At 45.9% G+C, this 70,646-nt stretch overlaps 2 protein-coding genes, 1 long non-coding RNA gene and 1 other non-coding gene across 5 annotated transcripts; 2 read left to right on the top strand and 2 right to left on the bottom strand.

Annotated features, from left to right (window-relative positions):
- The first annotated feature begins 12,965 nt into the window (after positions 1–12,965).
- LOC119777957 lies at positions 12,966–13,164 on the top strand. Its single transcript, XR_005280006.1, has one exon. It is a non-coding gene; the product is annotated as a small nucleolar RNA SNORA74 (small nucleolar RNA).
- A 7,971-nt stretch (positions 13,165–21,135) lies between these two features.
- Positions 21,136–23,929, bottom strand: LOC119777956. The gene is made up of 5 exons (XR_005280005.1): positions 23,890–23,929; positions 22,348–22,481; positions 22,099–22,242; positions 21,369–21,501; positions 21,136–21,269 (listed from the first exon to the last, which is right to left on the bottom strand). It is a non-coding gene; the product is annotated as an uncharacterized LOC119777956 (long non-coding RNA).
- A 2,398-nt stretch (positions 23,930–26,327) lies between these two features.
- Positions 26,328–37,825, top strand: hvcn1 (hydrogen voltage-gated channel 1). 2 transcript variants are annotated; one of them, XM_038276967.1, is made up of 7 exons: positions 26,331–26,483; positions 28,731–28,886; positions 28,971–29,161; positions 30,196–30,300; positions 30,374–30,605; positions 30,687–30,799; positions 37,573–37,825. In XM_038276967.1, the coding sequence occupies exons 3-7, from the start codon at positions 28,988–28,990 to the stop codon at positions 37,627–37,629; spliced, it is 681 nt and encodes a 226-aa protein (XP_038132895.1). In that variant the 5' UTR covers positions 26,331–26,483; positions 28,731–28,886; positions 28,971–28,987; the 3' UTR covers positions 37,630–37,825. The 2 variants fall into 2 exon arrangements, with proteins under 2 accessions (XP_038132894.1, XP_038132895.1); XM_038276966.1 differs by lacking the exon at positions 28,731–28,886 and having other exon boundaries at positions 26,328–26,483.
- On the bottom strand, positions 37,817–48,716 carry LOC119777953 (tectonic-1-like). The gene is made up of 14 exons (XM_038276965.1): positions 48,416–48,716; positions 47,077–47,197; positions 46,761–46,894; positions 44,372–44,520; positions 43,238–43,337; positions 41,481–41,593; positions 40,959–40,979; positions 40,544–40,678; positions 39,357–39,482; positions 39,130–39,215; positions 38,596–38,733; positions 38,376–38,529; positions 38,173–38,304; positions 37,817–38,061 (listed from the first exon to the last, which is right to left on the bottom strand). Exons 1-14 carry the CDS (start codon positions 48,672–48,674, stop codon positions 37,915–37,917), a joined length of 1,815 nt encoding a protein of 604 aa, XP_038132893.1. The 5' UTR covers positions 48,675–48,716; the 3' UTR covers positions 37,817–37,914.
- Positions 48,717–70,646: the final 21,930 nt, after the last annotated feature.

Below are 70,646 nucleotides of genomic sequence, written 5' to 3'. Positions count from 1 at the left end.
GCAGATGGGCTAACGTTAGCCCTGGCTGTTGCAGATGGGCTAACATCAGCCCTGGCTGTCGCAGACGGGCTAACATCAGCCCTGGCTGTTGCAGATGGGCTAACATCAGCCCTGGCTGTTGCAGATTGGCTAACGTTAGCCCTGGCTGTTGCAGATGGGCTAACGTCAGCCCTGGCTGTTGCAGATGGGCTAACATCAGCCCTGGCTGTTGCAGATTGGCTAACGTTAGCCCTGGCTGTTGCAGATAGGCTAACGTTAGCCCTGGCTGTTGCAGATGGGCTAACGTTAGCCCTGGCTGTTGCAGATGGGCTAACATTAGCCCCGGCTGTTGCAGATGGGCTAACATCAGCCCTGGCTGTTGCAGATTGGCTAACGTTAGCCCTGGCTGTTGCAGATAGGCTAACGTTAGCCCTGGCTGTTGCAGATGGGCTAACATCAGCCCTGGCTGTTGCAGATGGGCTAACGTTAGCCCTGGCTGTTGCAGATGGGCTAACATCAGCCCTGGCTGTTGCAGATTGGCTAACGTTAGCCCTGGCTGTTGCAGATGGGCTAACGTCAGCCCTGGCTGTTGCAGATGGGCTAACATAAGCCCTGGCTGTTGCAGATTGGCTAACGTTAGCCCTGGCTGTTGCAGATAGGCTAACGTTAGCCCTGGCTGTTGCAGATGGGCTAACGTTAGCCCTGGCTGTTGCAGATGGGCTAACATTAGCCCTGGCTGTTGCAGATGGGCTAACATCAGCCCTGGCTGTTGCAGATTGGCTAACGTTAGCCCTGGCTGTTGCAGATAGGCTAACGTTAGCCCTGGCTGTTGCAGATGGGCTAACGTTAGCCCTGGCTGTTGCAGACGGGCTAACATTAGCCCTGGCTGTTGCAGAAGGGCTAACATCAGCCCTGGCTGTTGCAGATGGGCTAACGTCAGCCCTGGCTGTTGCAGATGGGCTAACATCAGCCCTGGCTGTTGCAGATGGGCTAACGTTAGCCCTGGCTGTTGCAGATGGGCTAACATTAGCCCTGGCTGTTGCAGATGGGCTAACATCAGCCCTGGCTGTTGCAGATTGGCTAACGTTAGCCCTGGCTGTTGCAGATAGGCTAACATTAGCCCTGGCTGTTGCAGATGGGCTAACGTTAGCCCTGGCTGTTGCAGACGGGCTAACATTAGCCCTGGCTGTTGCAGAAGGGCTAACATCAGCCCTGGCTGTTGCAGATTGGCTAACGTTAGCCCTGGCTGTTGCAGATGGGCTAACATTAGCCCTGGCTGTTGCAGATGGGCTAACATCAGCCCTGGCTGTTGCAGATTGGCTAACGTTAGCCCTGGCTGTTGCAGATAGGCTAACGTTAGCCCTGGCTGTTGCAGATGGGCTAACGTTAGCCCTGGCTGTTGCAGATGGGCTAACATTAGCCCTGGCTGTTGCAGATGGGCTAACATCAGCCCTGGCTGTTGCAGAAGGGCTAACGTTAGCCCTGGCTGTTGCAGATGGGCTAACGTTAGCCCTGGCTGTTGCAGATGGGCTAACATCAGCCCTGGCTGTTGCAGATGGGCTAACATCAGCCCTGGCTGTTGCAGATGGGCTAACGTCAGCCCTGGCTGTTGCAGACAGGCTAACATCAGCCCTGGCTGTCGCAGACAGGCTAACATCAGCCCTGGCTGTTGCAAATGGGTTAACATCAGCCCTGGCTGTTGCAGATGGGCTAACGTCAGCCCTGGCTGTTGCAGATGGGCTAACATCAGCTCTGGCTGTTGCAGACGGGCTAACGTCAGCCCTGGCTGTTGCAGATGGGCTAACATTAGCCCTGGCTGTTGCAGATGGGCTAACATCAGCCCTGGCTGTTGCAGATGGGCTAATGTTAGCCCTGGCTGTTGCAGATGGGCTAACATCAGCCCTGGCTGTTGCAGATGGGCTAACGTTAGACCTGGCTGTTGCAGATGGGCTAACATTAGCCCTGGCTGTTGCAGATGTGCTAACGTCAGCCCTGGCTGTCGCAGACAGGCTAACATCAGCCCTGGCTGTTGCAGATAGGCTAACGTCAGCCCTGGCTGTTGCAGACGGGCTAACATCAGCCCTGGCTGTTGCAGATAGGCTAACGTCAGCCCTGGCTGTTGCAGATGGGCTAACATTAGCCCTGGCTGTTGCAGATGGGCTAACATCAGCCCTGGCTGTTGCAGATTGGCTAACGTTAGCCCTGGCTGTTGCAGACGGGCTAACATTAGCCCTGGCTGTTGCAGAAGGGCTAACATCAGCCCTGGCTGTTGCAGATGGGCTAACGTTAGCCCTGGCTGTTGCAGATGGGCTAACATCAGCCCTGGCTGTTGCAGATGGGCTAACGTTAGCCCTGGCTGTTGCAGATGGGCTAACATTAGCCCTGGCTGTTGCAGATGGGCTAACATCAGCCCTGGCTGTTGCAGATTGGCTAACGTTAGCCCTGGCTGTTGCAGATGGGCTAACGTCAGCCCTGGCTGTTGCAGATGGGCTAACATCAGCCCTGGCTGTTGCAGATTGGCTAACGTTAGCCCTGGCTGTTGCAGATAGGCTAACGTTAGCCCTGGCTGTTGCAGATGGGCTAACGTTAGCCCTGGCTGTTGCAGATGGGCTAACATTAGCCCTGGCTGTTGCAGATGGGCTAACATCAGCCCTGGCTGTTGCAGATTGGCTAACGTTAGCCCTGGCTGTTGCAGATAGGCTAACGTTAGCCCTGGCTGTTGCAGATGGGCTAACATCAGCCCTGGCTGTTGCAGATGGGCTAACGTTAGCCCTGGCTGTTGCAGATGGGCTAACATTAGCCCTGGCTGTTGCAGATGGGCTAACATCAGCCCTGGCTTTTGCAGATTGGCTAACGTTAGCCCTGGCTGTTGCAGATGGGCTAACATCAGCCCTGGCTGTTGCAGATGGGCTAACGTTAGCCCTGGCTGTTGCAGATAGGCTAACATTAGCCCTGGCTGTTGCAGATGGGCTAACGTTAGCCCTGGCTGTTGCAGATGGGCTAACATTAGCCCTGGCTGTTGCAGATGGGCTAACATCAGCCCTGGCTGTTGCAGATTGGCTAACGTTAGCCCTGGCTGTTGCAGATAGGCTAACGTTAGCCCTGGCTGTTGCAGATGGGCTAACGTTAGCCCTGGCTGTTGCAGACGGGCTAACATTAGCCCTGGCTGTTGCAGAAGGGCTAACATCAGCCCTGGCTGTTGCAGATGGGCTAACGTTAGCCCTGGCTGTTGCAGATGGGCTAACGTTAGCCCTGGCTGTTGCAGATGGGCTAACATTAGCCCTGGCTGTTGCAGATGGGCTAACATCAGCCCTGGCTGTTGCAGATGGGCTAACATCAGCCCTGGCTGTTGCAGATTGGCTAACGTTAGCCCTGGCTGTTGCAGATGGGCTAACGTCAGCCCTGGCTGTTGCAGATGGGCTAACATCAGCCCTGGCTGTTGCAGATTGGCTAACGTTAGCCCTGGCTGTTGCAGATAGGCTAACGTTAGCCCTGGCTGTTGCAGATGGGCTAACGTTAGCCCTGGCTGTTGCAGATGGGCTAACATTAGCCCTGGCTGTTGCAGATGGGCTAACATCAGCCCTGGCTGTTGCAGACGGGCTAACGCCAGCCCTAGCTGTCGCAGACAGGCTAACATACACCCTGGCTGTCGCAGACAGGCTAATATAAGCCCTGGCTGTTGCAGATGGGCTAACGTTAGCCCTGGCTGTTGCAGATGGGCTAACTTCAGCCCTGGCTGTTGCAAATAGGCTAACATCAGCCCTGTCTGTTGCAGATGGGCTAACGTTAGCCCTGGCTGTTGCAGAAAGGCTAACATAGGCCCTGGCTGTCGCAGACAGGCTAACATCAGCCCTGGCTGTTGCAGATGGGCTAACGTTAGCCCTGGCTGTTGCAGATGGGCTAACATCAGCCCTGGCTGTCGCAGACGGGCTAACATCAGCCCTGGCTGTTGCAGATGGGCTAATGTTAGCCCTGGCTGTTGCAGATGGGCTAACATCAGCCCTGGCTGTCGCAGACGGGCTAACATCAGCCCTGGCTGCTGCAGATGGGCTAATGTTAGCCCTGGCTGTTGCAGATGGGCTAACATCAGCCCTGGCTGTTGCAGACAGGCTAACATCAGCCCTGGCTGTCGCAGACAGGCTAACATCAGCCCTGGCTGTTGCAGATGGGCTAAGGTTAGCCCTGGCTGTTGCAGATGGGCTAATATCAGCCCTGGCTGTCGCAGACAGGCTAACATCAGCCCTGGCTGTTGCAAATGGGTTAACATCAGCCCTGGCTGCTGCAGATGGGCTAACGTCAGCCCTGGCTGTTGCAGATGGGCTAACATCAGCCCTGGCTGTTGCAGATGGGCTGACATCAGCCCTGGCTGTTGCAGATGGGCTAACATCAGCCCTGGCTGTTGCAGACGAGCTAACGTCAGCCCTGGCTGTTGCAGATGGGCTAACATTAGCCCTGGCTGTTGCAGATGGGCTAACATCAGCCCTGGCTGTTGCAGATGGGCTAATGTTAGCCCTGGCTGTTGCAGATGTGCTAACGTCAGCCCTGGCTGTCGCAGACAGGCTAACATCAGCCCTGGCTGTTGCAGATGGGCTAACGTTAGCCCTGGCTGTTGCAGATGGGCTAACATCAGCCCTGGCTGTCGCAGACGGGCTAACATCAGCCCTGGCTTTTGCAGATGGGCTAACGTCAGCCCTGGCTGTTGCAGATGGGCTAACATCAGCCCTGGCTGTTGCAGATGGGCTGACATCAGCCCTGGCTGTTGCAGATGGGCTAACATCAGCTCTGGCTGTTGCAGACGGGCTAACGTCAGCCCTGGCTGTTGCAGATGGGCTAACATTAGCCCTGGCTGTTGCAGATGGGCTAACATCAGCCCTGGCTGTTGCAGATGGGCTAATGTTAGCCCTGGCTGTTGCAGATGTGCTAACGTCAGCCCTGGCTGTCGCAGACAGGCTAACATCAGCCCTGGCTGTTGCAGATGGGCTAACGTTAGCCCTGGCTGTTGCAGATGGGCTAACATCAGCCCTGGCTGTCGCAGACGGGCTAACGTCAGCCCTGGCTGTTGCAGATGGGCTAACGTTAGCCCTGGCTGTTGCAGATGGGCTAACATCAGCCCTGGCTGTTGCAGATGGGCTAACATCAGCCCTGGCTGTTGCAGATGGGCTAACGCCAGCCCTAGCTGTCGCAGACAGGCTAACATACACCCTGGCTGTCGCAGACAGGCTAATATAAGCCCTGGCTGTTGCAGATGGGCTAACGTTAGCCCTGGCTGTTGCAGATGGGCTAACTTCAGCCCTGGCTGTTGCAAATAGGCTAACATCAGCCCTGTCTGTTGCAGATGGGCTAACGTTAGCCCTGGCTGTTGCAGAAAGGCTAACATAGGCCCTGGCTGTCGCAGACAGGCTAACATCAGCCCTGGCTGTTGCAGATGGGCTAACGTTAGCCCTGGCTGTTGCAGATGGGCTAACATCAGCCCTGGCTGTCGCAGACGGGCTAACATCAGCCCTGGCTGTTGCAGATGGGCTAATGTTAGCCCTGGCTGTTGCAGATGGGCTAACATCAGCCCTGGCTGTCGCAGACGGGCTAACATCAGCCCTGGCTGCTGCAGATGGGCTAATGTTAGCCCTGGCTGTTGCAGATGGGCTAACATCAGCCCTGGCTGTTGCAGACAGGCTAACATCAGCCCTGGCTGTCGCAGACAGGCTAACATCAGCCCTGGCTGTTGCAGATGGGCTAAGGTTAGCCCTGGCTGTTGCAGATGGGCTAATATCAGCCCTGGCTGTCGCAGACAGGCTAACATCAGCCCTGGCTGTTGCAAATGGGTTAACATCAGCCCTGGCTGCTGCAGATGGGCTAACGTCAGCCCTGGCTGTTGCAGATGGGCTAACATCAGCCCTGGCTGTTGCAGATGGGCTGACATCAGCCCTGGCTGTTGCAGATGGGCTAACGTCAGCCTTGGCTGTTGCAGATAGGCTAACATCAGCCCTGGCTGTCGCAGACAGGCTAACATCAGCTCTAGCTGCCGCAGACGGGCTAAGGGCAGCCCTGGCTGTTGCAGATGGGCTAACGTTAGCCCTGGCTGTTGCAGATGGGCTAACATCAGCCCTGGCTGTTGCAGATGGGCTAACGTTAGCCCTGGCTGTTGCAGATGTGGTAACATCAGCCCTGGCTGTTGCAGATGGGCTAACGTCAGCCCTGGCTTTCGCAGACAGGCTAACATCAGCCCTGGCTGTTGCAGATGGGCTAACGTTAGCCCTGGCTGTTGCAGAAGGGCTAACGTTAGCCCTGGCTGTTGCAGATAGGCTAACATCAGCCCTGGCTGTTGCAGATGGGCTAACGTTAGCCTTGGCTGTTGCAGATGGGCTAACGTCAGCCCTGGCTGTTGCAGATGGGCTAACGTCAGCCCTGGCTGTCGTAGACAGGCTAACGTCAGCCCTGGCTGTCGCAGACAGGCTAACATCAGCCCTGGCTGTTGCAGATGGGCTAACGTCAGCCCTGGCTGTTGCAGATGGGCTAACATCAGCCCTGGCTGTTGCAGATGGGCTAACGTTAGACCTGGCTGTTGCAGATGGGCTAACATTAGCCCTGGCTGTTGCAGATGTGCTAACGTCAGCCCTGGCTGTCGCAGACAGGCTAACATCAGCCCTGGCTGTTGCAGATAGGCTAACGTCAGCCCTGGCTGTTGCAGACGGGCTAACGTCAGCCCTGGCTGTTGCAGACGGGCTAACATTAGCCCTGGCTGTTGCAGAAGGGCTAACATCAGCCCTGGCTGTTGCAGATGGGCTAACGTTAGCCCTGGCTGTTGCAGATGGGCTAACATCAGCCCTGGCTGTTGCAGATGGGCTAACGTTAGCCCTGGCTGTTGCAGATGGGCTAACATTAGCCCTGGCTGTTGCAGATGGGCTAACATCAGCCTTGGCTGTTGCAGATTGGCTAACGTTAGCCCTGGCTGTTGCAGATGGGCTAACGTCAGCCCTGGCTGTTGCAGATGGGCTAACATCAGCCCTGGCTGTTGCAGATTGGCTAACGTTAGCCCTGGCTGTTGCAGATAGGCTAACGTTAGCCCTGGCTGTTGCAGATGGGCTAACGTTAGCCCTGGCTGTTGCAGATGGGCTAACATTAGCCCTGGCTGTTGCAGATGGGCTAACATCAGCCCTGGCTGTTGCAGATTGGCTAACGTTAGCCCTGGCTGTTGCAGATAGGCTAACGTTAGCCCTGGCTGTTGCAGATGGGCTAACATCAGCCCTGGCTGTTGCAGATGGGCTAACGTTAGCCCTGGCTGTTGCAGATGGGCTAACATTAGCCCTGGCTGTTGCAGATGGGCTAACATCAGCCCTGGCTGTTGCAGATTGGCTAACGTTAGCCCTGGCTGTTGCAGATGGGCTAACATCAGCCCTGGCTGTTGCAGATTGGCTAACGTTAGCCCTGGCTGTTGCAGATAGGCTAACATTAGCCCTGGCTGTTGCAGATGGGCTAACGTTAGCCCTGGCTGTTGCAGATGGGCTAACATTAGCCCTGGCTGTTGCAGATGGGCTAACATCAGCCCTGGCTGTTGCAGATTGGCTAACGTTAGCCCTGGCTGTTGCAGATAGGCTAACGTTAGCCCTGGCTGTTGCAGATGGGCTAACGTTAGCCCTGGCTGTTGCAGACGGGCTAACATTAGCCCTGGCTGTTGCAGAAGGGCTAACATCAGCCCTGGCTGTTGCAGATGGGCTAACGTTAGCCCTGGCTGTTGCAGATGGGCTAACGTTAGCCCTGGCTGTTGCAGATGGGCTAACATTAGCCCTGGCTGTTGCAGATGGGCTAACATCAGCCCTGGCTGTTGCAGATGGGCTAACATCAGCCCTGGCTGTTGCAGATTTGCTAACGTTAGCCCTGGCTGTTGCAGATGGGCTAACGTCAGCCCTGGCTGTTGCAGATGGGCTAACATCAGCCCTGGCTGTTGCAGATTGGCTAACGTTAGCCCTGGCTGTTGCAGATAGGCTAACGTTAGCCCTGGCTGTTGCAGATGGGCTAACGTTAGCCCTGGCTGTTGCAGATGGGCTAACATTAGCCCTGGCTGTTGCAGATGGGCTAACATCAGCCCTGGCTGTTGCAGATTAGCTAACATTAGCCCTGGCTGTTGCAGATAGGCTAACGTTAGCCCTGGCTGTTGCAGATGGGCTAACGTTAGCCCTGGCTGTTGCAGATGGGCTAACATTAGCCCTGGCTGTTGCAGATGGGCTAACATCAGCCCTGGCTGTTGCAGACGGGCTAACGACAGCCCTGGCTGTTGCAGACGGGCTAACGTCAGCCCTGGCTGTCGCAGATGGGCTAACATCAGCCCTGGCTGTTGCAGATGGGCTAACCTTAGCCCTGGCTGCTGCAGACAGGCTAACGTTAGCCCTGTCTGGCACAGACTGGCAAACGTTAGGCCTGGCTGCTGCAGATGAGCTAACGTTAGCCCTGGCTCTGATGCATGCTGGGTAAAGATGGAGGGGCGAGAACAGGATCTGGGGACTTGTCTGTTCTGCGTCATCTTGTTCCTCTTCTTGTGAATTGGAACAGTGCGAGGACTGAGGTTGATAACATTTCACGAGGACACGAGAAAACACAAGTACACATTATGAGAAACGACCTCTGTCTCCTCTGTGGCTCCACTCACATCCAGGTGTTCATGGAGTTTCACTTTTTCTTCTCACTCTACAGCTAATTCTGTTCAGCTTTCTTTATAGGTCACCTCATTAAAACAAATCGAATCTGAGGGCATTTCTGACGCCAAGTTTACCTCTAATTCTGTTTGTCCCAGAATAGAAAAGAATCATTTTCTGCAGCCCTATCCCATTAGCTGTCCACAGTCCTACACTTTCCTTAAACAAATTCTATGATCACTTTATATTATTTTCTGATTTTACTGTGAAAGGGCAAGCTTCCACTGATACCACAGTTGTTTAATAGAGCAACATCATTGTTTATAAAACCAATATAAACATGAAGGTCCAAACGGAACAAATTCAGAACATGAATTTGTTCCGTTTGCTTTTATTTGAGCTCTGCGCTGACCTTCTCTCACCTTTTTCACCCCTCAGTATGTCCCAGGTATGTGTCCATGGTCAGTCGTGGAGGACCGGTGTCCTGCACGGATCCCTGATGCTGAAAGATACTGAATGCTAACAGTTCTGCAGCTTTTTCTGACACGGTCTCCTGCTTTTTCTCCCCATTTCAGGAAATTTCACTCTGCAAACTACACATCAATCAATCAGCTGTGAGGAAGGCTTGAATGCATCTCGTTGAAAATCTTCCCCATAAGGCTTGAAAATCCTAATTATTCTTATTTTGAATGAATGTTGATCATTCTCTCTGGTTTCCATTTTCTTCTGAAGGTATGAGTGTATTTATCTCTGAAATAAACATGATAAAAATGATCCGTTAATTATTTCTTCAATTCTTATCCAGAGGTGGTCCTTCAGTGAACAGCATGATGTCATCAGGCAGACTTTAGAAGCTCCTCCCCTTGCATCTCTGTGGGCTTTTCCTTCATCTCAGTGACGATTAGATTAGAAACAGAAAAACATCCCTGATGCTGATAAAAGGTTGAACATTTCTTTCTAACAAGGCGGCTTTTTATGAGCAGCAACAAAATGATCTTTTACCAAGTAACATATTTATTTCCTGTTTCTCAAAGGAAAATCATTTTAAAGGATGGAAAGAAATTTTCTCCATTCTTTTGTAAACAAACTGCTTTTTTTATTACCATCGCAGTTGTTTTTTAAATGGCCTTTTGATGTAACTAATATTGTGTTATTAATCATAGTTATAATCACCTGCACAGTTGGTGTTTTGTTTTTTACTATATGTCTTACTTTATTTTGCTCTTATTTTGCACTCAGATACCTTAAATACAAAGAAGAAAATAAAAGGGACAAAACATGAAACATAATGGGGGTTTCAGGGGGCCAGCAGGGGCCAGTGCCTGGTCCTGGCCCCTGTACAGAAGAGATAACACTAAAAAAAGATATAATAATGATTATCTAACGACAATATTCCAATGACGATAATCTAATGACAATAATGTGATAATTATAATCTAATAATGATAATCTTGCAACGACAATCTAATAATGATAATCTAACGACAATAATCTAATGACAATAATGCAATAATTAGACTTTAGACCTTAGACAGATTTTATTTGTCATTTTGTTTACACAAGTGTAAAACAAAAAGAAATTTCATTTGGAAATAGCTCACTGGACAATTTCATCTTTTTAAAAGTACATCCTTGATAAACAGTAAAAATAACTAAATTTACCGTTCTAACATTTTATATATATATATATATATATATATATATATATATATATATATATATATATATATATATATATATATATATATATATATATATATATATATATATATATATATATATATATATATATATAGATCAATCAAATCAAATCACCCCCATATATGTGTATATGGGGGTGAGGGGTCATTGATGATGTCACGGGCTCAGGACATGCAGCGCTGGGATGAAATGTCTTTAATGGAGGGAAGAGGAGCCCCCATGATCCTCTCTGCTGTTCTCACCTTCTTCCAGTCTGAGGCGCTGCAGCCTCCACACCACACAGTGAGACAGCTGGTCAGAACGCTCTCTATGGGGCTTCTGGAGAAGGTGGGGAGGATGGGGGGGAGGCAGGTGGGCTCTCCTCATCCACCGCAGGAAGTCAAAGCGCTTCTGGGCCCTTTGGACCAGTGAGGTGGTGTTTCCAGTCCAGGTGAGGGTGTCTGTGATGTGCATTGCCAGGAATTTGGTGCTGCTGACCACCTCTACAGCTGAGCTGTTGATGAGCAGTGGAGCGTGGTTAGGACGGTTCTTCCTGAAGTCCACCATGATCTCCTTCATCTTCTCCACCTTTAGGATCAGGCTGTTATCTCTGCACCACCAGCTGCTCCTCCTCCTCTCTGTAGTCCAGGTCGTTGTCATCTCTGATGAGGCCCACCACCAATAATGATAATCTAATAATGATAATGACGATAATCTAATAATGATAATCTAATGATGATAATGCAATGATGAGCATCTAATAATGATAATCTAATGATGATATGTGCTGGAGCAGACATAGTGACTGAAAGGTTCTCTGGACCCATTTCTTTTTTCTCTCTCTCTCTTTCAAATCTGCTTTGAAACTGAAGGCGATGGTGATGAGACAGGATAACAGTGAGCATCTGATTTGATAAAAAAAAACAATAATTTTCATTGAAAATATGTATAAATATGTATTATTCTTGAATTATGAATTTTCATTTTTTATCTTTTAGTGTGTATATAACGAAATATAAATACATTTAAGTCACCTTTTCAAGGTAATATTCTTTTTTTACTTTTAGATTAATACAATTTTTTAAAGAAAATATAAGTTTTCAGTTGTAACAGCATCAAGTTTTAACTAAACTAAATGAAATGGAAATTTCATTCATTTTAGTGCTTTCCGGGTAAAAGTAAAAAGTAGGTGAGAAGAGCATCTTTTCATTGGACGATCTTTGCAACGGCTACATTTTTTCCCCACAATCCTCAGCGGTAGAGCGTTTATATAGGTTGGTAGAGCATCCGGTCTGTCTCTCTCTGCTGGGCGGACCGGTACAGCAGCCATGGGCCGCTCCACGCGGTGCAGGTATAAACTGTAATTTCCAGCTGTATAAAATAATTTAACTGTTAAAAAACTCTCGCGAGACTTTGAAGGAGCGGTTGTTTGCGCGTTTTGTTTTCTGGATAATGATGTTAGAAAAATCTCCGGCAGAAAGAGGCTTTTGTTCAAACCCGGATCATGGCGCGCCTCCATGGATCCATGCTAACATTAAACCGATGGTTCAGTCAGTCTCTGGTCCATTAGAGCCCTCCTGGAAGCACGAGGCTGGAATTAGCTTCCGGTATTGGCCTCATATTCAACCGAAGTCTAAAGGTTGATCTTTAATGTGGGTCAGATTACAATCCGAACTGGTTAAACTTTATTCTGTAGTTTCTGAACCATTAGCAGAACGTTTCCATGTCTGGATGGTTCTGTCTAGAAATTGACCCGTTCTGCTGTTTAAGATAATTTCCCACTGAAGAAGTCTTCTAAATTAGATTGAGATTAAAATGTTTTTCTGTTAATCTGTCTTAATTTAACACTTTTTTTTTTTATTAATGAGAGCAGATTGACTTTAAACAAAGATCAGCTTCAACCTGAACCACTGATGGTTTGTTTTCAATGACCTGATTGGGATTATTAGTTTGAATTATTTTCAGGAAGTTAATTTAAATTGTGAAATTTGTTCTTGGAGCAGAAATCTGATTCCTTAGTAGTTTTAAATGTGAAGTAGTTTTACAGCTAGGTGTGGAGCCTCATTAATCTGTCCTGATGGGATTATCCAGGGTGTTGGCAATCTGCCCTACTGGACCCTTAAAACCCCATTAATCCATTTAACCTGTCAGGGGCTGGGCAGTCTAGCATGTCTGTAGCTATAATTTGGGATTATTGAGGATAAATGTGGGCAGTTTTCCCACCAGGAGGTATCAGGCAGAGCAGTTCCTGCTTCATGCAGAGAGGGGGCAGCAGAGAGCCTGGTCCAGATGTAAAATGTTTCATTTTATTCCAGTAAACTATTCTCATTGGTTGATGGAAGATGGAAACAGCAAAACAGCCAGTTGAGGTTTCAGTATCTAATAGCTAATTAGCTGCTGGAGGAGACGATGCTCTGTTTGAAGGATAAGTCTCATTGCTGAAGGTCTGAGGAGCTACAGCTCTCTGACGGGGCTCGCCTTCCGCCTCCCTCCTCTTTAACCCGGCTGTCTTCTCTGCTCCAGGCGAGCCTGTTGCTCTGAAGGCCAGATGCTGCTCCTCTTCCTCGCTGCGTTCATCAGAGCAGGAGCTGTACTGACTTGATCCTCAGAATGGAACCAGAAGAAGAGCCCTGACCTACAGGACCTGAGGTAGGTTTCAGATTAACACCCCATAACGCCCCCAGCTCTAAGTCAGCTGACCAGCCCTGATGGCTGGCTCGGTGTTACAGGGCTGGCAGAGGAAGCCTCTGCATGCGCTCTCAGCGGCGCCGCCTCTGTTTTAGAGGAAGCTGCTGCTGAGATTCTGCAGAGCTCGGTCCAAAGAGAGTGGCCCGCCCCGGTCCGTCTGCAGGGTGGGCCTAGTAGAGGACCGTACAGCCAACCACAGAGCGCCGTTGGAGGCGGTGGCAGCAGGATGATGATGATTATCTTTGCTGAAATAATTGATCAGGATTATTGGAATAATAAACTCATTAGTCAATAAATGGCTATTCTGGGCTAAACATTTAGAAATGTTAATTTACTGCAACGATCTGAAGATAAATCAATTAATTAGTAAAGTGGCTGCAGAGCTAGTTTATAGAACTGCTTCCTAATGTTTTCATACAGGCAGTAATGACGCATATCCACTGATTACTGCCCCCTGCTGGACACTTAAAGTCACTACAGGCAGCCTCTGACCTGATTGATGACCTGTAATATGATTTAATCCATCGTTTGTTTTTTAGAATTGATATCTTATACCTTTGTTTAAATTGAAAATGTTTGTTTTTTTGTTTCAATACATAAATGTGAAAATTTAACAGGGAAATTTAAGTGAACATGTAAATAAAGACGTTTGTGTATTTAACAAAAAACACTAAGATTTAATTTGAATTTACATAATTTGATTCATTTTCATTCTTGTTGTTTCATCCTCTTCCTTTCAGATAAACCTTTTGCCTTCAGCCTCCGTATTCCTTTAATTTGGTGATTAAACCACAAAATATCAGATTTTTTTTTTGATGGATGAGCTTATTAACATTTTATTGTCAGCCAGTTCATAAAGGCTGTATCGGTCATGTGACCTTTAAGTGTTACGGGCAGCAGCGCTGCTGGATGCATCACTATTGTCTAACATCCTGTGAAATGAGATCAGTGCTGCTATAGCAGAGATGAACAGGTTGTTGGAAGTTGTAATGAAGTCGTAATGAAGGCTTCTGTGTTGTAGGCGGAGCCTCTGATGCGTCCTGTTCTCCTGCTTCCTGCCGCTGTCTTCCAGAAGGTGAGTCTGAATAATGTTGTGGGTGACCTTAATCAGGGCGGTCTGCTGTGATGCCTGAATAAAACACATTATGCTGACTAAAGCCGTGGTGAGAGACGACCCTGAGCAGGACGGCCTGGCAGCAGATCATGACCTCAGGCTGGCGAGTAGATCACTGATGGCCTCTTTCTGCTGCAGACAGGAGGAGCGGCGCCGGCCAGGAGGAGGCGGGGTGGCCAGGGGGCTGGCAAGAGGAGGAGCGGCGGCTCAGGTGGCGCTCAGACTGACAGGTAGTGGATGTTTGAATAAAAAAGCCCAATCCTGTACTGCCATGGCAGAGGCGCCTCATCTCTGCTGTGGAATCGTGACGTTGGGAGAGAAACTCAGGACTTGGCACAGGTTCAGTAAAACCAGTTTACCAGAACCTGACTGAAGACCTGAAACATCTGGATAGGAAGAGCCTCTGAATCCATTGGAAGGGAGGGATTAACGGTGTGTTTGCTCTGCCAGCAGGCCCACCTGATGAAGATCCCTGCAGCGTCGGACGTAGAGCCGGACCTCTGGTTCTGAAGGGTTTCCTGATGAACATCCTGCACTTCCAGAAATACAATCTGCTGTTGAATGAATTTCCTGAGTAAATAAAGGCGGATTTTTGCTTTATGAACTCATGTTGCTGCTCGTTTCTTTACTGGATGAGGTTGGAACTAGAAGCATCTGATTCTTTAACTTTGGCTGAAGTGTGAAATAACACCCTCAGTTCAACTGGGCACATCATGCTTCCTCTGGAAGGTTTAGAGCAGGGGAGTCAAAGGGGTTCCAGGAAGGGCTGCATGGCTGCAGGGTTTCTTTCCAACCAAGCAATAGCACCAGACTGTTTCATCAAGTCAGTCCAACCCTAACATGAGGTGAAAGGAGTCTGGCTTAAACCTGCAGCCATGCGGCCCTTTCTGGAACCACTTTGACATCCCAGGTTTAGGACTAAACATTTGTCACGTTTTCACAGCCCTGGACCACCAAGCTGGACTCCCAACTTGGCGAGGCTGGTCACCATGGTAACGTCCTCTGAACCTGCAGGCTAGCTTTCAGATGATCTGAACGTTTAAACTTGTAAAGCTATCAGCAAATATTACAATGTTCCACAATACTTGACGCACAAAGTTGTTGTGTAGACTGCATTGGGTGAAAAATTTAGAATATATGTAGTTGAAAGCTGTGTAAAAAGAATTAAAGTTGACCTGTGGAGTCTATTCCTTATTAAAGTTAAAAATGTAAAGTTATGTTCCAATCAGCTGGTAGAAACTGACATTACTTTTGAAGAACTACAGGTAACAGCCAGTAAATTAGAATATCTTGAAAAACTTGATTTATTTCAGTACTTGCATTCAAAAGGTGTAACTTGTACATTATATTCATTGCACACAGACTGATGCATTCAAATGCTTGTTTTATTTAATTTTGATGATTTGAAGTGGCAACAAATGAAAATCCAAAATTCCGTGTCACAAAATTAGAATATTGTGTAAGGGTTAAATTTTGAAGACACCTGGTGCCACAAACTAATCGGCTGATTAACTCAAAACACCTGCAAAGGGCTTTAAATGGTCTCAGTCAAGTTCTGAAGCCTACAAAAACATGGGGAAGACTTCAGATTTGACAGCTGTCCAAAAGGCGACCATCGACACATTGCACAAGGAGGGAAAGACACAAAAGGTTATTGCTGAAGAGGCTGGCTGTTCTCAGAGCTCTGTGTCCAAACACATTAATAGAGAGGCAAAGGGAAGGAAAAACTGTGGTCAGAAAAAGTGTACAAGCGATAGGGATCACCGCGCCCTGGTCAAGATTATGAAAAAAAAAAACATTCAAAAATGTGGGGGAGATTCACAAGGAGTGGACAGCTGCTGGAGTCAGTGCTTCAAGAGACGCTTGAAAGACATGGGTTTCAACTGCCGCATACCTCGTGTCAAGCCACTGTTGACCAAGAAACTGACTGCTGATGAGTGGTCCAAAGTCATGTTTTCTGACCAAAGCAAATTTAGCATTTCCTTTGGAAATCGAGGTCCCAGAGTCTGGAGGAAGACAGGAGAGGCACAGGATCCACGTTGCCTGAAGTCTAGTGTAAAGTTTCCACCATCAGTGATGGTTTGGGGTGCCATGTCATCTGCTGGTGTTGGTCCACTCTGTTTCCTGAGATCCAGGGTCAACGCAGCAGTCTACCAGCAAGTTTTAGAGCACTTCATGCTTCCTGCTGCTGACCTGCTCTATGGAGATTTCAGGTTCCAACAGGACTTGGCGCCTGCACACAGCGCAAAATCTACCCGTGCCTGGTTTACGGACCATGGTATTTCTGTTCTAAATTGGCCAGCCAACTCCCCTGACCTTAGCCCCATAGAAATGCTGTGGGGTATTGTGAAAAAGAAGATGCAGAATGCCAGACCCAAAAACGCAGAAGAGTTGAAGGCCACTATCAGAGCAACCTGGGCTCTGATAGTGGCTCCATGCCACTATCAGAAAACCCCATTACAGTTTGAGATGGATTTTGAGTTTGAAAACAAAAGTTTAAATGAGAGAATTTTATGAAATTGACTTTTGACTAATTTAGAGAAATTGGAATGTTTTCGGACCAATTCACAATGCAAATCCATGAGGTGAAAAAAGCCAGCTAGAGTTAAGCAGCCTGGCCTGGGTGCTGAACAGCAGCCTGGACAGACCACAGCCCTGATCTAATGCAGCCTGTCCAGGTGTCACTTTATTTAGCCCTGCACTTTAAGCAAATATTTGCACATAACAGTTTGCACACAAGGTTTTTAAAATATTTATTGTGTATTTTAATAGTTAGCATGTAGCCTTTTGCTCCAGGCTCTCCACAGCTGCTCTCCATTAGTAATTGAGGTGGTTGTCTGTGGAAAAGAGAATTGATGTTTAGAGCAAGCAAAGGTTACTGTTTATAAACTTCAGCAAATATCAGTGTAAAGTCTGTTAGAAGTGAGTGTGAAGGAAGTGTTTTGGTGCTAGGAAAGTGACTTACCTGTCTTTTCTGTGTCCTCTCCAGGGTGTTTGGACAAAGGCTTCCCGGGGGTCCAGACACCATTTATAAGTTCTGGGAGAGACCATGGAAAATAATGGGGGAGTTGTGCACATAGTTTGTGGGATTTCTATAGTGTTTGGGTGTAAGTTAAATCAGAAAAAGTCTATAAAAAATAACCTTAAGTGTGTGTTTGTAGATGGAAGTGAGGAGTTAATTTTAATGTAAATGGTTTAGTCCATCAGCTGTGTCTATTTAAGCCAGAGATTGTGTTTCATATAGACTGAATGCTGTGAAGCCAAATAAACCTGCAGATGCCTCAACTTCATTCTGCCTGATAAGTTCATTTTCTCACTGAAAATCCAGCCGAGAGGTCGCCTGTTTACACCACTGCCCTGGTCTAATACAGCCTGTCCAGGTGTCCACAGCCCTGATCTAATACAGCCTGTCCAGGTGTCCACAGCCCTGATCTAATACAGCCTGTCCAGGTGTCCACAGCCCTGTTCTAATGCAGCCTCCCCTGGTGTCCACTTCCCGGATCTAATACAGCCTGTCCAGGTGTCCACTTCCCTGATCTAATACAGCCTGTCCAGGTGTCCACTTCCCTGATTTAATACAGCCTGTCCAGGTGTCCACAGCCCTGATCTAATACAGCCTGTCCAGGTGTCCACAGCCCTGATCTAATACAGCCTGTCCAGGTGTCCACAGCCCTGATCTAATACAGTCTGTCCAGGTGTCCACAGCCCTGTTCTAATGCAGCCTCCCCAGGTGTCCACTTCCCTGATCTAATACAGCCTGTCCAGGTGTCCACTTCCCTGGTCTAATACAGCCTGTCCAGGTGTCCACAGCCCTGATCTAATACAGCCTGTCCAGGTGTCCACTTCCCTGGTCTAATACAGCCTGTCCAGGTGTCCACTTCCCTGGTCTAATACAGCCTGTCCAGGTGTCCACAGCCCTGTTCTAATGCAGCCTCCCCAGGTGTCCACTTCCCTGATCTAATACAGCCTGTCCAGGTGTCCACAGCCCTGTTCTAATGCAGCCTCCCCAGGTGTCCACTTCCCTGATCTAATACAGCCTGTCCAGGTGTCCACTTCCCTGGTCTAATACAGCCTGTCCAGGTGTCCACAGCCCTGATCTAATACAGCCTGTCCAGGTGTCCACAGCCCTGATCTAATACAGCCTGTCCAGGTGTCCACAGCCCTGTTCTAATGCAGCCTCCCCAGGTGTCCACTTCCCTGATCTAATACAGCCTGTCCAGGTGTCCACTTCCCTGATCTAATACAGCCTGTCCAGGTGTCCACTTCCCTGATCTAATACAGCCTGTCCAGGTGTCCACAGCCCTGATCTAATACAGCCTGTCCAAGTATCCTCTGCCCTCATCTAATATAGCCTGTCCAGGTGTGGCCCAGCCTTGGCGCTGTGTGACCCAGCCTTGGCATCGCGTGACCCAGCCTTGGCATTGCGTGGCCCAGCCTTGGCATTGCGTGGCCCAGCCGTGGCACTGTGTGGCCCAGCCTTGGCATTGCGTGGCCCAGCCGTGGCACTGTGTGGTCCAGCCTTGGCATCGCGTGACCCAGCCTTGGCATTGCGTGGCCCAGCCGTGGCACTGTGTGGCCCAGCCTTGGCATTGCGTGGCCCAGCCGTGGCACTGTGTGGTCCAGCCTTGGCATTGCGTGGCCCAGCCTTGGCATTGCGTGGCCCAGCCGTGGCACTGTGTGGCCCAGCCTTGGCATTGCGTGGCCCAGCCGTGGCACTGTGTGGTCCAGCCTTGGCATTGCGTGGCCCAGCCTTGGCATTGCGTGGCCCAGCCGTGGCACTGTGTGGCCCAGCCTTGGCATTGCGTGGCCCAGCCGTGGCACTGTGTGGTCCAGCCTTGGCATTGCGTGGCCCAGCCTTGGCATTGCGTGGCCCAGCCGTGGCACTGTGTGGTCCAGCCTTGGCATTGCGTGGCCCAGCCTTGGCACTGTGTGGTCCAGCCTTGGCATTGCGTGGCCCAGCCTTGGCATTGCGTGGCCCAGCCGTGGCACTGTGTGGCCCAGCCTTGGCATTGCGTGGCCCAGCCGTGGCACTGTGTGGTCCAGCCTTGGCATTGCGTGGCCCAGCCTTGGCATTGCGTGGCCCAGCCGTGGCACTGTGTGGTCCAGCCTTGGCACTGTGTGGCCCAGCCTTGGCATTGCGTGGCCCAGCCGTGGCACTGTGTGGTCCAGCCTTGGCATTGCGTGGCCCAGCCTTGGCATTGCGTGGCCCAGCCGTGGCACTGTGTGGTCCAGCCTTGGCATTGCGTGGCCCAGCCTTGGCATTGCGTGGCCCAGCCGTGGCACTGTGTGGTCCAGCCTTGGCATCGCGTGTCCCAGCCGTGGCACTGCGTGGCCCAGCCTTGGCGCTGTGTGACCCAGCCGCGGCACTGTGTGGCCCAGCCTTGGCTCGTGTCCCAGCCGTGGCACTGCGTGGCCCAGCCTTGGCGCTGTGTGACCCAGCCGCGGCACTGTGTGGCCCAGCCTTGGCATTGCATGGCCCAGCCGTGGCACTGTGTGGCCCAGCCGTGGCACTGTGTGGCCCAGCCTTGGCATCGCGTGACCCAGCCGTGGCACTGTGTGGCCCAGCCTTGGCATTGCATGGCCCAGCCTTGGCATTGCATGGCCCAGCCTTGGCACTGTGTGGTCCAGCCTTGGCATTGCATGGCCCAGTCGTGGCACTGTGTGGTCCAGCCTTGGCATCGCGTGACCCAGCCGTGGCACTGTGTGGCCCAGCCTTGGCATTGCGTGACCCAGCCGTGGCACTGTGTGGCCCAGCCTTGGCATTGCGTGACCCAGCCTTGGCACTGTGTGGCCCAGCCTTGGCATTGCGTGGCCCAGCTGTGGCACTGTGTGGCCCAGCCTTGGCATTGCGTGGCCCAGCTGTGGCACTGTGTGGCCCAGCCTTGGCATTGCGTGACCCAGCCGTGGCACTGTGTGGCCCAGCCTTGGCATTGCGTGACCCAGCCGTGGCACTGTGTGGCCCAGCCTTGGCGCTGCGTGGCCCAGCTGTGGCACTGTGTGGTCCAGCCTTGGCATTGCATTGCCCAGCCAGCGTGGCAGCCTTTTTCTTCTCAATCATTGGGTAGCTTTTATATGAAATGCAATAAAAACGAATCGGATTGCTTTTCCAATAACATGATTGAATCTAATGTGATCGTGAGGATTAATGCAAACAGGCTGATTCTTTGGGGGCTTTTCAGAAAACATGCAGCAAACTTCACAAATGTTTGCCACTGTTTTGATGATAAATCTTTTTATTTTAAATGCAAACATGCAGAAACATCCCAGGGGTGCTGCAGGTTGGCTGTTATTACTAATCCCTGCTCTTCTGCCATGGAGTTCTTGGTGAGCTTGGAAGATGCTCTGCAGATGCATCAGAGCCAGGAGGACAGCAGGACGTCGTCAAAGTGGGCCAAAGATCTGGAGGATGTCCTCTGTTCACTGTAAAAAAAAATCCGTTGTTTTTACGGAAAAAAACTGGCAGCTGTGGTTGCCAGAATAATCCCGTAGAAAATACAACAAAACTGTTAACAACATTACGGAACAACTTGTACATTTTACTGGGATTTAATGTACAATAAATAATGACTAAATGTACATTTTGCAGTTATTCAGTGTACAATAAGCAGTTTTAGGACGTGAAATTTACAAGTTGTTTCGTAATGTTGTTTACATTTGTACTGTATTTTTAACGGGGTTATTCTGGCAACCACAGCTGACAGTTTTTTTCCGTAAAAACAACATTTCTTTTTAAAGATGTTTACATTTGTACTGTATTTTTAACAAAATCATTCTGGAAAAACAACAGTAAGTATATATATATATATATATATATATATATATATATATATATATATATATATATATATATATATATATATATATATATATATATATATATATATATATATATATATATATTTTTTACAGTCTTACTATCTACATTGCTTCAAATTACTTCTAAATGAAAAGTCAAGCTGTAACAAACCACTCATCAGACAATATACAATTCACAATAATGCAAATTTATTCTTGAAAAAATAATGAGAAAGAGATCATTAAAGTGTGTTTGTGTGTGTGTGGTCGCACTTCTGTTTGTGAGAGAGAGGGATTGTGAGTGAATAAATGTGAACCTTGTTAATATAGAGCCACGAAAAAAGGTGATATAGGTGTTCATCGGCTCCATCACTTTGAAGTAACACCTAGGGGAATAGAGAAGAGAAACAAACACAATAATCTCCATTAGTTTAATTAGCAAAGTCAACAATAATCAAAGATAACAGTAGCACTAGCACACACACCTTTTTAAACAGCTCGCCATTCATGGAGAGCTTGTGAATCATGGTAAAGGCTTGATTAACATGCAACTGCATTGCTTCTGGAAGAACATCTAGAGAAACATATGGGTGTTCACTGTCGCGGTCACTTGAACAACTAATGGAATAGAGAAGAGAAAGAAATACATAATCTCCATTAGTTTCATTAGTAAAGTCAGTCAATAATCAAGGACAACAGTAGCATTAGCACACGTACACTGAACACGTGGGAATTATGTACAGTACATCCTGAAAGTATTCACACTCCTCAATGTTTCACAATTTGTTGTATTGCAGTCATCTCCTTCAGTCAAATAAGTTAATTTTTTTCTCCTTGATCTAGACTCAGTGATCCATAATGACAGCAAGAGTGTTATAACATAGGGTGTGAATACTTATGCCCATGTGGATATTTCAGTTTTTTTAATGATTTGCCAAAACTTCAACAATTCTGTATTTTGCTGTCATTATGGGGCACGGATTCTAGATCAGGGAGAAAAAAATGAACTTATTTGACTGAAGGACATGACTGCAATGCAACAAATGCTGAAACATTGAGAGGGGTGTGAATACTCTCTGGATGCATTGAACATAATTCCCACGTGTTCATTCATAGTTTTGATGCCTTCAACGAGAATCTACAATGGAAATAGACATGGTAATAAAGGAAACATTGATTGAGAAGGTGTGTCCAAACTTTTGGCCTGTACTGTACCTTTTCAAACAGCTCGCCATTCATGGTTGAAAAGGTCATGAACCAAGTTACAGAAGCTTAGATTAACATGCAACTGCATTGCTTCTAGAAGAACATCTAGAGAAACATATGGGTGTTCACTATTGCGGTCACTTGAAGGAACATCTAATGGAAGAGAGAAGAGAAAGAAATACATAACCTCCATTAGTTTCATTAGTAAAGTCAGTCAATAATCAAGGACAGCAGTAGCATTAGCACTAGCACACATACCTTTTTAAATAGCTCGCCATTCATGGTCTGAGAGGTCCTGAATCAAAGTAAGGACTCTTGGATTCACATGGAGCCGTTTTGTTTTTGTTTGTTCCACTTTCGTCCCCTTCTCCGGATTAATAGAGAAGAAACATCTAGGTTAACAGAAGAGAGAAGAAACACATATACCACTATAAATGATACAACCATCTCAACCAGTCAAATCAGTACAAAGGAAAAGACAAAAAAGGTGAGAATACGGGTTGCAGTTTTCCATTACTTAAAGTTTAACTGGTAGGCGGGGAGCTAAGCGGCCAACCGTGAACCCCCCACATAATCCAACTTTTTTTATTTATTTTTTTTTTTAAAGGTCTCATCATGCTTAACATGAATCAGAATGTTTACATTGAACATTTTGCACTACATGTTTCAGGTAGTCAGTGTATTTTCCAAACATTGCAAATTGCATTGCACCTTCCCCTAGCTCATGGAGAGTCATGTTCCTGTAATGCGTTTCCATTGCATTTTCAATGTATGGAAATACATTGACTACCTGAAACATGTAGTGCAACCCAAAATGTTCAGTGTTAACATTCTGATTCATGCTCAGTATGATCAGACTTTTAAAAGAAAGTTGGTTCCTTTGAATTATGGGAGGATGCACCTTAAGGCCTATAGACATTAGACACTACACTCTGCCTATTGACATATCAATGTCTTTTTTTTCCCTCTTGATGCCAGACACCTTTGGTATAATGTATAGATTCCTCAGTTAAAGGACAACTTCGGTCAATTTCAACAAGAGCTCTATTGCTCAAGCTACTTGAGACTTGCCAGGGCTGAAGACGTGAGAAATTTTGGTCTAAATCCTATAGGTTTCCTTGAACAGAGAATTAGCACTGACAGCTAACCCATGGGGACATAACTTTAAATTGTGAATTTAACGCTCCAAATGTCAACGCCAAAGCTATGCAACACCAGCCGACACAATACAACACGACACTGTAATGTGTATGACTAGAAATGCTTAAAAAGTGGTTAAAACAGTGTGTTTGTGCAAGCAGCCATATACAAAATTTAAACAAATGATATGATAAAACACAGTGTAAAGTTCTGCCCCCATGGGTTAGCTATCAGAGCTAATTCTCTGTTCAAATAAACCTATACAAGTTGGACCAAACTTTTTCGCGTCTTCAGTACTGGCAAATCTCGAGTAGCTTGAGCAATAGAGCTCTTGTTGAAATGGACCGAAGTTGTCCTTTGAGCAGAACATGTCATTTTGCCCATGAAATGAAATCGTTTTTGCTAAAAAATACTCAGGCAATTAGTTTAACAAGGTGTCAACATTATTTGATACATTGTATTTCAGTTAGCAATGCTACAGAGCAGTTATCTTGACTAAGATGGTGGTGGCGATGGGGTAAAGAAACTTGGTTATCATGCCAGTAGCCACAGAAGTCAGGGGTTGAAGCTAGCCCCTAGCAAGGCACTTAACCCCATGTTGCTAAATAGAACAATAGAAATAAATAGAACAAAACAATTGTACAAAATAAAATAACATACCTCTGTAGAAATTCCAGGGTCGATGCAACCGTGGATGGGTAATAAATGTTAAAGCAGTAATAGCTGCCAAACATCATGCACAAGGCCGAGATGAAAGAAGAGATGTTCTTGTTCACGATGACTTGATCCATACTCAGCATCCGTCTCGAGGAATAGCAGGACTGCCCTATTTAAAAAAAAATCAACAGCAGCAATTTAGGTAACATTTCAACATGTCAGTAACTCGTAGCTCAAGTGTAAAAACAAGTGTGTGTACTATATGTATGCGAATGAAAAAAAAAACTCATCTCAAAAAAACTGAAACAAATAAGAGATAGAGGTCAGTGTGTGAATGAGAGAGCACGTGTTCAGTCTTAGGAAGGCAGGTGTGTGTGTGTGTTCATGTGAATGTGTGAGTGAGTGTGTGAGAGAATGAGTAGGGGTATTTGAAATTAACAGCTGAGACAAAAACAATTACAGATGCTGCATGAACATAATTTAAATTAGAAATTAAGAAATTTGGGATATATTTGTGAGTGAGGTTAAAAAAAGGTTAAAAAAAAAGTATTGTCTTTTAAACACATTAACAGTTTTATTTGGTTTAGAGTTTTACGAAATGGTAAACAAAATTAGGTTAGGGATCTGTCGAAGCGCAGCCCAAAGACCCCTTATGATGAGTACCATTAATGGACTCAGTGCTCCCTGCCTGTGGGATTCCAGAGGCAGCTGATGGGTATCAGCAGTCCAAGCGACAAGCGGCTCGGGCGGTTGCCGAGGCAAAAACTCGTTTTATGAAATGTGCCAAGAGCCTAGGCTACTGACTTTTTTTTTAACAGGGCAATGATGTAATTTTAACTGTATGACTTTTTTTTGGCATTACAGTTAATTTGTGTTTAAATTACATTAATTTGCTAATTATACAAAAAATTCTGATCTATTCAACATATTCTTACTGTAAAATGAACAGTTTTATTTGGTTAGGAGTTTTACAGTTTATCATTGTAAATTACACAATGCTTCATTGTTTTTGCATCTACAGTTTTTTTATGTCATGATTTTACAGGAATTCACTGTTAATTCTACGGATATTATTTACAGTGTTCTTCAGGATGTCTGAATCCAACAGCTCTCTCTCCTCTCAGTCTGCAGACTGATTAAAGAAGGTTTAACAACTTTAACAACACCAAAAAAGTTAAAAACAATCCACTGGACGTTTCTATTTCCATCCAGGAAGCTTTTTCTATTCCAAATGTCAGAATTAGCGTTGAGTTCCAGGTTTTATCAAGCAGCCCAACAAAGCCTTGTTTTTGTTTAGAAAACATGCAAATAGAAACTGATGAACGGGTCCACCCCTTTGGAATGGGGGTCATTTGGCTTCTTTGTTAGCCTGCAATGCCCCACACCTGTCTATGTCTCTGAAAGGGGGTCGTTAGAGGGAATAGTTGGCCTGGCTGAATAGGCGAAGTCTTCTGTTCTCCTGTGAAGGAGTTGGGGCTGCAATGATAGCGGGAAAGAATCAACTCTATCGCTGCATTGGAGGTTTTTGAAAGCTGAAATCTGACCCCCACCCCCCGTTTAAGGTTGTTTTTTCTCTCATAGATGGCTTCCTTCTTTCTGTTAAGAAAGAAAAAACAACCTTAAACAGGTTCCAAAGGGGTGGACCCATTCGTCTCTTTCAATTAGCATGTTTTCTAACCAAAAACAAGGCTTTGATGGGCTGCTGCAGGCATCCCCTAAGTGAGGGGCCGCTGTCCTGCAGGTTTTAGAGGTTTCCCTGCTTTAGCACAGCTCAGTCTGATGATTGCAGTTCAGCTAAAGCCTGTTAATCAGCTATCAGTGAAAATCAGCTGTGTTGAAGCTGGGAAACCTCTACAACCTGCAGGACAGCGGCCCTCCAGCACCCAGTTTGGAGATGCCTGGGCTCCTGTATAAAGCCTGGAACTCAAAGCTATTTCTGACATTTTGAAAAAGCTTCCTGGATGGGAAGAGAAACTTCTTCAAACTTGAAAACAAAGTCCAGTAGATTGTTCTCATTAACTTTTCTCTAATGAATCTGACCTGGATGACCGGGAAACGTCACCAGCAGAAAGTTTAACAACTTTTCTTTATAGCAAAGACCTTTGGTTCCTTCTGCTTTATCAAGGAAGCTGCTTGTTTTAACGTCGCCTGTTTTTCATGTTTTCATATCATTTAATGTTAAGGCTGTTTGACATCTTAGAATTAAAACAAATAGATTATTATAATTATCAGACTGAGAGGTTTGCAGAGGTCCTTCATTCATCTATATGAACTATTTCTACATGATGGTGTAAAAAAAAAAGAGACATGATTATATCAGACAGTGATTTAATGTGTCCTGTCAGCTATATAGAGACGGGGTTGTGCTCGGTTAGGGGCCCCAAGGTGACTAGGGGCCCCTAAGCAGTGGGCTGGTGCTTTGGTCCGGCCCAGAAATCTTTCCTAGATCCGCCTCCATGCCTCGGGGGCAGATCTGTTTGTCTGTGTTCTGCTGCTTCTGCAGAATCCGAGGCCGCCGGATGTTTTCGCTCCGTCCTTCCAGCGGCCCACCGTCACTCCGAGGATTCAGGAAAAGTTCGCTCCTGCAGAACCAGCAGGTAGGAAAGTTGGTCCAGTTCCCCGGTGCTGCTGGAACCCGAACCGAACCGCACCGGGAGGAGACGTCCAGCCGCGGATTGGGCTCCAGATTAACGGAACTTTGGATGTGAGAAAGTTTCCCTAAAGGAAACTTCACCTAATCTGAGTTCAGAGGTTTTTATTTTGTTCGCAGAGCAGAGAGGTTCTGGAGGCAAAAGATCCTGGTTCGGTCCAGGGCCGTCAGCTGACCCAGTACTATACAGGGGCACAATAGGGCACCGAAAGAAATGAGAGCGCGCACAAAAACAGTTTGGGCAATTTATTTTAAAAAGCATGGGCACAGATGATTAATGACAACCCGCAAGAAAATATTTTATAGCACTTATTTATTATTATTATTATAAAGCATTATAAATAAATAGTACAAACAGATTGTTATTTCCTGCATCATTAAGTCTCTACCTGAACCAAACTGGATTGAATTGGTCCACTTATCTCTAATCCACTGCTGATGAAGGCACAGTTTATTTTCATTAAATATGTCAGCAAACAGGAACTTGAAATGTGCCACTGTAAAAAAAAACACCTCTATAAACATGTCTGTGTTTATCATTTCTATTTGGGCCCATCCTGTGTGATGGTGTGATTCATTTAAATTTCAATGCAGTTTATTTCTATCGTTCCAATTCACATCATGTCATCTGAAGGCACTTTACAGTTCAACCAGATTATCCGTCAGATTGATTCAAAGTTTTCTATTTAAAGACAACCAGTTGATTGCATCGACTCATTGACTCTTCAGCAATCCCTCACACTAAGCTTGCTTGTGGCGACAGTGGAGAGGAAAAACTTCCTTTGAACAGGAAGAAACCTCCAGCAGAACCAGGCTCAGTGTGAGCGGCCATCTGCTGAGGCCCACTGGGGATCAAGGAGACAGAAGCAGAGATAGAAAAAGAAGCATAGATACAAAAGGCAACTGTCAACCAGCTCCACAGGAAACACACAGCCAGGCAGACGAGCTCCGAGCCAGCTCCCATGTCAGAGGATGAAGAGAGCACATCCAGTTAGTCACAGTCAGAGAAACAGGACTACACTGGAAAACAGGCCGAGCTCCAACATCTATAAACAAAGGTGTTGATGGCAGCAGCACAGCTGATATTTCTCTCCAGGATGGACTCACAGCCAAACAGGAACAGACCAGATGAAGCTACTATTCAGGTAATCCGACTCAGCATTGCTGAATCGGATTACCTGAATTATGATCTGAATAAAATTTCTGCCCAACAGGGTTCATACATGTTTTCTGAATCAAACGGTAATCTGGAATATAATAAACTTGGCCCTGTTTCTCCTCTCTCTCCTCCCAGCGCTCACCCTGCTGGAGGGGCCTCTGTTGAGCTGGTGAGGCAGGGCAGCTGCCTGTGCCGCCAGAGCGGACCTGGCGTTACATGGCGTAGTTTCTGCATCCATTGCTCACTTCTAATCTCTCCTGAGGATTTTTCTCTGGCCTCATCTGGCATTTGTTTCCCATCCGGTTATCATTTAGGTTGTGCAAGCAATGTTTTAATCTGTGATTCTTTACTAGGACCACTGTGTTTTGTAATGATAAAATATGACAAAGTCCTGGTTCTGTGTTACAGGCAACTCTGAAGCTGCTGCATGCTCAGAGTGGCCGTTACTGGAAGTGGATTACTCCATCCGCATACGTCAGACTTAAATTCTAACTAAAGTGGTATTCTATAGGCCTAGTTTAAGAAAAAAAATGCAAGCATGCATTCTGTAGATTTCGCCTTATGGCAGAGAGTTAGACTTAAATTGTTATTTTTTAAAGGCATAAATGAATAAATGAAAAAAAATGAATAATAAAATAAATGAATTAAAGAATCAGTGGCCCAGGCACCGCAGATCCTCAGCGAGGAATGTGTCTCTGTGAAAACGGTCTGCTGACGCAGATGGTTCGGTCCAGTTCACGCCTGCAGCAGCTTCCAGCTGCATGCTGTGGTCCCCCCTCCCCTACCTGCTGCTGCTTTGTGGGACCCTGCTGGGTCCTGGGCTGTTTTTCTCCCTCATTGTTTCACCTGAGAGGTTTTTCTGCTTGCTGGTTCTCCTCTGCCTTCTGCTCGGCCCAGCTGGGCCGGTTCTGGTTCTCCTGCTCGGCGCTCTGGGAGCTTCTCTGTTGTGATGCAGGCTGGAGGAGCGAAAGTCCAGCTCCGTTAAAGGAGCAGGAAAACATCCTCACTGCATCTTCTGCTTCCTTCCAACAACAGAGAAAAAGTGAAGTTACTTCATCAGATGTTGTAATCCTAGAAAAGGAGAAGTGAACTCTGATTGTCTAAGGCGTGAAGAAACATCCCTCACGGGCCGCAGGGAGCAGCTTCCTCTCCCTGACTTTAGCTCCTCTGAACTCCGCTGCTTTATCTGCTGTAAGCTGCTCAGCATCTCCTCTCCTGAAATAATGATGCAGAAATGATGAAGTAAACGCCGGCTGATTCATTTTCGTCCTCCAGGTGGGACGTCCTCTGCCATGTCTCGGTACCTGAGGCATTTCACAGCTGTGGGCGACCCACAGGTGGACCAGTGGGTGGATGAGGAGCTGCATGCTGACAGCGAGGAGCTGGGTCCGGCTACAGGCCAGTTCCCAGCAGCGCCCACCTTCAGGGACTCACTGAGGAGGCTCTTCACCTCCGACCGCTTCCAGGTAGGCCGCCGCCTCTAACCGCCGCCGCCTCAGATTCTGGTAACAAGAGATACTGAAAGGACGGAGTGATGGAGATAGGATTTCCTCTCTACACATCTACCATCAGAATAATTTATAATAATTGAACTTTATTGATCTCACATTGGAGAATTTTACCTCTAGATTGAACCCGTCCCCTTGGGGAGCAGTGGGCTGCCATCATGGGGCGCCAGGGGAGCAGAGTGGCTCTAATCATAACACAACCTGCTTCTCCACCAGTTCCATCTGGTTATTAGTTAATTATGTTAAGATATATGTATATTCTGATTGATTGATTGACTTTATTGATCCAACAGTGGAACATTTTACTTGTCACATCAGCTTAAATAGTCAAAAAGAGAAGAAGAAGGTGTCAAAGGAAGATTTTGATGGAAAAATCATTCATAGAATTTCATATTTCGAGTTTTTCATGTTTTGAACATTTCTGCTCTTTCTAGAAATTTTTTAAGTTTGAATTTTTACAGTAAAAATATTCCAACCAGTTGGGTCCACATTCGGACGAGTTGGGTCCCCATTCGGACGAGTTGGGTCTCATTAGGACCAGTTGGGTCTCATTAGGACCAGTTGGGTCTCATTCGGACGAGTTGGGTCTCATTAGGACCAGTTGGGTCTCATTAGGACCAGTTGGGTCTCATTCGGACGAGTTGGGTCTCATTCGGACCACTTGGGACCCCATTCAGACCAGTTGGGACCCCATTCGGACCAGTTGGGACCCCATTCGGACCAGTTGGGTCCCCATTCGGACCAGTTGGGTCCCCATTCGGACCAGTTGGGTCCCCATTCGGACCAGTTGGGACCCCATTCGGACCAGTTGGGACCCCATTCGGACGAGTTGGGTACCCATTAGGACCAGTTGGGTACCCATTCGGACCAGTTGGGTACCCATTCGGACCAGTTGGGTCTTATTCGGACCAGTTGGGTCTGAAGTTGAGCTGTTGGCTCTAAGTCCAGCGGTTGGAACATCTCTCCTGCTGTCTCTGGCTCCTCCCCTTTAGATACTGGTGGTGGCTTTGGTCGTCCTGGACGCCTTCTTCGTCATGGCGGAGCTGCTGATAGACCTGTCAGTCATCAAACTGGACCACGGCCACATTGCTCCTGAGGTGAGACACAGATCCAGATCCAGAAAGTTCTTCTTGCTGGTTTCATGAACTCCAGCACGTCTTCACTCTGCAGGTGTTCCACTACCTCAGCCTGGCTCTTCTCACCTTCTTCATGGTGGAGCTCTTTGGGAAGCTGTTTGTTTTCCGGCTTGAGTTCTTCTACCACAAGTTTGAGGTGTTTGACGCTGTGGTGGTGGTCGTGTCATTTGTGTTGGACATTGTCTTCATCTTCCATGAGGACGCCTTCGACGGCGTGGGTCTCCTCATCCTGCTGCGACTTTGGAGAGTGGCCAGAATCGTAAACGGTCAGTGTCCCTCAGAGGGAGGTGTGGAAGTGGACTGTGGATGTGTCAGGCACTGGCTGACTGTGTCTGATCACGCTGCAGGGATCTTGGTGTCGGTGAAAACCCGCGCGGACCAGAAGATCCACAAGCTGAAGGAGAGTTATGACCACCTGGTGGAGAGAGCCTCAGAGCTGCAGAGGAGGAACGACGAGCTGGTGAGTCTCTGAGCCTCCTCTGACCGCTGCAGGTACCAGACCTGCTGGAGGCCCTTTTTTATGACATCATCATATGTTTTTCCGTAAAAGTTTAAAAACAATCCACTGGACTTGGTTTCCAAGGTTTGAAGACGTTTCGCTTCCCCTCCAGGAAGCTTTCTCAATTCAAATGTCCTTATATCACATCATCATATGGCAACCCCACTCAGACAGACTGGATTACATCTGTTTCTTTAGAATCAGATTTCTTCTGGAGTCTCAACATATTCCCCATATTTACTATTATTTTATGTTTCATCTGTGCTCTAAAGTAGCTGAAAGTAGAAAACCATCATTCTGAGTGTTGAAGGAAGTGAAGCACTGCTTTCTGAGACAGACTGAGCTCAGACATTTAACCTCCTAAAATCCACCTGCTCGCCAGCGACCATTTTTAAAGCAACTAACAACTCAGGAAACATGAAAGCAGTAAAATGTTTTCTAATATAGACATGTTAGACATCGTTGGAAAGCTTAGATACTCCACAATTCAACCACCAAGTTCATTTTATGGACACAGCGAGCACCAAAGCACAATTAACACAGATATAGCAGCATGTCAAAATGTGAACATTATAAACCAGCCACAAAAACATCCCTTTCAAGGCATCCAGAATCCGTTTTATAAATCCAATCTTCGATTGTTTATACTCCATTCGTCCATAAGAGTCCACAGATTAAAACTAATCCAGAATATTCGTAATAAAAATATTCAATGATGAGAAAATCGCCATAAAACATCTGTTTTTTGACAAAAGAAAAGTTAGCTGGTCATAGCAAATAATGATTTGTATTTAAAATAAGATTTTTTTTTTTTACATCAAACTTTGATTTTGTCAAAGAATCCTCCATTTGCAGCAATTCCAGCATTGCAGACCTTTGGCATTCTAGCTGTTGATTTGTTGAGGTAATCTGGAGAAATTGTCCCCCACGCTTCCAGAAGCAGCTCCCACAAGTTGGATTGGTTGGATGGGCACTTCTTGCGTACCATACGGTCAAGCTGCTCCCACAACAGCTCAACAGCTTTGCCACTCTGCCCTGAAGCCCAGAATCCTGCAGCCGCCTCTTCACTGTAGATGTTGACACTGGTGTTTTGCAGGTACTATTTAATGAAGATGCCAGTTAGGGACCTGTGAGGCGTCTGTTTCTCAAACTAGAGACTCTAATGTACTTATCTTCTTGCTCAGTTGTGCAACGCGGCCTCCTACTTCTTTTTCTACTCTGATTAGAGCCTGTTTGTGCTGTCCTCTGAAGGGAGTAATACACACCGTTGTAGGAAATCTTCAATTTCTTAGCAATTTCTCGCATGGAATAGCCTTCATTTCTAAGAACAAGAATAGACTGTTGAGTTTCAGATGAAAGTTATTTTTTTCTGGCCATTTTGAGCGTTTAATTGACCCCACAAATGTGATGCTCCAGAAACTCAATCTGTTCAAAGGAAGGTCAGTTTTGTAGCTTCTGTAACGAGCTAAACTGTTTTCAGATGTGTGAACATGATTGCACAAGGGTTTCCTAATCATCAATTAGCCTTCTGAGCCAATGAGCAAACACATTGTACCATTAGAACACTGGAGTGATAGTTGCTGGAAATGGGCCTCTATACACCTATGTAGATATTGCACCAAAAACCAGACATTTGCAGCTAGAATAGTCATTTTAATAGTTAAGACTAGTTTAAAGTTATCTTCATTCAAAAGTACAGTGCTGTTCCTTCAAAAATAAGGACATTTCAACGTGACCCCAACTTTTGAACGGTAGTGTATATATATATATATATATATATATATATATATATATATATATATATATATATATATATATATATATATATACACTATATTGCCAAAAGTATTTGCTCACCCATCCAAATTATTGGAATCAGGTGTTCCAATCACTTCCATGGCCACAGGTGTATAAATTCAAGCACCTAGGCATGCAGACTGTTTTTACAAACATTTGTGAAAGAATGGGTCGCTCTCAGGAGCTCAGTGAATTCCAGCGTGGAACTGTGATAGGATGCCACCTGTGCAACAAATCCAGTCGTGAAATTTCCTCGCTCCTAAATATTCCACAGTCAACTGTCAGCTGTATTATAAGAAAATGGAAGTGTTTGGGAACGACAGCAACTCAGCCACGAAGTGGTAGGCCACGTAAACTGACGGAGCGGGGTCAGCGGATGCTGACGCGCATAGTGCGAAGAGGTCGCCAAATTTCTGCAGAGTCAATCACTACAGACCTCCAAACTTCATGTGGCCTTCAGATTAGCTCAAGAACAGTGCGCAGAGAGCTTCATGGAATGGGTTTCCATGGTCGAGCAGCTGCATCCAAGCCATACATCACCAAGTGCAATGCAAAGCGTCGGATGCGGTGGTGTAAAGCACGCCGCCACTGGACTCTAGAGCAGTGGAGACGCGTTCTCTGGAGTGACGAATCGCGCTTCTCCATCTGGCAATCTGATGGACGGGTCTGGGTTTGGCGGTTGCCAGGAGAACGGTACTTGTCTGACTGCATTGTGCCAAGTGTAAAGTTTGGTGGAGGGGGGATTATGGTGTGGGGTTGTTTTTCAGGAGCTGGGCTTGGCCCCTTAGTTCCAGTGAAAGGAACTCTGAATGCTTCAGCATACCAAGACATTTTGGACAATTCCATGCTCCCAACTTTGTGGGAACAGTTTGGAGCTGGCCCCTTCCTCTTCCAACATGACTGTGCACCAGTGCACAAAGCAAGGTCCATAAAGACATGGATGACAGAGTCTGGTGTGGATGAACTTGACTGGCCTGCACAGAGTCCTGACCTCAACCCGATAGAACACCTTTGGGATGAATTAGAGCGGAGACTGAGAGCCAGGCCTTCTCGTCCAACATCAGTGTGCGACCTCACAAATGCGCTTCTGGAAGAATGGTCAAAAATTCCCATAAACACACTCCTAAACCTTGTGGACAGCCTTCCCAGAAGAGTTGAAGCTGTTCTAGCTGCAAAGGGTGGACCGACGTCATATTGAACCCTATGGATTAGGAACGGGATGTCACTTAAGCTCATATGTGAGTCAAGGCAGGTGAGCAAATACTTTTGGCAATATAGTGTATATATATATATAGATATATAGATATATAGATATATAGATAGATATATATATATATATATAGATATATATGTCAATAACCAGATGAAAATGAATAAAAAAAGTTGAAAATACTTCAGTGTTATTCTATGGGTAAATTTGGCACATTTTGAGAGGTTTGGAAATGCTGGTGACAACAAAAGTTCAAAGCCCCACAGCTCTGGAACAGTTGGAGCTAGAGGACATTTTGGTTGTGGTTGACATGATGTAGAATAAATGTAAGACAATGAGAGATGCCTTTTCTCAAGCATGTCTTTATTACTGCTGTTCAAATAAGACCTATTTTTTGGAGAAGGAAAAAAAACACGTAGTTATGTTTGAGCTGATGCAGTTTAGGGTGTGTTTTAGTTTTATGTATTCAGAATCAAACGATGTATCACACATGAAATTTTGGGCTCACAGTTCTTCAGTTATCTGCTTTCCCATTTGGTTATGCAAAATATGCGACAATTACTTCAAATTAGGTGGGTTTTATTAACAAGGAGAAACAAAAGGTCTCAGGGCTCTTTTTCCTCTTTTTATTAAGATCGGAGTGTAGAAGAGGACGGATGGAATATCTAAAATTGATCTTTGTAGAGATTTTAGACAAAGAAAACAGTTATTCTACTTGTAGAAAATGACGGTTGTTGTTGAAAAGAAGTTAAAAGTAGTGTAGCTTAATATGGCTAACTGAGCAAGCTAAAAGAGGCTAACCTGTTAGCTACTGCTAGCCACAGCGCTACCCAGCTCTCCTCCTTTATATCATGGTCTAACAGTTACTTTGTTCACCTGTAACATATTTTTTTTCAGTTTCTTTATCGATCAGGTAAAACTTCATCGGTCATTAGACACACTAGAGCTGCGTTCACACCAAACGCAGCAGGAGCAGCAAAAACGCGTCTGCTGCTTCCTTTTTGCTGCTTGTACCAGTTTAGCTCTACTACTGAAGCAGCTTTGCTGCTCCAGCTGCGCTGTACAAAAAGTGGATCTGACGCACGTTGGGCGGAGCTACCCTCTCCTTTATTTGCCTTGCAGCTATATTTGCTGTGATCAGTGGGAATAAGAAAGTTTTAATGTTTTTAAGTGGGAAAATCCACCTTAAAAAAACTTAATCACTGCAGTCATTTCATCCAGATTACCATCCTGCCTTCCAATATTATTTCTGTGGGAGCTGCTCAGACCCCCACATACCGGCGGTGCGCTCCTCAGTAGGAATCCCATTCAACAGCAGCCTTTGGCCCGGTTGCCTCCTCGCGGTTTGCCGTGGCGGCTGGAAGGAGGTTTTCATGTACGTAATCCAAACTGCAGGCACCAGGATAATAAAAGTGAACTTGTTTTCTCAGCAGGTTTCAACATTTTAAGTTAATTTAGGCGTTAATAAACAGTTTCAGAGGAGTGATCATAGCGCTCTGCATAAGCAGTGCGGTGTCCGTCTCCCTGCCAGCTCCTAGAGCAGCATCTCTGATTGGTTGATGCGGCGCATCGAGCAGCAAAAGTAAAATTTTTCTATCTCGAGCAACAGCCCGTTTGCGGCTCATTAGGCGCGTCACATGCTTAAACACTCCCGACGCGCTGCGCCTGCTGCTCAAACAGCGCTGCGGGACATTTTGCTGCGCCTTGACGCGCGTCAACCGTTGACTTTTCATGTAAACTCGCTGCTCCTGCTGCGTTCGGTGTGAACCAAGCATAGCGCTACAGATGCTATGGACTCGGCCCACTGACGCTGCGTGATGTTATTATCGTTGTCTGGGCAACAACAATGTTTTACATCATGTGGCAATGTTCAACAATCATGTAGTGTGACGTCACTGGCATTAAGCAGGACCCAGCAGATCTGGTACCTACAGCGGCCCATTAGGAGTCCTTAGAGGCCGTCCGCCTGTGGTTCTGGTCGGGTTCTATAGAGAACCCATAGGTTCCCCCTGAGATTCAGTCTCAAAACCACATCCAACAGGGTCATTGGAGCAGCTGTTGGGTCGGTACCAGGTCCTGCTGGATTATCAAACTATCAGGAGGGCTCTAGAATGTTCTGGTAGATGGCATAGTAGCTTCATCTGGTCTGTTCCTGTTTGGCTGTGACTCCATCCTGGAGAGAAATATCAGCTGTGCTGCTGCCATCAACACCTTTGTTTCTAGATGTTGGAGATCGGCCTGTTTTCCAGTGTAGTCCTGTTTCTCTGACTGTGACTAACTGGATGTGCTCTCTTCATCCTCTGACATGGGAGCTGGCTCAGAGCTCGTCTGCCTGGCTGTGTGTTTCCTGGACGGGGCCGCCTGTGGAATCTGACTAGATGATCTGGTGAACTTGAGATGACATGATGTGAATTGGCGCTATAGAAATAAAGTGAATTAAACTGTATTGTTACCAGCAGCTAGGAGCTATAGAAATAAACTGAATAGAATTGAATTGATTACATGAAAATTGAAGTGGATTTCAAGCTGGCAGCTTGGATAAGACCGGTTTGGCAAATTTTGAAGATTTGAGGGAAGTTTCCGTGGGGGAAACTTTTAATTGTTAATTAACTGTTAATTGTCCTTTTTTAGTAAAGGCCATACGGCTGTCTAGCTAAAAGCCTGCCTGGAAAACCTGCTTGTCCAGAGAGCTTTGTTGCAGGACTTTACTGTAATCTTCTGTGAAGAAGTGATCAATTGTACTGGCATGCATCAATCAGCGGGCTAGCTGCACCTCTCTCTTCTCTTCTGTGTGGTTGCAAACCCACTTTCAGCAAATTACCACCACCTAAAGGTCTGGAGGGATACATTTAGCTGCTTTTTACATGTAATATGAAAGTTGATTGCTTTTGAGATTTGAAAACTGCCTTTTGTTAAATTCCGATTATATTGCATATGCAATGAATTACCCAGCCCTAGACAGAACCATGGGAGGAGGATGAAGATGAAGGAGATCATCTTGGACTTCAGGAAGAACTGGCCCAACCATGAGAGGCGGTCAACAGCATCAAATTCCTGGGGGTGCACATCACAGACACCCTCACCTGGACTGGAAACACCACCTCACTGGTCAAAAGGGCCCAGAAGCGCTTGGACTTCCTGTGGAGGATGAGGAGAGCCCACCTGCCCCCCCCCATCCTCTCCACCTTCTCCAGAAGCACCATAGAGAGCGTTCTGACCAGCTGTCTCACTGTGTGGTGTGGAGGCTGCAGCGCCTCAGACTGGTAGAAGGTGAGAACAGCAGAGAGGATCGTGGGGGCTCCTCTTCCCTCCATTAAAGACATTTCATCCCAGTGCTGCGTGTCCCGAGCCCGTGACATCATCAATGACCCCCCACCCCCCCACCATGGACTGTTCTCCCTGCTGCCCTCTGGGAAGAGGCTTCACAGCATTCAATGCAGGACCAGCAGGTTCTGCAGCAGCTTCTTCCCCACCACCATCAGACTGATGAACTGCTGTGTAAAATGGGTTATTTATAAAAAAAAAAATTAAAGTTTAGAACTGTAAATATACAGTTGTATATTTATATTACTATTTTTTTTAATGTATTAATGTTCTTCAAGGCTGCACTTTAAAGAATGAAATTGTCTCGAGCTCTTTTAAATGTCTTTTTGGATACACTCGTGTATACAAAATAAATCTGTCTAAGGTTTGAGGTTGGATCTAACTGCCTCTCCGTCTCTGACAGGTGCAGGAGAACCAGAGGCTGCAGGCTCTCCTGGAGAAACACGGCATCCGATCCTGACTGAGCTACAGCTGGAACCTCCTGTCATCCCGGCTCCGAGGCGGAGGATCGCTGTCGTTTTTCAGTAGAACTTCTGCAGGACTTTGGCCTGAAATGTCGGCCATGTTAAGTTTAAGAATGTGGCCTGTAAATATGATCTTCTTATGAATGGATTGAACTTTCTTTAAATTCTAAAATAAAAACATTCTACATTTAAGAAAATAAAGAGCTTTATTTCTGAAAATCTATAAACATTTATCTACAGGATTTACATGATAAACCGTGTTTTTGTTCTGATTGGTCGGCTCAGACGAAAGGGAAGAAGAAGTCGAAGGGGAGCTTAGCATCGATGGTGGGCGTGGCCCGGTACCCAGGGAGGGCGGCAGCAGACACGGGGATGAAGGCCACGGAGCTTCTGATTGGTAGGATGCTGCTGCCAGCAGGAGGCGGGGCCTGTGGAGGAGGACAAACTGGTTCTAACTGGGCTCTGTGGGACGGAACCTTTTAGACTGGAGACATGTGTTCTGGTCTGAGATCAGAGCGTAAACGGGTAGTGAGACTTACCAGACTGCTGCGGTTGGTCTCTATGACCTCCCTGATGGTCACTATCTGAGCCTGGGGGTTCTGCAGGGACCCATATTTGGTCCATTCTATCTCCAGGTGGAGTGAAACTGGGATGGAGCAGCTTCCTTCCTCCTGAAAGGGACAGAAAACATTTAAATGTCTCTAACAGTCCCACATGTGGATCATCCAGCCCAGGAGCTCACCGTGGGGCTGATGGTGGTTCTAATGGGAACCCAGTCCAGCACATTCTCTAACGGGGAGTTTCCAAAGGAGGCCACAAACCGCGGAGGGGCCGGTCCCCTCAGGACATCCAGGAGCTGCTGGGAAACCAGGGAGCAGTTGGTCACGTCCTCCAGCCTGCAGGGACATGAGGTCAGGAGGTCAGAGGTCAGCCTAGCGGGAGCGGCTGTGAGCGGGCCCTACCTTAGCGTGCAGCCCGACACAAAGTCCAGCCCGAAGCGGACGAGAGCGCGTTGGTGGGGGCCCCGCAGACAGTCCTGGTCCCCCTGGGTGAGCAGCACAGACAGAGCGTCGCTCAGCTCCACGCTCCTGCTGATGCCGGTGCAGAGGACGGTTAAGGATAGGGCCGCATTCTCATCGGTTCATCTGCTGATTAATCCATTAATAATCAAATATCCAAAAGTTCCTTACAGAAGAGTTTTTACAAGTTTAAACCAGGCGAAACTAAAGAGTTTCCCTTTGAGGAGATCTGCATAGAGTAGAATGCACCTTAAATGCAAAATGTTTAAATAAAAAAAATAAAAAATGTTGGTATAATTTCTGCTCTAAGTGAGTCACTCTGTCAGCTTAAGTCATGTTTTATAGTCTCTATACTCCAATGAATGATTAATCAATTAGTTTTTGATTATTATATTAATCGAATAATTGTTTCAGCTCTAGTTAAGGAGGAACCCTGGAGTTCATCTCCTCAGCATGATTTCCATAGAAAAAGGATATTCTGCTACTCGGTCTCCTGACATGAGAGCCGATCCCACCAGGTATCCCGGGTTCCCGCTGTGATGGACGCCGCGCTCCCCTCCAGCCTGCACACACAGAACGGCAGCTTCAGCGCAGGCGGTCCACCAGACAACCAGAACATTCAAATGTCGCCCTGAAATCCGACCTGGACCAAGACACCCTCCCCGGTTCTGTAGAGGAAGACGTGACACCCTGGAAATGATTACCTGGATGAACTGGACCTGGAACTCCTGCTGCAGCGAGGCCTCCGCCGTGCTCATGAATCCAAGCACCAGAGAAACGCTGGCCTGCTCCACCTCACCGCTCCGGTTATACTGGATCACAAAGACGACCTGAGAAGACGACATGGATCGTTTCTGTACTCGGGTCCCTCAGGGTGACACCATAGGAACTGCTCTCCAGCCGCTACAGTGAGGGGCCTAGTCAAAGTTCAGACTTGGAATCCCTGATTAGACTTTGTAGTTTTGATCTAGACCTTTGAGAAGGTTCTGATCGGCCGGTGTAGGTACCAGATTGACTTGGGCTGCCAGATTGACTAGGGGGCCTGCGCCTTTTGATGACGTCACAATACATAATTGTTTTAACGTTTGCACAATTGTGCAAAACATTTTGATTGGTCTGGACAGCTTACTAAAGTAATTATAGCGGGGTGTAGGTTTTATTCGAAAGCGGGATTGCGGTTTGTAAACGGACAATTTTACGAAGAAATTCTCCATGGTCCCTGTGCCTTCCGATGACGTCACCAAATTCGCCATGGGCCTTGCGCCTCCCGATGACGTCACATTATGGCAACACCACTCAAACAAACTACATTGAGCCCGCGGTCTGCATTTGTAACGAGAATAAATTCAGGAGAATGAAGCTAAAGGGATACAAAAAATAAACTTGTAATATTACAAAAACAAAAATACTACGAATACAAAGTATATTCAGAGATTAAAGTCCGTCTGATACTGTTTAAGTGACTGAGAAACTGCAGATTTGCCACATTTAAGATGGCGGACGCTCTGACGCATCTCAGCATAGGCAGATCCCGCCCAATGACGCGTCTACATCATATAATGTCAGTAGATTTGTGACAAATGGAGACCACGGGCGCAATGTAGTTTGTTTGAGTGGAGTTGCCATATAGTGATGGGCGGAGTTGCCATATTATGACGTCATCAAAAGGCGCAGGTCCCCGAGTCAATCTGGTACTTACACCGGTCACAGTTTGACCCCCTCTGAGGTTCTGTCCACTAACTGATCCAACCAGGCTGGCGGGGCCAAACATGTCCGGTCTGAAGAACTCAGGGGCCACAACCTGTTGATGCTTCATCATTTGTTCCAGTCTTACCTGTTCAACAGTGAAGCAATGATATTTCCACAGAAAAGGAGCCGGAGGTCGTCGTACCTTCAGCACCACGTTGGCACAGAGGGAGGGGCTAACGGCCTCAGGAAGTAGGGCCCCCCCACCGCTGATGGTCAGCTGGGTCTGAGCCCCCTCTGCCGACTGCAGGACGACTGACTCCACATCCACAGGAACCACCTGGAGCGACACAGAAGTCCAACATGTCCGCCTGACTCTTCAACTTCAGATAAAGGCTTCAGACATTGCTTCTGTCTGATTAGACCCTAAACTCTAACATCCTGCAGCAGCTGCTGTTTTAGAGCTAGCAGATGTTCTCCTGGTCTTACAGGTCAGAACCATCAGTTCAAAGGGAAAGAATCCACAACATGATATAAAGTCAATATCAGTGAAGACACTGCAGCGTTCTGCTGTCTGAATAAAAGCTAAAAGAGTAGAAAAGATTTAGAACGTTACTCACCGCTGCAGCGGCGTCCTTCCCCTGTAAAACAAACATTTAGTTTATCATCCAACGCCTCTGATTGATTGGTGGAGACATTCAGAGGTTCACGCTGCTACTTCCAACAAGCAAAACATTATGACCACAATGGCTGAGGAACGGATAGTTAGAAGAAATGGGGGTGGTTAATGACCTGTGCAGACCTGGGGCTCTGCACAGGTCAGTAACCTCTGACCTGTGCAGAGCAGGAAGCTCCTCAGAGCTGCAGTTCTGATATCACATCCTATCAGAACAGGTTCTGATAGAGAGACGATTGGGCCAGCATCAGGATTCCTCTGAGCTCTGCGACCCAAACGTCACACCGTAGACAGCAGAGGAAGTGAAGCTGCTTCATGTGAAGCCATCAGAGACAGAAATCGACCTCGAGGCAGAAGGAAGTTTCACAAAGCAGAACTTGTGAAACTTCTTCTGCTGTGACCACAACTACTGCATGACTTTGAACCCAGAGGACGGCAAGTTCAGAAAGTCTGAGGAAGGACTCACAGCAAGCAGCTGAATGGATGAGTAGGTGTCCATCCTGAGGGCCTCCTGAGAGCCACAGACAGTACCTGGGGCCAACCGCTGGGAACATCGGCTGCTTCGGTCCTGCAGGAACCCTGAGGACAGAACCAGACAGGCCTTTTCTCATCATCCATGCAGATAAATGGAAACCAGCAGAACTTCCTCTGACCGGATTTTCCTCTGAGCTCTGCTCTGTGGAACAGTTCAGACTTCTAGCAGCAGCTACATTTGAGGCTCCTGCTAACGTTGCCATCCATCCATCCGTCCGTCCGTCCATCCATCCATCCATCCATCCATCCATCCATCCATCCATCCATCCATCTTCTTCAGCTTATCCGGGGTCGGGTCGGGTCGTGGGGGGTAGCAGCTTCAGTAGGGAGCCCCAGACGTCCCTCTCCCCAGCCACTTGGTCCAGCTCCTCCAGGGGAATCCCAAGGCGCTCCCAGGCCAGCAAAGAAACATAGTCCCTCCAGTGTGTCCTGGGTCTCCCCCTCGGCCTCCTCCTGGTGGGACGTGTCTGGAACACCTCACCAGGGAGACGTCCAGGAGGCATCCTATCAGATGCCCGAGCCACCTCTACTGGCTCCTCTCCATGTGGAGGAGCAGCGGCTCTACACTGAGTCCTCCCCGGATGACTGAGCTCCTCACCCTTTCTCTAAGGGAGAGCCCAGACACACTACGGAGAAAACTCATTTCAGCCGCTTGTATTTGGGATCTCATTTTTTCGGTCATGACCCAGAGTTCATGACCATAGATGAGAATAAAATGTAAATCAACCAGTAAATTAAGAGCTTTGCCTTTTGGCTCAGCTCTCAGGCCGGTACAGTACACACTTCACAGCAGACGCCGCACCAGTCGGCCTGTCGATCATTTGTCAACAAGACCCCAAGTTACTTAAACTCATCCACTAGGGGCAGCGCATCCTCTACTAGGGGCAGCACATCCTCTACTAGGGGCAGCACTTGGTCTCTGATTTGGAGGCACTGATCTTTATCCCGGCCGCTTCACACTCGGCTGCAAACCGCTCTAGTGAGAGCTGTAGATCATGCCCTCATGAAGCCAATAGAACCACATCATCTGAGAATAACAGAGATGCAATCCTAAGGCCACCAAGGCAGATCCCCTCAACACCTTGGCTTTGCCTAGAAATTTTGTCCATAAAAGTTATGAACAGAATCTGTGACAGAGAGCAACCTTTGCGGAGTCTAACCCTAACCGGAAACGAGTCCGACTTACTGCCGGCAATGTGGACCACGCTCTGACACCGGTCATACAGAGACCTAACAGCCCCTATTAAAGGGCCGGTACTCCATACTCCTGGAGTACCCCCAACAGGACAGAGGCAGCTAACGTTGCTAATGTTGCCAAATGTTGCTAACGTTTGCGTCTGTGGTTTGTCTCTAGCTCTGCTGTGCCTCAGCAATGAGGAGATAACCTGAATGGTTTTATGGAGGCTAGATGAGGAGAAGAAGAGTTTAAAGGTTTATTCCTCTGTCATCTGGGGGATGTGTGACATAAAAAGGCAGTGAAGCACGTTGATGTTTCTGGATGATAGAATATGGAGATGTTCAGCGGGTGAAGATTAACTCACACATATCTCTGAAACAAACTAATACAGACTTCTTAAAAGTAGTTGTTTGCTTTCATCTAATCAGTACATGGGCAGAACATCCAGAACCTTGCAGAGCTTCAGAGTAGAAACACTCTGCTCTATGGGCTGTAGGTGGGTTTGCTGTTACCTGCAGGACTCTTCACACAGTCAGCAGTGAGACCAGGAGCTGGAAGGTAGAACATCCCTCTGAGTCCGTTTGGTTTTGCTGTAGCCAAAACATCCCCGAACTGAAAAGAAAGCATCAGTACATCAACCAGTCCTCCACAGACTCTCAGGTAAATCATGAAGGAGCCACTATATGAGCTTTGTGCCCCCACACTAACGGTCACACCTCATCTGAAGGTCAGGAGATCTAGAACCCAAACGGATTGTTGTGGTCCAGAGGTCTGTCAACTTTTCTCCACCAGAGGGAGCCTGAGATCTTCCTCCTGAGTGAATGAGCCAACTTCTGCACACCTGCTCCCCATCTGCTTTTTGGAGGCTTTTTAAGGAGGAGGAGGCTGACACTTCTCTGCCAGAGTGTTTTGCCAGTAACGGTACGGGCAACTTTAAACCTGCTCAACCCAGATCTGCTTCCTGGTTTTGAACCCTCCTGACTCTGTGTTTTTCTGCCTCTCAGATAATGAAATATCTGGAGATCAGCCAACTTCAAGATAAACTCTCGCTGCCTGGAGCCTTACCTGTCTGCCCTCCGCCTCAGACCTCAGCCCTCAACCTGCCGACCAGCCTCTGGACCCTCAAGGCTTCCCCCCCCGACCGGTCAAATACCCCTGATTCTGGCGTCTCAGAGTGACATTGGCTGAATACTCAAATATTCAGCATCTTTCTTTTCTTTGATGAAAACCGCATAAAGCACATTTGTCCAGTTTGTGAACCAAGGCAAAAACCATAAATAATTTCAATATAACTTTACACTTCTAGGTCGCTTAGTGTCTCTCTGTGAAATCATGGATTCAAATCTTTTCCAGGCTCAAATTGACATGTTGGATTGTTTTTAGCAACAGGACTTTGTTCTACTTCATATCGTCTGAAGTCCTGTTTTTTCATGACATAAATAAAATGTTCTGTTACTGTTATTAGGGTCAGGTTTATTGGCGTCCCTGGGTGGACAGTGAGATCCTGGTGCTCCAGGTTGGCCCTCAGCTCTCTGAGCATCAAACCTCATTGTGATGCTTAATTTTACCGGGCTTCATAGAAGGGGATATAATGAAGATCCTCATGCACTGAATAAGTTCGGCGGGTTAACTGCACCGGGCCTAACCTGGTATCCAGATGAGGAATGGACATCTGCAGGCAGATCCTCGTCACGGGTTTCTGAACCAAACATAAAGCTGGTAAACCGTCTGAAGAGCGAATCAAAGCTGCTGTCAGTCGGAAGAGGCGGCGACGGATGAGACAGTCCATCTGCACCTGGACAGAACAAATAAACCTCAGTGAGAGTGACACTCTGCCGCCTTGTGGTGTGAAGCAGTACTGCAGCATCACCGCTGCTCCTCATTACTGCTTTGAATGGGTCTGACAGAACTAAAGGTCTGATCGTCCGCTGCTTTATAGGGCCAATGCCAGAATGTAGCAGCAGTCTGTGAGGGAAAAAAGACAAACTGTTGATGATCTTTAGAGTGAATTAGCTGTGATTAAGCACAGAAACACCTGAAATATGCAGGACAGAACGTAGGAAAACCATCCCATATTGAGTTAGATATGGGAGAATTATCCTGCCATAATGCAAGAGCACATCATTTCAATTTGAGAAAAGAATTTCATCTTCTTGCACTCAAAACTTATAATGCTCACACTCAAAACATGCGCTCTCTCTCAAATATTTTCTCTTCTCTCTCAAATCTTTGTTTCTTCTCTCAGATTTAATGCTTCTTGCACAGATATTTTCTCCTCTCGCTTGCCTCCTTCTCTTCGCGCACAAACTGCGCTCTGCTCCAGTCTCAGTTACGCTCGCAAACCCAGAGGCTCTGCTTGCGGATTTATTTTGCTCTCTCTCAGATTGGATCGGATCGTCGCCTAGCAACCTTTCCAGCCAATAGAACGACAGCCTCAGAAAGGGTGCGCTTGTCTAACTCTACTGAGTTACCTTACTCAGTAGTTACCTTACCGACAATAAAATAGCTTTTTAATTTAAAAGGTATCCATTTTCAGACGTGACGTGATTTGAACAGAAAACTCAGAGTTGCTCGTCAGAAAAAAAAAAAAAAGTTTGCTAGTCAGGACAGACGCTAATTCTGCCTCCAGCAAGAACTTAAGTGACTTTTCATTGGTGATTCTTGAATCGCGCCTTTATTATTTCACAATTTATTGTCTGTAAGGTTTATCACAGGCACACTCAGTAGAGCTAGACATGCACACCCTTTCCGAGGCTGTCACGCTATAAAGGTTGCTAGGCGACGATCCGATCCAATCTGAGAGAGAGCAAAATAAATCCGCAAGCAGAGCCTCTGGGTTTGCGAGCGTAACTGAGACTGGAGCAGAGCGCGGTTTGTGCGCGAAGAGGAGGAGGCAAGCGAGAGGAGAAAATATCTGTGCAAGAAGCATTAAATCTGAGAGAAGAAACAAAGATTTGAGAGAGAAGAGAAAATATTTCAGAGAGAGCGCATGTTTTGAGTGTGAGCATTATAAGTTTTGAGAGCAAGAAGATGAAATTCTTTTCTCAAATTGAAATGATGTGCTCTTGCATTATGGCAGGATAATTCTCCCATAGTTAGAGCCAATACTGATGTCTGTCCATGTCAGCATCGTGAACCTGACCTGGGCTGTGTTTCAGAATGCTGGATAAATATTTGACTTCAGTTTCCCTAAGTCAACTTTTTTAGCTCTGAGATATTCAGATCTTCTGATTCTAGAACCACTGACTTCACTGAGTTCAGGGTAAGCGGCAGCACAATAAGCCCTGACTAATGGAATGCAGAAACCATGATCCACCAGGAGGAAAGCAGGAACTGTTCAATTCAATTAAATCCTATTTAGTTTATTTCTATAGCGCCAAATCACATCATGTCAACCAGATCATACAGTCAGATTTTCTATCTAAGGAAAACCAGAGACAAAACATTCCTACTTAAATAAGGTAAAAAGTATTTGTACTTTGTTCCTTGACGCCTCTGGTTAAAGTTGAGGTCGTACATAATCTGATCTACTCGGTGGTGATCTACTGTAACAGTCTAACGTTGAATCTCTATCAGTTTAAAAACATCCATTTAATAAGAAAAATTGAGTTTGCAAAAAATAGATTTTCAAAAATCTCTGGATGTAGATGTAAAAATTCTTCTGATCATATTGAGCTTTTGCTCTCCAACATGTTCGGACTCCTGAAGGACATCTTGTTTCCTCCTCTAAGCTCTAATGTGCCACAGAAGAGACTCCAGCTACGACCACAGCTGTTTTTTTAGGAGTGAACTTGTCTCAGGATAACATCCTGTCTATGCCTATTCTCACTGATCCCACTCGCCTTTGTGAGTTTGTTTGTTTATTTGAAGTAAACAGATTTTTCACTGCTTTATTTACAAACCGATGTTTAATTACTATCTCAGACCCGTTGTGGTCATCGTGTCCCGATAAGGAATGAAAGCTTGGGTTTAGTGGTGGCTCAGATGGAGCTGATCTGATTCCCCAGGAGAGCCTGAGTCTGAGCAGCTCCTTACGGTTTTGTGACTGGATGCAGAAGACGCCACGGTTAGTCTCCTTCTGAACAGATGCCTGCAGCTGGGAGTAACCGTCCATGGTGGTCCTCAGGGAGTAGCGGGCCACCTCCTGGCTGCACAGCCAATGGCTGCCACTATAAAAGATGACAGGCAGAAATGTCAGTTTGATGTCCTGTTAAAAACCCAGATATTAAACAAACCGCTGTGTTTTTAACTAAGGTCATTTAAGAACCGATCTTTGCTTTTCAGAATGAAACCATCCTCCTCCATAGGAGCCCAGTCCAGGTTCTCCTCCAGCTCAGACACTCCTCCTCACCTCCTCACCGCCCCGATGGAGCAGCGGGTGAACAGAGCCACCTCTTCCCCACAGTCTCTGTCACAGCAGCAGTTAAAGTCACAGCCATCCAGGAGATCATCGCAGGGACACAACCTGTCAGCTGAAGCACACATTAAACCCCGATCACCATGATGTCACCATGATGTCATCATGATGATCTCCATACAACCTCCTGGAGCATAGATCTATGATAGATGGAGAGCTGAATGGACCACAGACCACTGATTTCTATTTATTCACTGGATTACTGATTGCCTGAAAAAAATGAAGCCAACGGCCACCATATTGGTACTCCCCACTCCCACAGAGACGTGCAGTAAAACGCCTCCCTGTGCAGCATCTGGCTGCAGAAACCAACAGTTTTCTGTCTGCAGGAAGACGTTCCACAGGTCATTTCCAAGTCAGTGGATGAACTAAGCAATAAATCCATCTATAGCCGATGGATCCTGTAGTATAGTCTGTAGCGTAACATTAGTCTGGCTATCTGGGACTGACTGGAAGACATTGACTGAATTAGCCACTGACATTGTGTTTAATGTTAGAAAATAGAAAGAAGAGGAAATAGAAAGTAATTCACTGTGAAACATCAATGTAGTAATTATTTATTAAGTGGATGATGCTGTTTTGATTTGGTATGTTTGTTGTATTTCTCATTTGAAAAATTATGAGCTGAAATTAATTGCAGGTTATATTGATGAAAGAAAAACAACTCAAACATTTTTAAAGGCTAATGCACAGACACAGTATAAAGAATATGACATCATTCATGCATAATCTGCAAATAAGAAAATAACATTAGCATTAACAAACATGTACTGGTAATTCAGTCTGGATGTAAAGTTTTTAAATTATATGTACTATGTAATTACCATAACAATGTAATCAATCCATGTATATCACATGATCATCGATTTAGCATTTCGGTCCATCTGCATTGTTATCCTCCATTGACACATTCATTTAATTGTGATGGATTTGTATAATCTGTTATATTAGCCTACATGTTTATAGACTTCATTGACGTCATAATAACTATGCAATGTGATGGGCTTATTTATTTATTCTAAGTTAAAGTTAATTTACTGATGCTATGAATGAAAGTGATGAATTTATCTTTATTTTAAAAGTCTAAGTCTCTCTGAAAATGAGAACATCATGGTTGTTCGATGCTGTAGCGCACAGGTTGTTAACATTCTGACTGGTCTAACTAGGGAGTACCAATATGGCGGCCGGTGGCTTCACTCCAGCCCCGTACTTCCAACGGGTATCAGCAATCCAGGGAATAAACAGAGCTCAGAGCCGCAGAGGGACAGCTTACCGCCGGCCTGCGCAGAGGGGAGGTGACCGGAGACAGGCAGCGGGTCCGCGGCTACAGCGGGCTGCTCTGCGGGGCCGTAGGAGCTCTCAGTCGGGCTGGTTTCCGGCTCTGTTGTTGGATAAATGTCCGTTAAAGTGGACGTAGAGTTCAGCTCTGAGCTGTTATCGGCGCCCATCGACATGTTTTCAGAGGAGCTACTTGAAAAAATAGAGATAAATAAACAGAAAACGAACACATTAGAACAAACCGAGGCAGCCATCTTTGTTTGATCGTTGCTATGGCTTTTCTTCTTCTTGTATATTGTTCTACCGATGGGTTGATTGTTAGCGCCACCGCTGGCTGATAAGCGGAACTGCAGTTTGATATGTCAATGGTAAAGCAAAATAAATATTAAATAGCATTAAATGGAGGCTTAAAATTGACTAAATAAAATAAATACTTAAATCATAAAATAAAATATTTCACAGAAACTACGACAATAGACAATTAAATGCACAACTGAATCAAGAAACAGACTTTCTTTTTCCTTTTAGGACAATTTATTAGAATAGAATAGAATAGAATAGAATAGAATAGAAAAGAATGCTGAAGCTGTAGTAATACTTTAACTACTTTCGCAAGTACCAGCTGAGTCTAAAAGGAGGCACTGGGGATGCAAGAAGATGAGAGAGGAAGAAAAAATGAGATCTTTGGAAAACAACTTAGAAGAGAGAAGGCTTAGTAAGGCCAGTAGGAATAGCAGTAAAGAAGCTTTATGTGTTTTACTGAAACATGGCTGCAGGATCATATCTTGGACTCAAGCATCCCTCTGCCAGGCTTTCTGGAGTAAGATCTCCTCTTGGGAAATTAGATCACATTCTTTTTTTCTATGCTCAGAGTACAAGCCTCTTTATAGGAGGGGGAATGATGTCCTAGTGATGAGAGCAGTGCACATGTGCTCTGAGAGGGTTGCAAGTACCCGGTTCGATGCTGCTGCCCAGGTGCCCCACGATTGCACCCCACTGTTTCCCAAGGAGATGGATTAAATACAGAGAGAGAATTTCCCCATTGTGGGACAATAAAGGGATTTACATATTTTACATAAGAGTGTGTATTCTTTATTTGACCAGTTTTCTACCAGGTCATAATACTGGTTAAACAACCCTGGAATACAACAGATACCTTTATTACTTCTTCCAATCCCTTTAAATCAGCAAAAAAAAAAAGTACAGCTTTAGCAATAAAAATAAATCAAAGTAAGATTATATTACAGCTGTATTGTTAAAAAAAAGTCTTCTTAAAACGTGGTCCTCCTGTCTGAGGCTTATGGTGATGCTTCCTTTAGGAAGTGCCTAAAATAAAAGGATTATGTCCACTAGATGGCCACACAGGACAGCTAATAAAGGCACCTTTTTCTGAAGCTTAGTCCTTCCTTCATGGAGGTAAAACATGATGCTATAAAGTATAGCACCATGGCAATGAAAGGGAGTAACTGACAAATACAGCAGTGCTTTTCCTCAGCATGGATAACAGATCAAAAAAACACATTTTATTTCATTCTAAGTCTGTTTTGTTTTTCACAAATGGGCATTAGTATCTTCCTTTCAGCCAGACTGAAACTGAAACATTCAAAAAGTTCATTATGGTGTAAGTGATCGCACACTTGTTTGGCAACTACTTTCTCAAGAATTTTAGATCAGAAAGGAAGATTGGATATAGGTCTATAATTGACCAAGTCATCTGGGTCAAGAGATGGTTTCTTAAGCAAAGGTTTAATTCCAGCAACCTTAAAAGCCTTTGGTACATATCCCTGTAACAGAGATAGATTAATCACATCTAAAGTCTGACCTGCAGCCTCTGACTGTCCTTGGTGGTGAGGTTTGGACTCTGATTCTCAACAGCCCCTAAGTGCTGCTAAAGTCTGATGATTATCCATTTATTAAAGGATCATAGAATTAAAAACAGAGTTTATATTGTCATAGATGAATAACGATAGTTCAGTGGGTGAAATGGACGTACAGAGAAGTTCAATGCCCATCAACTCCTCCTTTCTCTGCAAATCTCACAATTCTGAACTTCCACCATAAAACGGGTGAATCCAAACGAAACCCCGAGTTAACGTAAACTCGGGAATGTTCCCTATTTGGTTCTGGCCTGGACTTTAGTCACGCCCAAGAACATGAATAGAGGTAGATGTAAGACACCAGTTTGGCCTACAGTTGGGTTTACTTCTACAAGAATTACAAAGCAGGCAGTTTCTCTATTGAAAATGAGCCAGAACCACAGGTGTAAATGCAGCGTTTCAGGCTACATGGAGAAAGGGGAACATTTTCAGTCTTCCCAAGGATCCGAAGATATGACAGGCATGGATTATTTTGTTTATCAGACGATCCCTGCAAAGTTTGATGCTCAGCTGTTCATTTGCTCGAAGCATTTTACTGAAGATGGTTTTCAAAATCTTGGACGGTTCAAAGCAGGATTTGCAAAACTTATTTTACTGAAAGGAGGGGCTGTTCCGACAGCTGGGCTGTGAATGGTCTGGACCTCAGCAGCCATGAGCCGCCCATCCTCAGCCGGAGGAGGGGTGCTGGAAGCCAGTAAGGCAGGCGGGGGGAAACACGAGGCTGCCAGTGTCCAGGCTACTGTCACCGGGTCGGGTCCGATTTCTCCGTCCCCCGCTGACTCCCTGCCCCCATTTGCCGGGGTTCCTGGACCGGACCCGGAGCTGACGGCTCGGTTCGAGTGCCCAGTGTGTTTCGACTACGTGCTGCACTGTAGTCGACCAAAATACTGGACGATTTTGAAATCCCCCCCCAGACATTTTTTTTTGTCCTGAAAAGTAGGACATGTCGGTGAAAAAGAGGCCGTCTGGTCCCCCTACCATGTCAACAATCTGATGTTTCAGTGAGTGAGTGCTTGTTGCTATGATGCGTCTTTGCTCAGCAGCTTCGCTCGTTGTAAACCAACCAATCAGAGCACAGCTCATCTAAATATTCATGATCATACCATAAAAGGAAGAAAACCTGTCGTTTCATTCTAGGGCTTTTAACCAGGCTGCATTAGGGCTCATAGAACAGCAAATATGCCATTTTCAGCCCAACCAATGTTACACACCCTATTCAGAGACCTTAAGGACCAGATACCCTATAGAATCATTCTATCACCACTTTAAATAGACATTCTCCTTATCTGCTGCATTAGCTCTGAATGCAGCTCAACCTTGTATTTTTAGGTCCAACAGGTTCTCTAAGTGTGCATAAGTCCAGTGGATCATGTCCCGGTGCTACAGAGCAGCACCTCTGCACCTCTAATCCTCTCATCCTGCTCATCTCTGTTTCTGTGGCTCCATCTATCTGCTGCCTAATCTCTCCATCTCTCATCAGGTCATTGTCTCTGCTGTCCCCTCTACACCCCCCCACCACATATCTGTGTCCTTCACACCGTAAACACACAGCCCCTCTGCTAGCTCACTGTCAGCCTCTTTGGGTCAGACAACACGTCTAACTAAGGCCTTTCTATAAAAACAGAACACATGTGATATTAGTAGCAGAACACAGAGCTAGAACAGGTAGAATATTGATGCTATCTGGACACCTTTCTCTGCCCTCATGCATCTCTCCGTCTTTCATCTCCGACTTGATAACATCACGTTATCTTCTCTTGAAATGAGCACAGCAGTCACATGCCCTTCCCTGCCACACACCTGCCTCCTTGTCTGCAAAGGTCACAGCAGGGGCTGCTGATCAGGCTGAAATCATGGGCCTCATCAGTTGGAGCACCAAGCTCCAATTGCTCCAAATATGGAAAAATAAATAAAAATCACAAAACCTTTAAATAGTGGGTGTGTCGGAGCCATCGGATGAAACAGGTTGGGTTGGACTCCAGGCCTGTTGAGTGAAGGCAGATAATCTGAGGGACCATCAATGGTTTCAGAGGAGAACAACAGGAGCCGCTCCCTTCATGGTGACACCAGAACTCACAGGCGGGCCGAGCAGAACTTTGGTTCCTCTTCTGCCGATGACCCAGTTTGGATCCAGATGTCAACACAGCACAGGTAGAGAGAAGTACTGAGTGACTGTTGGGTCATCATCTGATTCAGATGGTTGGGTTCAGATTCTGGCATTTTAAAGACCAAAATAAAAAGCATACAGATGACATCATTACATGTTATTACAAGATTTCAACATTTACCACAGTCTTCTTGGGCTTAAATATTATGTCAGAATTATCACTTTTTCTAAGCAGACGTTTTTATATGCTGGATACTTTTCAGCTCTCTGTCGCTCCACCTTCATCTGTACTCGAGTACTCAAACTCGGTAGAGTTTCCTACCTGAATAAATGGATCAAATGAGCCTGCTCTGCAAGATCGACTAGCTTTATTAACAAGTTTAACATCTGGGAAAAGAGACACCTCTTCAAGAGAGATGAATATCACCTGAATAGATCAGGTGCAAAACTTTTGGCTGCAAACATTTTGTTTGATGTGAAACAAAACCAGATAAAGAGTCTCCCTGATGATAAACGCCACCCTACGGAGGCCTATTCCCGTCCTGAGAACAGGCCTCAGCAGGAATGTAGAAATAATAAAGACAGTCAAAATGGTCGATGGCGTGATGGGGAATTAAGGTCAAATCTGTCATTGCTTTGAGGCACAGTGACCACTAAGCCCTCAACAGAATCATCTCCCGTTCAACTAGCGCTCCACAGCACCATCTCCTGTATCCAGCCCAACACTGCAGCGGAATCTGTCCCGTCAACATAAAAAAACTCAGCCCCCACACCCCCCCAAAAAACTCCTACTCTTCTAAGCCAAACACTGCCTGAAAACCATAAATCTCCCCCACAGTTGGCTCTGTCTTCTCCACATGCAAATAAACTGGGCAGTGTTGGCAATCAGGACCTTCACATCACTTTCTTGTGATTCACTTTAAGTTCCATCTGTAACTTTATCAGCTTTGGGATGTTGGGCTTTGTGAGTAGGGTTGCTTTTCATTTTTTTCTGCTAGATTAAGTTGCAGCACAGTGCCTTCCAGAATCTAATGAGGTGCACCGCAGCTGGGTCGACTCATCAGGGAGGAGTATTTAAGGAGCCAGTCCCTTAGCATCTGATTGTTGACCAAACATGGAAAATTTCAAGCCACAAAACCTGCTTTGATTCTAACCTCAGAGTCTCTTGTTTCCCTCTTGCCTTGTCTTTGTCTCAGGTTTTCTTAGCCTCAGCGCAGTGGGCCAGCCAGGTGATTTCCTTGAAATACTGTTATGGTTTTCCCCTTTTGAACCTTGACTTTTCAGTTTTTAGTTATCTATACTATGTCATTCTGTTTAGTTGATCTTTGGTTTATTTTTTTATTCTGTGTTATATTTAAGCTGTGTTGCACTTTTTGAGTTACTCTCCATTGCTCCTTTGTGCCTGTCTCCTTTCACCTAGCTCCCTTCTAGTTACTTCTATCCACACCTGCTCTATATCAGCTCATTAGCCCATTCTCTGTGCTGTCTCCCATATATACACCACCTCTGCTGTTTCTCATTGCTGTTTTCTTGTTGTTACTTTGTTACTGGGTCTATCAAGCCAGTTCCCAACACTACTACTCCAGCAGTTAGAGCTCCTTGTCTCAAGGAGTCCCACTCATGGGATTTATTTTTTATGGGGAGAGTTAATTATTTTCCTCCATCAGCTCCCGGACCCCCCTGAGCCAGAGCCCTTTAGCAGACCAGTCCCTGAACCAGAGCCCTTTAGTGGGCCAGAGCCAGAGCCCTTTAGCAGACCAGTCCCTGAACCAGAGCCCTTTAGTGGGCCAGAGCCAGAGCCCTTTAGCAGACCAGTCCCTGAACCAGAGCCCTTTAGTGGGCCAGAACCAGAGCACTTTAGCAGACCAGTTCCCGAGCCAAAGTACTTTACCGGGCCAGTTCCCAAGCCAGAGCACTTTAGCGGGCCAGTTCCCGAGCCAGAGCACTTTAGCGGGCCAGTTCCCAAGCCAGAGCACTTTAGCGGGCCAGTTCCCAAGCCAGAGCACTTTAGCGGGCCAGTTCCCGAGCCAGAGCACTTTAGCGGGCCAGTTCCCGAGCCAGAGCACTTTAGCGGGCCAGTTCCAGAGCCAGAGCACTTTAGTGGGCCAGTTCCCGAGCCAGAGCACTTTAGCGGGCCAGTTCCCGAGCCAGAGCACTTTAGCGGGCCAGTTCCCGAGCCAGAGCACTTTAGCGGGCCAGTTCCCGAGCCAGAGCACTTTAGCGGGCCAGAGCCAGAGCCCTTTAGTGGGCCAGAACCAGAGCACTTTAGCAGACCAGTTCCCGAGCCAAAGTACTTTACCGGGCCAGTTCCCAAGCCAGAGCACTTTAGCGGGCCAGTTCCCGAGCCAGAGCACTTTAGCGGACCAGTTCCCGAGCCAGAGCACTTTAGCGGGCCAGTTCCCGAGCCAGAGCACTTTAGCGGGCCAGTTCCAGAGCCAGAGCACTTTAGCGGGCCAGTTCCAGAGCCAGAGCACTTTAGTGGGCCAGTTCCAGAGCCAGAGCACTTTAGCGGGCCAGTTCCAGAGCCAGAGCACTTTAGCGGGCCAGTTCCCGAGCCAGAGCACTTTAGCGGGCCAGTTCCCGAGCCAGAGCACTTTAGCGGGCCAGTTCCCGAGCCAGAGCACTTTAGCGGGCCAGTTCCCGAGCCAGAGCACTTTAGTGGGCCAGCCCCCTCTCAAGAGACCCCTGAGCACGCTGTGTGCTGTCCAGAGTCCCCTAGGCATGCGCTGTGCCGTTCAGAGACTCCTGAGCCCCATGATGAATCATGCTGTAAAACAGAGCTCTGTGAGAGTTTCTCTCCAAGTCCCCCCCAGTGGTCACTACTTTCCTCCAAGGCCCCTCAGTGGGCGCTTCTCGCCTTTAAGGCCCCTCAGGGGGCTCTCCTCACCTCCTAGGCACATCAGTGGGTGCTCCTCGCCTCCTGGGACCGTCCAGAAACAACCATTACCATTTATAGTGCCACATGGTGAATCTGCAGTGCTGCCTCTTTGTGGGTCTCAAGCTGCGCCGCCTCTCCGTAGGCTCTGGTGCCACAGTTCCTGCTGCTGAGACACAGGCAGGAACTTTGGGTCCTCCTTGCAGAGGTCCTCCTCCATACCGCCCAGATCTTCCTCTGCCTGTATGCTCCAGAATCATTTCCTTTGTTACATAATAAAGAGGATTACTTTTTATCCTGAAATTAAAACTGTCTCAACTAAACTTACTGCTTTGAAAACATTATTCTTTGTATTTTATTATGTTGCACCATGGGTGGGAAAACTATGTTTAAGTTGCCTTAACAAACAACAAATGTTTCCTTTATGTTTTGGTTTTTAAAAGGATTTTAGCTCTCTTTATTAAAGATGCTTCATTGTTCATTGACAATGTTAAAAGTACTTTTTGTTAATTAAAATCTAGTCTTTTGCAAGCCGGCAGAAAAGATCTGCTGAATTACGAATATGTCTTTTATTTTTTTATATGCGGTTTGATGAGAGCTCAAATCTTTCTATCAATGAATATATATCTACTGGAAAGCCTGACAGCTTCATAAACACCAATCATCTAACTGTGTCTCCAGAATCAGAGGTGAGTGGACCACATCTTCTCGACCATCTACACATAATCAGCTCCAAGTCCTCCTCTGTCGTCAACATGCATGGTGCGTAGAAATCTTTGCCTTATCCATCACAACAAGGACCTTGGCATTACTAGATTCCCTCTCAGTTATTACAGGTTATTACTACAGATGAAAATATGAAAGTCCCAGCTCTGATTTATCCCGAGCAGTTGTGTGTGCACAGCTCAGCTCATTCCAGTCACAAAAGGCAGAAAGGTGATTTACTCTGGCCACTGTTTAATCGAGCTAGCCATGGCCAAATTTAAACCAGACCAGATTAATCAACTTAACATTCAATACTCTCCATTCAGCTGCGGCACAGAGCGCACAAACACCTTCTCAATATGAATTTTCCGGGAGATTTCTTTATTGATCGACAGGCAGATGATTTGTGAGATACATTGAGCCCAGATCAATGGGCGGCCGTTCGATAGCTCACAGGAAGAAATTAAGTGTGGTGACGTGAAGGCCAGAGAGTCAAGTTTGCGTTCAGTCTGGGATGACACGAGTCAGCATGGGGATGTACACGCTGTGTCCAGCAGGCTCACAGAATTGCACCGTCAACCTTTCGGTAATGTTTCCTTAAAGCGGTAGGGTTACAGGAAGCCAATGGGCTTTATTAAGCTAGAGAGGCAGACAAGAGGGTGGCCAGTGACTTTTACAGCAATCAGGCTCAAGTTTCCCTCCAACAACCCCCCCTCCCCCTCTCACACATACTTCTATTATAGTGGAGTTCCAGATTACTGCTCTGCCAAGACCTCTGTCTGTGCCTCTCTGCGTGTGTGTACAGTATCTACCCATGTGTGTCTGGGCTGGTGTGCAGCTTCTAGCCAAACGGCTCTGAGTGGAGAGCAGCGAGGTTGGAGAACTGTCAAAGCCAAGCAGATGATGGATGGCATTAGTTTAGTCTGTCATTACAGACCAGTGTTTTATGTTGGGGTCAACCCTAATGGGAGGAGAGGAAGGGAGGGGAGGGGGGGAGACATTGAACTCTAACTACTAGCCCACCTGCTAGTGGCCCTCTGAGACTGGAGAGCTGATTTTGTCTCAGAATCCAAATACACAATGTCCTCTAAGGACGTCCATCCTCCAGCGCTAAGCATTGTGGGGAACAGAATGTGAATAAAACGACCAGACTGAGAGATGCACCATATCTCTATATACAGGCATGTTCAGGGATCAAGTGATGCAAAGCAGATAGCAATGCAAGCCACGCTGCAGGGTGAATGGAATAAAAAGGAATCTGGGGTGGAAGAACTGAGAACTTCACTGGACTTTAACTTGTTAAGGAAAGCTCTGTGTTTCCAACATGAAGCTTTCTTTCTCCGGTTCTTTTCCTGAGCAGAAATCACTGAGAACAAACTCTTTCAATAGCACTTAATAATGTTTATGTATTAAATAACCAGGTGACATGATAACAGATTCTGACAGAAATTATAATCTCACTCAGATCAGAGAAGTTGCTTAGAGTTACAGAAGGCAGCTGCTCACCAAACAAGCTCACTTCTCCATGAAGTGGCCCCGAATCACAGTTAGAGAAACATTTTATACAACTCCAGTCTGCTGCATCATTACATTATTACATCATAGATGATTGCAGAAAAAGTTAAAAAACAATCCACTGGACTTTGTTTCCAAGTTTGAAGACTTGTTTTTGTTTAGAAAACATGCAAATTGGACCAGACCCGATTGTTTTTTTTTTTTTACTTTTTTGGAATGACTCTGACCTGGATGACTGAAAATCTTCACCAGCTCGTTTGCAGATGAGGAGACATCCATGGCTCTAGCCTTATCAAAATATGCCACTTTGTTCTTAGATGAAGGACGCCGCTCTCATTCTATTCCCAAATCTTTCCCACCTGCAGAATGAAGATGACTTTTTAGCCTGACAGAGGAACTGTCCTCATTAGATGAACTACTGGGGGAAACATTAGTTCAGACACACAGCAGGCAGCTATTATGAGGGTTTAACACTCACACATCATCAATGATAATAATCCTAACAATCTTTTCTATCAATCTGCAGAGGTAAAGCTTTATTGAATAAAAATGGAAGATACTGCATTAATGAGGGAGTGTTTGTCTAGTAGTTAAGCAGTGAAGGTTTCAAGTAGCACTCTGGGTCCCTGAGCAAGACCCTTAACCCCACACTGCTCCTCTGGCAGCCCATCGCTCCCCAAAGGGATAGGTTAAAAGCAGTGGGTGAATTTCTCCTTTGTGAGATCAATAAAGTTCTTTTTCTATTTTTTTTTTCAGTTTTATAATGTTGACAGGACGAACTGAGGAATGGTCTTTTGATGTTTGTTGGTTATTTTCAAACAGGGCGCTTTAGTTTACTCCTACTGTGACCCTGCAGCCCAAAAACTCCTTACAGCAATATCCAGTAATATGATCAATAAAACCTACGGAACATAAAAAAAAATGGTCAGAAGTCCTGGTCCATCATCACCGCCTGAGCCGAGGAGAAGAGGGTTCCTGTGGGGGAGTAAAATGGTCACTGTGGAGGACTGGAAGAGATCCATCATTAAAGTGTTCACTGGTTTATCTGAAGCCATGCCTGGAGAACAGCTGGAGCCCAGGTATTATCGCCTCCTCCATCTGCTACCTGTGGTTAATGTTTTCTGTTAAGAAAGAAAGGTTTCCTTTTAGTAAACTCAGTCCTGCTCAATATTTGCCATCGTTGTTTGGGCGGGATGTTTTCATGGGCCCTAACCCTGTATGAGTCAATCACTAGATCAAACATCCAAATCAAAGAGATGAAGGGGAACTTTCTGAAAAAAACAAACAAATTTCAGTGATTACCGGCAATGAAAAGGAACTTTGGACAACTTTTTGTTGAGTAAAAGCTGCATCATCAACACCTTTGTTTCTAGATGTTGGAGCTTGACCTGTTTTCCAGTGTAGTCCTGTTTCTCTGACTGTGACTAACTGGATGTGCTCTCTTCATCCTCTGACATGGGAGCTGTGTGTTTCCTGGACGGGGCCGCCTGTGGAGCTGGTTGACAGTTGCCTTTTGTATCTATGCTTCTTTTTCTATGTCTGCTTCTGTCTCCTTGAACCCCAGTGGGCCTCAGCAGATGGCCGCTCACACTGAGCCTGGTTCTGCTGGAGGTTTCTTCCTGTTCAAAGGGAGTTTTTCCTCTCCACTGTCGCTAGAAGCATGCCTACTGTGAGGGATTGCTGAAGAGTCAATGAGTCGATGCAATCAACTGGTTTTCCTAGGATAGAAAACTTTGAATCAATCTGACTGGATGAACTGTTAAGTGCCTTGAGATGAGATGTGTTGTAAATTGGCGCTATAGAAATAAACTGAATTGAATTAAATCTTCCTCTGAGCTCAGAAAGTTTAAACCATACCTAAGATCAGGGAAGTGTTTTTTAACAACCTACCTGGATCTGAATCCAACAGAAAATCCTGTCTATGTCAGGGTTTGGTTGTGGTTTAGATGACCCAAACGCAGAGTTAGAGAGGCTGAGGTGATTTCTTGTAGGCAGGAATCCAAAAATCCAACTTAAAATGTAAAACAAACCAGAACCATGGAGACATCAGGGGAAAACAATCAGCAACAGCGACGGGGAACCAGAAAAACCTGAGAACTAAAATAAATCTAGAAAAACAAAGTAGGAAATAAACCAATGAAACACACGGATCAAAGTAAAACAGAAAGTAAGACTGTGACTGTCTAGGCTTCCTAAAGATGTGGGCACGATCTAAATCTGATCAGTTGACGGTTTAAACTCGATTTCAACAGTCAGTTTTGTGTTCATGGTTCATTCAGATCTAATTTATTTGAAACTGAAGGCCCTGCGATGGACTGGCGATCTGTCCAGGATGGATCCCGCCTTTCGCCCGTAGACAGCTGGAGGCACCAGCGGAGACCGTGATTATCAGTTCACATGGACATCAGAAGCCAATAGGTCCAGAAGATGGGTGGTTTACTGGTTCTGAAGCACAGGTCCTGTTGAGAACATCCCTCAGATCTCCATCGTCATGTAGAGGACAGAAAGGCAGGAAAGGAAACAAGGAAGGAAGGATGGAAGAAAGTAGGAAGGAACGAGGAGAAAGAGCTTAAAGGACGACCTCTCTTTGGTCACTTTGGGTGATTGACCATGACTGACCCTGACTGTTACACACACAGGCCTGTCAGAGCACTGATGGGGCGCTGTCCTCTCCACCAATCGGCTGCCTGCTACTCTGGGTAATAAACACACAGACTGATGGAGACAAACAGAGAGGGAGAGATTTGCTCTAGTTGCTTTAAATTGCAACCTGAAGGCTGTAGGTGAGCAACCAGTCAGCTGTACACACCCAGCAGCCAATGAAGGCAGCACCCAGCAGCCTTGGCCCGGCTCTCCGGAGGACGGCTGCTTCCTGCTGACCCACCGACCTTGATTCTAAGTCAGCATGGCAAACTCAACCAAGCAGGAACATGACCTAGCATGACGCCTCGGTGGGCTGCAAACCCAAAGCAGGTGGAGCAATTGGTTGTTTCCAGCAGCAACTCCTCAGGGCACTGCTGGAGCAAACACAAACCAGAACCAGAACTGGGACCGGAACCAGGACCGGAACCAGGACCGGAGCCAGAGCCAGAACCAGGACCAGGACCGAGGCAGGAACAGACAGGAAATCTCCACTCATCTGCTGAAGTTAGAGAACCTCAGGAAACCATATGCAAGTTGTGGCTTTGATTCCATCTTTCTCATGTGGCATGTTAAAGGGCCTCTGAGCAAGGAGAATGCTGCAGTGTGAGGCTTAGAAATATTACTCCCACAGCGAAGTCCTGTTCAGTCAAGAACAGGGAGAAGCAGGCAGAAATAAAAGCAGCAGAGGTTTGATCCCATAACTTCTGATGCTTGGAGACTGGAGGATCTGAACCCACACCTCCAGCCATACAGCTGTCATCGTTTCTCAGGCTGTGAAACCAGGTTCTAATCGCTGCAGGTTCAGATGAAGCTCCTCCATCCAGAATGCAACCCAGGGGCGGATTTACCATTAGGCAATACTAGGCAGTTGCCTAGGGCCCCAAGTTCCTTGGGGCCCCATGAAGCTCTGTTTATATGTATGGTTAATACAACTATTCCTTCTTTGTGCACTTTGATGATGTTATTGATAATAATCCTTTGGCTAAAATATCATCAGAGCGCTTATAATGTATATCTCAGCCCCCAGGAAGCTTTTTTAATTCAAAATGTGAAAAATAGTTTCCTGGATGGGAAGCGAAAAGTCTTCAAACTTGGAAAAAAAGTCCAGTGGATTGCTGTTTTTTTTTTTTTTTTGGAAATACTTTTGGTAGCATAAAGGAAACAATTCCAACAAAATCCCAATGGACTAAAATGGTGTCATGGTTTTGGTTCTGTTTAGGTTTTATCTTTTTGATTGTATTTGAGTTCTTAGGTATTTCTTGTTTTCCCTCTGTTGCCCTCTTGAGTTAATCTCCTTCTCCTAGCTCCCTTCTAGACTCCTTTGTTCACACCTGCTCCCAATCTGCTGATTAGCCTGGTCTTTGTGTCTCTCTCCCATATATGGACCTCCTGCTCAGACTCTGTTGCTGGGTTGTCATCATTTCTTTCCCCTTGTTGTGAGTGTTCCTGGTTTTCAGTATTTTGTGGATTTATATTTTTGGATTTTTGCTTCTTTTGCCCTTTTTGGTTCATTAAATCTTGCCAGAAACCACCTCTGCTTCAGTTTCTGCATCTGGGTCCTCTTTATCCCCCACCCAACCTGAAAATGGTAGAAGAAATCTTCTTGTTGGCAGCACTGGGAATCCCCGCTGAAAGCTACAGTAGCAACCTTTCAAAATGGCCCTTCCCAGTCAAACGCCAGCCAAATGGTAGCCTACTTTGCATTGACCCCCTCTTGCATATTTTTACTCCACCCTTTCACTGAATTACAGGGTCTGACCAGGAAATGGTGCTTCTCTTTAGATCTTAAAGCCAACAAATCATTACAGAAAGAATATTTTAGTACAAAGATTGATGTTTAAAAAGGAATTGCAAGATGACCAGTCGTGGATCAGCCAAGAATATTACAAGGATCAGCCAAGGACCAACAAAGGACCATCCAAGAACCAGCCAAGGACCAGCCAAGGACCAGCCAAGAACCAACCTAGGACCAACCAAGAACCCGCCAAGGACCATCCAAGAACCAGCCAAGGACCATCCAAGAACCAGCCAAGGACCAGCCAAGAACCAGCCAAGTACCGGCTAAGGACCAGCCAAGGACCAGCCAAGAACCAGCCAAGTACCGGCTAAGGACCAGCCAAGGACCAGCCAAGAACCAGCCAAGTACCGGCTAAGGACCAGCCAAGGACCAGCCAAGTACCGGCTAAGGACCAGCCAAGGATCAGCCAAGGACCAGCCAAGTACCGGCTAAGGACCAGCCAAGGACCAGCCAAGTACCGGTTAAGGACCAGCCAAGGATCAGCCAAGGACCAACCAAGAACCAGCCAAGGACCAGCCATGGACCAACAAAGGACCATACAAGGACCAGCCATGGACCAGGCAAGAACCAGCCAAGGACTGGCTAAGGACCAACCAAGAACCAGCCAAGGACAAGCCAAGGACCAACCAAGGACCAGCCAAGGACCAACCAAGGACCAGCCAAGGACCGGCTAAGGGCCAGACAAGGACCAGCCAAGGACCAACCAAGGACCAACCAAGAACCAGCCAAGGTCCGGATAAGGACCAGCCAAGGACCAGCTAAGGACCAGTCGAGGACAAGTCAAAAACCACCCAAGGACCAGCCAAGAACCACCCAAGGACCAGCCAAGGACCAACCAAGGACCAACCAAGAACCAGCCAAGAACATGCTAAGGACCAGCCAAGGACCAGCAAAGGACCAACCAAGGACCAGCTTAAGACCAGTCGAGGACAAGTCAAGAACCACCAAAGGACCAGCCAAGAACCAGCCAAGGACCAGTCAAGGACCAACCAAGAACCAGTCAAGAACCACCCAAGGACCAGTCAAGGACCAACCAAGAACCAGCCAAGAACCAGCCAAGGACCAGTCAAGGACCAACCAAGAACCAGCCAAGGACCAACCAAGGACACATAGTGTCTGTCTCCCCCCCAAAAACTCCTGGATTGACTTTTCTGATTGGTTGAGGCTCTGGCGTCCAGCAGCAAAAGTTCAATTTACTGAACTTGAGCACTGAATGCTTAGATGCGCTGCTGAACCTCTTGCTGCTGTCTCCCATAAACTTTGCACATGAATTAGAATGCAGCTACAGCTGTACGGACATAAAATCCACTGAAACGTCAGTATTTTCAGAGCAGATCATCTAAGTCTGAGGTCTTCACCAGGGGTCTTTGACCCCTAGTGGGTCCACAGAGGTACTGCATGGGGGTCGTGAAAGTTTCAGTTGATTAGACTTTTATATTCCCCCCCTGCAGTTTTTCCACTTATTGAAATGTCTTTAAATCCACATTAACATGAATTCAACATACTGTAGTAAACAGATAAATGGAGGCAGAAGATGTCTTTCAGTCATCAATGCACACATTCAGCGACACACAGGAGCTCTTTCAACACCGTTTCATTCACAACACCTGTCCCATCAACCAGGAATCAGAAATACTTTAATAATCCAAGGGAGAAATTACTTTTGTTACAGAATGCTGAACTCCCTCCTAGAATGCTGAACTCCCTCCACCCCCTCCCCACATGGTCTGCTCCAGCCACCAGGCAGACATGAAGCTTATGCTGCGTTCACACCGGGGGCAGCTGGCGCGACAGAAGCAGCGAGTTTACATGCAAAGTCAATGGTTGACGCACGTCAAGGCGCAGCAAAAGGTCCCGCGGCGCGTTTCGAGCAGCAAGCGCAGCGCGTCTGAGCAGCTGAAGCAGCGCGTCGGGCGCGTTTTGGCATCTGACGCGCGCGACGTGCCGCAAACGCGCTGCTGCTCGAGATGGAAAAATTGAATTTTTGCTGCTCGACGCGCCGCGTCAACCAATCAGAGAGAAGCTCCGCCAAATGACGTAGCTGTGTTTTCAGACTGGAGGGAAAGACGGAGAAAACCCGGGAATTTGCGAAAATGGAAGAAAAATTGATCATTGCTGTTTGCTCTCATCCAGTAATTTATGATCAATCAAGTTACGAATATAGAGACAAGAGCAGAAAGGACAAGGCATAGAAAAGCTGATCTGGGAGCTGGCTGGGAGAGAGACACAGCGCTGATGACACAGCCGCTCTGATTACTCCTCTTAAACAGTTTATTAACGCATAATTAACTTAAAATATATACATCTGCCGGCAGAATATGTTCGCTTTTATTATTCTGGTGCCTGCAGATCGGATTATTTAGATGAAAAACACCTACCAGCCGCCGCGGTAAACCGCAAGGAGGCGACCCGTCCAGAGGCTACTGTTGAAGGGATTCTTTCTGTCGGCGCACCGCCGGTATGTGGGGGTCTGAGCGGCTCCGACAAAAATAATATTGGGAGACAGGATTGTAATCTGGATGAACTGACTGCACTGATTAAGTTTTCAGGTGTATTTTCTCACTTAAAAACATATTAAAACTACTTTATTCCCACTGATCACAGCAAATATAGCTGCAAGGCAGAGAAAGGATAGTGAAGCTCCGCCCAACGCGCGTCAGAGCCACTTTTGCACCGCACAGGCAGAGCAGCAAAGCTGCTTCAGCCGCGCGTCAGAACTAACTGGTACAAGCAGCAAAAATGAAGCAGCAGACGCGATTTTGCTGCTTTTGCAGCGTCCGGTCTGAACGTAGCATAAAACTGCCCCTCTCTCTCTCTCTCTCTCTCTCTCTCTCTCTCTCTCTCTCTCTCTCTCTCTCTCTCTCTCTCTCTCTCTCTCTCTCTCTCACACACACCCACACACACACACACTGTACCAGAGACTGCACCTTACCTGCACTACCTCAGCCTGGAACAAACTATTGCTGCTGTTTTTATTGCTTTTTATTGTAATGTTTATACTTCATACTTATATTTATCTTACCACTCTTACCTGTCATGTCCCGCACTTTATGTCAGTTTTTAAATGTCAGTCTTGTATATTTCTTGTATATTTGTATATTGCAGAGAGTAAACGTAATTTCATTTCCCTTGTATGTCTTGTACATATGTAGAAAATGACAATAAAAGCTGACTTGACTTGACTATATATTTATCTATCTATCTCCATCCCTCCATCAGTTTGGGGGTCCTTGGCCTGGAAAACGTGGAAGACAGCTGGTTTAAGTGTTTTTATTATGTGTTTTTTTGCCCCATCTGAAGCTTCCAGTGCAGATTTTTCTCCCCATCAGTTTCTCTTTTCTATGCAGACCTCCAACATGGCAGAGGGGGTGTTGGGCGCTTTTCAAAGGCTGGGTCATTGGTGCGTGTCCAGGTTGACTCTGGGTCACTGTAATGTTGTGGGTTCAAGCACGGCGCTCAGCTCCCAGCTGGATGTCACCCCCGGCTTTAGCCCAGCTAACCTCTGCCTACGGAGGGGCTGCAGGGTCAATATGCTGTTTTACCAACAGGAAAGTGATTCTCCGCAGCTGTCAACATCCATCAGCCTCAATCACACACGCACACGCAGACACACACAGGTCAGCGCCCACGCTGTCCGCACACGGCCCTGAAGGCGCATACGCGCCGCGTGGGTTACTCATAAAGCTGTAAACAACAGAAAATGCTATGTGGCTGGGAAAGTGTCAGCTCAATTGGATTCTGCAAACACTCCTCTGTTTTTCACAGCTCCTTTATTTTCTCTGTCCATGTTGATACGTCTTCTATCTTCTCTGCACAGCCAGAGGTTTTTACACCATCTAAAGGCTATCTGTGGGGCCTAAGCTTATGGCTCGCTAGTTTCCCCCTTTTACTTCCCAGTTTTCTCCCTCAGACTCTAATCATTTTCTGCCCGTTCTCCACTGAGAGAATAAAAGGTTAGCAAAGACCCAGAAAGCAGCAAAGTATTTAAGATAATACTGAATGAAACAGAAAAGAACCAGAATCAATCTGCATTTAATTAAAAGCAGCAATGACTCAAATAGGCCGACACTTCAATACAAGCATTTATGTGGCGGGGCATTTTTTAGGTTAAGCAGTCAAAAATTAGAGCAATATTTATACTTATTTGTTAATGTCTTTTAAGAGAAAAATAAGGGGTTAATTTTTTCCAAGTCAATGTTTATATTAACGAAATATTCATATATATCATTTTAATATATATATATATATATATAGATATATATATATGTGTGTGTGTGTGTGTGTGTGTCTGTATGTATCGTATATTTATTGCTGTAAAAACATTAAATCTATGCTTACATCTATGAGATGCTTAAAGTTACATTTTTTTTTCAAATTTAATCAAAGTTGTATTTTAAGGCCATTAAAGACACTTGTTCAGTTACCTGGAAGGTTAGCTGGCCCTTCATGGGGGCAACGCTCTATTAAGGTGGTGCTACACGTCTAATGGAGCAAAATTACAAAGATTTAGACTCTGAGTTTGATTGGGTTTTAAATTAAATTCTATTCAGTTTATTTCTATAGCACAAATTCACATCATGTCATCATAAGGCCCTTTCCAGTTCACCAGATCATCCAGTCGGATTGATTCAAAGTTTTCTATCTAAGGAAAACCAGCTGATTGCATCGACTCATTGACTTGAATGCAATCCCTCACACTAAGCATGCTTGTAGCGACAGTGGAGAGGAAAAACTCCCTTTGAACAGGAAGAAACCTCCAGCAGAACCAAATTCAGTGTTTGTTCAATTTATAAATGGTATTTTGGGCCAAAGACTAAAGAAAGTAAGAAACAAAAAACTATTTCAGGGGTCCATTTGACAAATCAGAAACTCTAAATTGATCTAGCCTAAAGTCGGGAACGCTGAGTGTTTCAACGGCTGCTATCAATTAGTTTAGTCAATTTTAACTAGAACCACTCAGAGTTTAACACGTGCGTAACAAGCATGAAAAGCCATCATCAGTGGAGCACCGATTTAACGTGTCACCATGACAACAAGCAACAGGAAGTGCTTATCCCCCCCCCCCCCATTTGAACTAGAGATTTTAAGAAATAAAAAAAATGGAGAATGTGCTTAAAGACAGAGCAATACAGCGCTACAGCTACAAAGGAGAGAAAGATGGCGAAGTAGAAGATTGTTGCTCCAGTTAATGTATAAGTTAATATGGCAGGCCATTTTTATATTTATTAAAAACACTCCTCTCCCTGTTGTTCCATTTGTAGATCACTAAAATAAGATTCTTCCTGATCAAAATCACACTCCTAGACTGAACTGAAATAATATATTTTCTGAATTTTATTTTTGTAAAAAAAAAAAAAAAAACTATAACAGTAAGAATTAAGTTTTATATAGAAATGTTTACACATTTTAAGTGGCCATTCTGACATTTATCAGCTTGAATCTGAAATAAATTTCTAGACATCAAAATGTTTGTTCTAGATACGGAGGATGTGATTTTGTTTGAAATTGTCATTTAGACAAGGAACTTTTTTCAGATATCAGGAATACATATTTAGTAAAGCTAGTACATCTCAAAGGGCTTGCCATAGCCTGTTGTTACCACAATAACATTACAGGTTTATTTCTTGAATGGTAGTAGATCAATGAATCTATTTAGGTGAAATCATCTGAAATCAAACGTAGCTCTAATACATAGAACCTGTTCATTATCTCATGGGTTCCTCCTCTTGTTGATTCAGTCTCTTTTACACAATAAATAAATGACTGTTTGCACCGACGCTTCGGATGTTATCATCCCAATAAATGGTCGTTATTAGCAGCCATCAGTCCCATAGAATGGCTTCAGATTGGGCCAGTGCGTTCATCAGGTTGTTATCTTTGAGTAAATCCTAATCCTAAAGTAATTCCTTTTCCCCGGTGGAATTAATGAATCTATTTATGTGTAACCTGAAAATAATCTCAGTAGTTCTTCATGTTCTGTAAATATAACTAATTAAAAATAAAATGATCCAAATCTCGCTCATATTAAACAAACCAAAAACTTAAAAAAATTTTTTTTCCTGAAATATGATCAAAAGACATAAAAGCGCCTGTAGTTAAAGAATTACCCATATAAATAAATGTATATATAACAAAAAAAAAAAAATATATATATATATATGTTTGTGTGTGTGTGTGTGTGTGTGTGTGTGTGTGTGTGTGTGTGTATCAATGTTTGTGTACAACTGTGTGTTTGTATATGGTAGTAAAAAAAATAATATAATGTATGAGTGTCTGTTTTATTTATTATCTGCAACATACATTACATACATTACATACTAATGTGAAGATTAGTTTGACATTTTTTTCAATATTCAGGGAGTTATAGTTGACTAAAATTGATTCTGTGCCTGGTCAACACATTACACTGAGCAGAGCAGTCGACCGCCCCAAGATGGCGCTCCTATATCTCGTCAGCCCCTATAGGCGAGAGCGGTTGATGCAGGGTCTACTCTTTTTATACGTCTATTGATTAAACTCTCTTTGTGAATTGGAAAACTTTGAGTTTTCCTGATTTAATTTATTTTTTTCCTGATTTTAGGTTTGGAAAAGTTTTCAGTAAACCTGCTTAGTGAAACAGACTCCAGAAGGGCACTTTTTGTCCAGAGGGGAAAGGCCAGCTGCTCCAGACTTATTTTGTCCTTTTTTATACACAACTGTAAACAGAAAGAAATTTAGTTTAGAACAGCTCTCTAGACAATTTCATTTTTTAAAGTGAAGCATTGAAAAGGTCAGCAGCAATTGTTGTTTAGCTGCTACTACTGCCTCCAGCTCCTGAAGCACTCGCTTCTCCTGGCTCAGGGGAGGAAGAAGACGATGATGATGCTGTGAGGATGGTAGCCTCCTGGGTTGAAGAGGCTGACGTGGTTGAAGCAGCAGTGGTGCCAGTCCTTTAGCACTACCTAGTGCAGGGATGTCAAAGTCAAAGACACCGAATTCAAATACACCGAGCCAAAAAACACTCATTTGCTATAAGCCGAGTGCCGGACTGGTTAAATGTTTAATAAAACACATTGAAATGAACATAGCCTATTGAACCAGGACCTAACGCATTGTTTTAAAAATAATAATTTTAATAGATATTAATAAACTTATTAAGATAAATACATAAATGAAACAGCATGCATTATAAACCTAAAAGGCATTACTTTGCTGTTCTATGATCCAACCCATCACTGCTTTCAAATACTGAAAAAAAAGATCAAATCAGTTGTATTCTCTCTCATGGCTCTTATCTGCATTTTTCCCTGAGTCCATGCAATTGAGAAATATGAATAAATAAAAATAAAAAAATAAACAAAAACCTATGGCACCCAGACAAAACAATACTTCCTTAAAAAGAAAAATCTCGTCTTGTACAAATAAATGTAAAAATGTTGTGATAATTCATGGCAGCGGATCCAGAATTCAGCCAGAGGTTCTTTAAGAAGGGCTGAAGAACCAAAAAGACTAAAGACTAATGGTGTCATCAAAGGCTGATTGAAGCCAAAATAAAAGAAGCCTTGATCGAAGGAGAGGTGGTAGAGATGGACACGCTGCTGAGCGAGGGGCAGGTGGGATCCTCACACCAGGTACAGAATAGGTGGAGGAGGAATAACAGGAAGTGAACAGACGGCACAGTCAGGGCAGAGGTCCACGCCTGGAAGTAATGCTCCGTCTCTATTAGAGTATCGTGCAGATCCCACCTGCAACTTGCTCAGCAGCTTCTCCATCACCTGCAGGATCAGCTCTGTCCCTCCCTCCATCAAGGCTCCTTTTATTTTGGCTTCAATCAGCCTCTGCTGACACCTGTGCGCAGCAGTTGGCGCTCCGCCTCCTTAGAAAGCTGACTTCAGCCCAGATTGGATTGTTAAAGGGGGAAAAGCAAAAACCAAAACAATCTAAACATGCAAAGCACAGCAAAAATTTAAATAAAACAAAAATATAATTGTGTTTTCCCCTGGGAATGTAGTGAATCTGGTGAATGTAGTGATTGTGGTGCTGCAACACAACCGCACCAACACTATATTCCCCACAATGCAATGGTAGCCAGCAAAGTCACAGCAGTGCTCACAAGAGGCCGTGTTTAGTTTTTCCCCAGGATCCTCCAGCCTGGGACTGTAGCTGACCAAAGACCATGTGTATTTCATTGGAAGGGGAAATACCTGAGGGGGGGTCTGCATACGCTGCATGAGGAGCTTCTTTAGCAGTTTTAGCTTCGCCAGCGTTCACTTTATTTGCTCTTATCAAGCGTTGCTCATTCGACTCATGGATCTTCTCATTGTTCGCATTGACTGTGTTTTTCCTGGCTGGCGAGGCCTGGCTGTCTGAGGGGAGGGGCTGGAGTTTGGGTGTGTTTGTGATTTAGATGTTCAGTCCTATATTCTCTCTGCCGTCTTCATCGTTTTATCTCCTGCACACATATACACACCTGACACTCCTTTCCAGTTTAATAGATAGTATTTTAAATCATATTACCTCCATTATAAACTGTTTTATTGTCCCACTACATCTGTCAGCCCACTGAGCAGGCCGTGATGTGTGTGAGTGTGGATCACAGACATTCCTGCGCTCTGATGCTATCTGCTCGCGGGGAATTGAAGCCCGGCTGCAGGAGTTAAAAGATGGAGCAGCAGGACATAGATCACGGAGCGGGAAGAGAGGGCCAAAGGCCTAACAACAGGAAGT

Source organism: Cyprinodon tularosa, unplaced genomic scaffold, assembly GCF_016077235.1.
Source record: "Cyprinodon tularosa strain WSP-4 unplaced genomic scaffold, ASM1607723v1 ctg1293, whole genome shotgun sequence".
Taxonomy (NCBI): domain Eukaryota; kingdom Metazoa; phylum Chordata; class Actinopteri; order Cyprinodontiformes; family Cyprinodontidae; genus Cyprinodon; species Cyprinodon tularosa.
Note: the sequence above shows the minus strand (reverse complement) of the source record. Positions and strands in the feature narration are given on the sequence as shown.

What these genes read in the sequence shown, in the direction of transcription:
- hvcn1 (XM_038276966.1), top strand. Translation starts at nt 28,988, where the DNA reads ATGTCTCGGTACCTGAGGCATTTCACAGCTGTGGGCGACCCACAGGTG. An exon ending in ACGGCCACATTGCTCCTGAG is followed by an intron (nt 30,301 to 30,373) that starts GTGAGACACAGA and finishes TTCACTCTGCAG; the next exon opens with GTGTTCCACTACCTCAGCCT. An exon ending in AGAGGAGGAACGACGAGCTG is followed by an intron (nt 30,800 to 37,572) that starts GTGAGTCTCTGA and finishes CGTCTCTGACAG; the next exon opens with GTGCAGGAGAACCAGAGGCT.
- LOC119777953 (XM_038276965.1), bottom strand. Translation starts at nt 48,674, where the DNA reads ATGGCTGCCTCGGTTTGTTCTAATGTGTTCGTTTTCTGTTTATTTATC. An exon ending in CTGTGTGAAGAGTCCTGCAG is followed by an intron (nt 41,594 to 43,237) that starts GTAACAGCAAAC and finishes TTCTGTCCTCAG; the next exon opens with GGTTCCTGCAGGACCGAAGC. An exon ending in GGAAGGACGCCGCTGCAGCG is followed by an intron (nt 40,679 to 40,958) that starts GTGAGTAACGTT and finishes GTGTCGCTCCAG; the next exon opens with GTGGTTCCTGTGGATGTGGA.